General features: G+C 41.9%; 3 protein-coding genes across 3 annotated transcripts; 2 read left to right on the top strand and 1 right to left on the bottom strand.

Annotated features, from left to right (window-relative positions):
* The first annotated feature begins 3,438 nt into the window (after positions 1-3,438).
* Positions 3,439-10,344, top strand: LOC145415364 (uncharacterized). The gene is made up of 3 exons (XM_080284649.1): positions 3,439-3,567; positions 6,651-6,771; positions 10,020-10,344. Exons 1-3 carry the CDS (start codon positions 3,444-3,446, stop codon positions 10,240-10,242), a joined length of 468 nt encoding a protein of 155 aa, XP_080140775.1. The 5' UTR covers positions 3,439-3,443; the 3' UTR covers positions 10,243-10,344.
* A 13,558-nt stretch (positions 10,345-23,902) lies between these two features.
* Positions 23,903-26,555, bottom strand: LOC145415313 (MICOS complex subunit MIC13 homolog QIL1-like). Its single transcript, XM_080284590.1, has 3 exons — positions 26,424-26,555; positions 25,000-25,141; positions 23,903-24,350 (listed from the first exon to the last, which is right to left on the bottom strand). The coding sequence occupies exons 1-3, from the start codon at positions 26,447-26,449 to the stop codon at positions 24,093-24,095; spliced, it is 426 nt and encodes a 141-aa protein (XP_080140716.1). The 5' UTR covers positions 26,450-26,555; the 3' UTR covers positions 23,903-24,092.
* Positions 26,556-29,061: 2,506 nt separating this feature from the next.
* On the top strand, positions 29,062-53,909 carry LOC145415305 (replication factor C subunit 4). The gene is made up of 9 exons (XM_080284576.1): positions 29,062-29,191; positions 33,764-33,842; positions 35,386-35,483; positions 37,679-37,777; positions 41,924-42,120; positions 43,379-43,570; positions 45,908-46,023; positions 48,092-48,175; positions 53,795-53,909. Exons 1-9 carry the CDS (start codon positions 29,082-29,084, stop codon positions 53,888-53,890), a joined length of 1,071 nt encoding a protein of 356 aa, XP_080140702.1. The 5' UTR covers positions 29,062-29,081; the 3' UTR covers positions 53,891-53,909.
* Positions 53,910-72,089: the final 18,180 nt, after the last annotated feature.

Below are 72,089 nucleotides of genomic sequence, written 5' to 3' on the forward strand. Positions count from 1 at the left end.
TGGCCCACGGGCGTGCCTTCCCGTAGGAGGTACGGAACCACTACAGGGGGCGTCATGGCCCGGGCGCGGTTCTGGTCAGGGGAACAGGGAGGCTCCCTCCTAGTGGAGCCTCGATCTGGTGAGTGTCCCTCGGGACTGGGACTGAACAGGGTCAGGAGTCGTTCCTGACGCCTCCTGCTCCGGCTGGAGGGCCAGAGTCAGGCGGAGCCTAGGAGATCCTGCCCTGGGGTCCGGGGGATGTCCCTGGGAGGCTGGGAACTGCGGTCGCCAAGCTGCTGGGGTGCTGTCAGGGATTGGTTGCTGTGTCCCCTCCAGGTGGCGTCCGTCAGGTCCGGGCGTCAGCCAGGGGTGATCCGAAGGGCATGGATCCCCTCCTCAGCAATTGGGCCCTGCCGCCACTCCTCAAACTACAGCTCCTCCTGGGAACCACACCTGTAGAGAGGATGGGGAGAATGTCCCGTGTGGCCTCTGGGTGGAGAGTGGGGCATGCCAGGGACTCCTTCCGATGGGGAAGCCCTAGAGACTGTGGATGAAGGGCGTACGGTGGCCGACCCTTCCCTGACACGGACTGTGGCTGATGTCACGGTTCCACAGACCCTGAGGGCAGCAGCAGAAGGGCATATTGTGACCGACTTTCCCCGTCATGGACGATGGCTGATGCTGTGGCGCTGCTCCCGAAGGAGCAGGAGGTGGATGAAGGGCGTATGGCGACCGGCCCTTCCCTGGCATGGACTGTGGCCGATGCCGCAGTGCCGCCTCCCTCTGGTACATCAGCCGAAGTGCGTACGGTGGCCGACACGTCCAACCCGGGGCGTACTGTGGTCGCCACCGCGGGGCTGGTTCCAGGTGTGGCTGCAGCAGAAGGGCGTACAGTGGCCGAGCCTTCCCCGGCATGGACAGTGGCTGATGCCGCGGTACTGTTTGGGACTGTACTAAGACAAGCCCCATCTCGATAATGGCGAAGGCTGGCCCGGCCGAGATGTAGTTGGCCATTACTGAGAGGATGCTGCTGGTCATGTTGAGGGGAAGAGGGGCGTAGGGTCGTGACGTACCGGGGCCCGTCTCGCTCGGACCCGGCGTATCCCTTACTTACCCTTCCGTTGCCTCTTCCTGGGGTGGGGGTGGGGTTGCGGCTCCGTCCTAGTGGGGGGGGGGAACTCCTCGGAGGTGCGTATCTCACATCCTATACTGTACTACTGCTGTTGGAGCCTTTGGCAGTGTGGGACGGGGACGTAACGGTATTTTTGGTTATTTTTTTATCCAAGGAGGGGCACTAACCCTCCACCAACCCACTTGTTAACACGTAGGAAACACGCGTTGATTGGCTATTAACGAATTAAATGATTTCCTGGTTTACAGGAAATAATTTGACTTGCCAGTCAATGTAAAGCTACCCTGAAACAGTACCGCGACACTGAGTGGATGATGGGCGCTCCCACAAAAAAAAAAAAAAAAAAAAAATCTTTATAGTTTTTGCAAAGTCTTTTCTGAGATGCGTATTTGAGTAGTATGAATAACTTAGATAATCTGACAGTCTGAAAAATGATAAACTGTAATTCCAACTGCAGGATGGTCGCGGTGATAAACGTATTGCCTAGTTTTTCTTGGAACTGGGAATCGGTGCTGCCAATAGAGCGCTTTAGACAATCCTAAAAATTATTGACTCGTATCCAGGGCCAGATTTTGTTAAGAAACGCTGTAATCTATAGCTTTACTTCAAGCCTTTGATCAGTATTTTAGTAATAGTCTTGAGATTCTAGACTTTTTAAAATATATTTCTATACTGCTGTGTACGCTGCTACATTTCAGCACTTCAGCTGCGATTAGTCAACTCGCAAGACTGTAAACAAAACACTGGGGAGGATTACTGTCGTTGCTTTGTGAGTAGTTTTTGTTGTTATTCTTTCACGGGTGTCGCCTATCCTTTAAATGATGATAGGGAGTAGTCATCTCTTTCAGCTGCAGTAGATGATGCATATATATTGTTTGGTAAAAACTGAGTAGGGTTGGGAAATGTTTACCATATGAGATGAACGCTAATGCAATTTCTTCACATTCTGCAAGAGCCTAGAAGTAAACTTTTTATTTTGTGTAAATGTGTATGTAAATTTCCCTCATAGAATATAGGGGTAAACATGTTTGTTGATCTTATGGTCATATCACCTAAACAGACGATCCCCAGTCTCTTGCTCGTGGTGGAGTAGTTAAAACCTGGATGATGAATAGATGACCCCTCACAGAATAAATATAGTGGTCAACATTTTAATAGAATTCATGGTGAGATTCACCTAGCCTAAATAGATGAGCCCCAGTCTCTTGCTTCTGATGGAACAATAAAACTTGGATGGTTAATAGATGACTGTATACAGCAGACCCTCACTTTACCATGAACCAGTATGCAACGGATGGCTTATACGATGACAAAAAAATTAGGACCTTTTTTCAATATACTGTACAGTACAATCGTTATTTTTGGTCATGCTGTCGCTGAAGCACAAGCTGACAATTATTTGTGTGTTCCAAGATGGCCTATGAATTCAGTCACTATTGGGTGTATAAGTGTCAGTGATGGAGCAATAGTATGATATTGGAGTTGTTGTTGAGTAGCCCTGGTCTGCCTGGCCTAACACCCCCATCAACCGTAGGCAAACAATGTCCCTGGAGGGCCATCCCATGCAGTGAACAGATGTTCCCTTGTGGTAGACAGGCCTTGCCACTGCAAGGTGCAGGGGCAGGGAAGAGTGTGGAGGATTGGTTCCTAGATGGAAACCTCTTTTGCATCTCCACCCAGTCAACAGGGGCACCAAAATAGGCTTGACATCATTATTTGATTATATGGTTACTACCCAGTGTTGTAAATAGTTTCCTTGGTTGTAGGAAACCATTAGGCATATCATTCAGTGTATAGCCACCAGAAGTGGAAAGAAGGCTCATAAAAGGTGGCAGGAAGGATGAGAGAAATAGGAAGAGAGGAGGGCAGACACTGAAAAAGAATGATAAAGGTGAAGGAAGAATTAGGCACCAGTACATCAGGTGAGTGGATGATGATTGCTACCACCTACCATCCTGTTGTGGTAGAGTTCAAGCAGCAAGTGCAGTACAGTGAAGTGAAATAACTGTGGAACGAACTTGGGTGAGTTGAAACTAACTTTAAGACATATTTTTGGTGGTAGGCAGCAAGTGAAGTGCAGTGAAGTGAAGTAATTATTGGTGTAGGGGAGTTTGAAACTTGTTTTTAGACTTTGTTGGGTGGGTGACCCTTGGCCAAACACATATCCCCATTGAGCCCACATAGTACTGTAGTTGACTCATTATATAATAATTGTTATGGAGTGAATTAAACTTTCAGACACATCCTTCTCGTAAAATGAAGGCAAGCTATGTTTACATACTGTATATTACCATAATGATCTTATTTTCAGGGTGACAGCCAAGTTGCAGATATGTTTCATCGAATGTTTGGACGCCGGAAATCACCGGTACAAGAAGACACACCCACAGACTCAGGAGTAGAAGCAACAGAAGAGAAGCCAGATGTTATCAGTCCAGATGGCTTTATTGTATTAGGTATGTTGTGCTGTGACTGCCAGATTATACTGTACTCACTATTATGGTATTGTTTATAAAAGGCTCCAACATGCTTGCATGCATTGGTCTTGGTCACCTAATGGCAGCTCTCCTCACTGCTTGATCTCTGGCAGCCTCCCTGATCAGTTCCATAGCCCAGGTCACGCATTATTGTCGTGCCCTACACGCCCTCAGTAACCAGTTACACACTTTGCACTGTCTTGCTGAGCACGATGATTGACTTCCAGTAATTGGAGTTTGGTAGCATGAAAACAGTAGCAGTAAGGAGTGTGGAGACAAGTCCAGAGAGAATCTTTAATAATAAAATTAGAATAAGATAATGAATACTGTACTGTATCTCTTTCTGTCCCAATTCCCTCCCGGACTACGAAGAATAATTGTTCCACACACTGAGGTTCTAAGACACAAAGACAACTTCTATTCTAATATTAGCAGTTTTGTACAAAACATGTACAGTTTCAACAAACAACGTACACAAAGCAATTACATTATTTCAGCAAGACACATAAATCACTTAATACTTGGAGTTTTAACTCAAACACAGGCAAAATCTAATACATGTGCACACAAACAGGTAATTACTTGCTAATTACACTCAAGTACAAGTACCTTAAATGCAGCTCAGTTATCTAGCTTAACTCCACCGTGGCCGCCGGCGTCGAATGATGTTTAGCCGATAAGTGGCTGCCGGCGTCGTTTAAGCACGGCCTATAAAAAACTGCAAAAATTTTTGGGAAATGAACGAACGTTCTGAACGTCTTCACACTGACCTACACTACACTCCCATACACCTCATCAAACAGTCCAGAGCCTGCTGCTGTGATAAGTGGAGTTTCGATTTTTTCGCTCCTGGCCATGCCTAAACAAGCACAACTACACCCAATATCTCGACCCAGGCAGAACATATCATCTTTGTCCTCTCTTGCAAAACACACACAACCACTTATTTACGATTATGAAGTAATACAGGCACATACAAAAAAGACATGATAATAAGTGCAAAGTACATTTTTGTCATGGTATCTTTACCTATTTCCTCAGGTTTGCTGTAATGGTTTGGATCATTAGATGCAGTGCAACTTGTAGAAAACTGTGAAAACCTTCGGAAAGTGAACGAAAATCTGGGACATGAGACTGACCTTGACTTCACCCTCTCACATATCATCTGTCAGTTCGCCACCTGCTGTCGTGACAAGTGGATGTACGATTTTTTCGCTCGTGGCCATGCCTAAAAACACATAGTTACACCCATTATCTCGACCCAGACAGAAAATACAGTCTTTTTCCTCCCTTGCAAAACACACCCACCCACCCTGTTTACGAGACAGCAATACATGTTGCAAAAATAAGAAGGTAAAATGAGAAAGATGAACGTAAAATGATAGAGAAGATGAACATGTTATTACGGAAAAAATACGTTTTTCTCCATCTGTAAACGTATTTATTTCTGCTTTGTATCTGTATTCGTAATAATTAGACTTATTCTTAGGTCTGTCCTTACTCTGCCCTTGGGTGGGAAAGGAGGTCCGGATGATGATGATGATGATTATGATTCTTAGGTCTGAAACTGCATTACGATTCCATTTTTAGCCATGCTCGTGGTGTGGGAGCTCGAAGTTGCGACTCAACTTCCGTATTGCTAATTGGATCTGACCCTCCACTTTATTCTCTCGTGGCAGAGTCTAGCTTTGGAAGACATGCAATTTTCTCATTTAGGACCGAAAATTCAACTCTTTCGCTCCCTTTTCTGAGCATGAGTGCAACGATAACGTAAAAAATACTGTAACTCGAAACTACTGTAAACATATTTTATATCCAAAAGGTGAAAAAGTATTCATAACTTTTTTTTTTTCCAGCCATTCCTAATAGATTATGTTCTGAAATCATTCAATACCATCATATCTCATATATGCACAACATTTCAGCACCATTCGCTTTGTTTTGGGAGATAAGAAAAAAAATAACAACATCTGCCCAGTTGCGTTGCGGCAATGCCCCTGGGCGACAATATCGGTTGCCGATATATCTGCAACTTCCACGCTTCATTGCAAGCCAGAAAATGTGTCTAGGAAGCTGGGATTTGCACTGTTAGGTGCATCTGAACTTTCTCTTCAATATGGCAAGAAAAAAAAATCAATTTTTGAAACTTCAAAAAATGGCTCCGGTGTCGGCCTGGTGTGCACTGAAAATTGCAGGCCTTCGGCCACGGAGGGGTTAAAAATTCTCTCATCGAACATGTAATGTTCACTGTTACACAATAAGGTTTTCACTGAGTTGAATCCTGTCTATTTACCCCATGACAAGGGACAACATAGCCATAGGCTGACGAATGAGGATGTAAAGGAGCGTTGTGGTGTGGATGTGGATGTGATAGGAAGTGTTATGAGGAACACACTGAGGTGGTTTGGCCACGTGAAGAGGATGGAGGGTGAAAGACTGACGAAGAGAGTGTATGTGAGTGAGGTGGAGGGGGGAAGAGGGAGGGGGAGGCCGAGGATGAGATGGAGGGATGGGGTGGAGAGGTATATGAGAGAGGGGGGTGAGAGTTGGGAGCAGGGCAGTGAAATGGCTGGGGACAGGACGACGTGGAGGCGATTTGTTTGTGGCCACCCCAAACGGGATTGAGGCGTCTGGCAATATATATATATATATATATATATATAGTGTATGTGTGTGTGTGTGCATTTGTATATATAGATAGATAGATAGTATGGATAGAGATATACCAGCATTCACTGATGTAAGTACACCTGATACCTTTCTACCCAGATGGATTGTCACTCATACATTTCACCTCCAGTCATCCATTTTAGTCTCTGATGATCATCACCTTATCGTCACCTTACCTTCCTATAGTCATTCATAGAGTCTAGCTGTGTATAGTGAATTAGCTTTCATGCTCATTTGTTGTTTGATTAGTGAGTAGTTCTACTACAAGTTGTCATGCCCCTGTACACCATGAGAGGTAATAGTGGATTAGCTGTTCACCACATTTACTTCCTTTTTCAGTCTTCCAGCTTTATAATGCTATAAAGCTATACTATATTGTTTTCAAATTTCAGATGACCCCTCTACTGAAAGTGCAGTATTTGACCCTGCTCCTGGTTATACCGTTGGTGGAGCTAATGCCTTTCTTCCTTATGGACTTGACTCAAGAAAATCAAGTGCCAATGGACCCCAAAGGTTAGTGTTAATGTATGTTGTGACCTGTCAGTTTTATGTGTGCGTGTGTGTGTCTGTCTGTATCATTATACTGCATTGTGGAATTCGTCCAATGTTGCCACACATTTAGACTACAAATAAACCATGACTCAAGTTTGCTTGTACTCCATCTTAATCTTTTTTTCCTACAGGTACTCATCTAACCCATCCAGGTACTGTCGTACATCCATTTGGTAACATTCATGTTGTCTGATCTTGCTACATGACAAAGCTGCTTCAGAGCACATCTCATTTAATAATCTGTAATATCCTTTTCTCACTACACCATTTACATACAGGCAAGTCCCAGTTAACGAGGAATCTCTTAATGAGAATTCACTAATATAAGGTCTTGGAATTTGCACCACCAAATGTTTAACAAGTAGGTAAAAATCCGCTCTTATGAGAGTTGAGACAAGGGTTGCGCCACAGCTGTCTGCCATGTTTACCTCGGCAGCTAGGAAACGAGTCGTACGCTAGCACTGCCAACCTCTTCTCTCCTTATCTTTGTAAACATTCTTCCAGCCAAGCTTGCCCAGGCAAGGTTGGTCTTGAAGCATGTTTCTTTTCTGTGCCCAGGATTACTGTATCACCATGTCTTTTAAGCATTCCATTGCGACCCCTAGTGCTTCCAGTGCTAAATGTGCTCGGCTTTCTATCTCTGTTGCCCAGAAACTGTTGAAAATTTTTTTCTTTCATTTTCTAATTCTGTTTGGTGTAATACCCTCTTGTATTAACCCCTTATTCCAGCTTAAAATGATCAGAAAGTCAGTTTTGGTGGTTTGGGGGGGAGGTTGCTCAGAGGCCTTCCCCCTAACCCTGTTTTTCCCATAAGTTCTTCACTTCGTTTAACAAGAATTCGGCTGATGAGCAAAATCCTTGCACCCAATTAGCTCGTAAGATCAGGACCTGCCTGTATTTTATTACATGCTTGCCTATTCACCAAGTGCCCATTTGCATGCCATGAGCAGCTTTTCTGTTAATCTGTCACCCATGCCCAGTTCCCTCTAGCTTTGTCCATATTTTATTTTTATATGTTAATGTCAGTAAAATGGTGTGATAAACTCTGTCTGCATGCTCACAGGAGTACATCCAATCACACAGCCACAATCGGCTTCTGAGGTATTTCTACTGTGTTGCACACTTTTTTTTCCTTTTTTTTTTTTTTTTTTCCCCCTACTTTGTCCCCTCTAATTTCACATGCTTTTTGCACTGTCTGGCCTCTCTCTCCAAGAATGTCATGAGAGTTTCTCAATTTCAAGTCGGATTATGTACAGTACTGTAATGGGCAAAATTGCTGACATCATTATGTAGTTGCTTTTCCAGTCTATATCCACAACCACATTGCCACTATTGTACTTCGTTGGCCAAACTGACCAGGGTAGTGCAGCAACAGCATCAGCTATCCTGTACTCTCGTGTACATGCTATCCACCTTCCCCTGCCTTTGTTAATCTCTCCTATAAAAGATATTTGTGTTGCACTTAGCACATAATTACCTTCCCTTCTCTTCAGTAAGTCATGTTCAGTTCCCCCACCCTTTCTCCCCTCTTTCTTGTTTCTGTATTTTGCTTCTTCAGCCTAGTGTCTTTTATGTACCAAACTTATTATTATTTTTTTTTAATCTGTGTTCTTCCTTTTGACCTCACATTGTATAGAAGTGTGATACAAGATTACCAGGACAAATAAATAAACTGTTCACTCCCATAAGGTCTCACCATCTTAACAGTAGGTCAAAAATTATATACAGTAAACATTATTTCTTTGTAATGTAATTTAAGTAATGGGTGGTTTTCATCATCTGCAATATCTTGCTCCGTGCTGGGAATCACCAAGCTGCGGATGGAGTGGCAGAATGGCTTTCAGGTTGCTTTTTTCAGATGTGCTTCTCTCACAATCTTGGTAATTTCATTTCTTTCTTGTTCACATTGTGCTGTTCTACTCTTCTGACAGTCTCGTAAATGTTACTTTCCGAGATGTTCTTTGAATATGTTCACATCTCAGAGTTTCTGTTTATCCATTCAGCAGTGTCGCATTTCATTCAGTACTGTGTTCTGGCAAGCAATAGCCAATTGCTGTCAGCTTTGGAATTGAAATGGCATAGTTATCCATTTTTTTTGGACTCATACGAGGTGCTACCCAAAAGTTCCAGTAAATTGAACAGAGGGAGCCAACCGTTTGCAGTTTTGCCTTTTGCTGTTAGGAGTCAGCAGCACTCCTTGTGCATCAGTGTGGCCTGGCCGTGTTTGTGAGCGGATGTGTTGTTGAGCAACACTTACAATTGTAATGTAGTGTGTAGGTGATTTGGTGGTTTTGCAATGGTGGACCTCATAGAACAAAGAACCTGCATCAAATTCAGTTTCAAGATCAACAAGAAAACAATGACCATTCTGGACAACCGTCAACGGCAACACCACCAGAAAACGTCAGAAATGCCTGTCAGGCTATCCTTGCAGATTGTAGACAAACTATCCATGATGTTTGTGATATCGTTGGACTGTCATACGGGAGCGTGCAATGCATTTTGTTGGATGTGTTGGGCATAGTACATGTCATCACTTTGGTGCTAACACCCACCGTCCGTACACCTCTACATGCCACCACTTTGGCGCTAACACCCACCATCCGTATTGAATACATGCTAGGGCTGTCTCATACAGGACTGGTGTATTGGTATTAACGGGGATATTTTTACATGTCGGTGGGTCGTCTTGTAGATCAGTAAAGTCTGATTTTACGAAATCAAATCCTTAACTTGTTCCTTGCCCCAGCAGGCATTTGATCCTGGGTCTGGAAGGACTACAGGCCACCACTCTACCAATTGAGCCACCGCCTCCCCCCTTACGGGATTAAGGCATCTAGCAGTAGAGAGAGACTCATGGGTAATATTGTTGGAATGGTTTTAGGATAGAGGGTTGAGATGGACTGCTTAGGGTGGTGACATATTATCCGGCTTAGTGCTGAATGGATAGCCAATTGGGGGTACTGACAGTATCTGGCATTTTTGCAATACATGGTGTGAAAGGGGGGTTAGGCTGAATTAGGCTGGATAATTGAGAACTTACTGGATTTTAGGTAAATTTCTTTGGTTAGTTAGACTTTGCTTTTGTGTGTCTTCTTTTTCCATTCTTGAATCTGGTATATACTGTTTACAAGTAGAAAATACCATAAGGTTAATGAACAGAATACTGTAAACTAATATGCTACTGCTGACACTAATTTGTCTTGCAGGATGTTAAGCGCCGACATTCAAACAGCTATCGATGGCATACCGTTTAAACTTGGCTCCAGTGTGATGCTAGAGAGCAGTACAAAACAGGTGTCTGATGTGGTGACCATAGACTTGAGATCACGAATCGACTCTTTTAACTGGGATGAGTATGAATACAGCTTTGAACTAGAGCGTAGTATTATCAAGGAATTCGGAAGTGCTGAACAGAAAGAGTCATCATGAGTCATCATTTGTATTTAAGTATTACTGTATTTTGAATTGCGGTACATTTGTATTGAATTGCATAGATATTTTTTGAGGGAATGTCCATACTGTTCCTCAGTCACTTACGGCCCACTGTTTGACCATACTTTAACCTCTTCATTATGAAGACATATTGTTATTTGATTTTTATTGTTTTCACCTGATTTTATTCAGTTATGGAAGACTTTTAAAATTGGAAGGGTTAGATTAGATTCATTAACCCCTCCACCACTAGAGGTCCTTATTGAGTATGAGCAACTCAACTGGCCTACTGCAGCAATCTTACCTTCTTATGTTCTAATGTAGTTTAGTTACTCTTGTAGGAGCTGCCTAGCAGTAACCAAATGAACCATTGCAGTAAGCTTCTCTTCTTATGTTCTTATGTACAGTAATTGTTAGTAGCTAGATTTAAAAAAAAAAAAAAAAAAAAAAAAAAAGGCCATCAGAGTGAAGGGGTAAACGGGGCTCTTTTCAAACTTCTGTCAGAAGTAGACACAGGTTAAAATGTTCCTCATAAAGCTAGGTGTGTGAGTCAGATATCTTATTAGTCAGTGGGTCAGTAGGTGATTTCATTGGAATGAACACTTTTGCATTTAGCTTGACAGTCAGTGGAATTGTTTTGCCCTGGAAGTGATATGAGAGTGACTAAATCAGTTGAAGCACATAGCCTTGATATAAATAAATGAATAAAAATATATATATGCTTCAGCTTGACATGAAAATGCCACTTCTCATGAGTGCTCAGTAGTAACAATAGATTACCACTAGAATATGGTGCTAGTCATGATGTGCTGTGGGAAGGATGTAGAACCATAGCATTGTGTTTTTCTGCCACTGAGCTGCATGAAATAAACTACAAAAGGATTAAAATCTGGGTCAAATGAAAGTGAAAGAACTACAGGATAGTGTGCATTTTTTTTTTTTTTCTTCTTTTGTGTCAGTGGGGTGGAATACAGAATTTCAAAGGTTTAAATGATGAGTGAATGTGCATACATGACCTAGTGCATCTCATAGTTCTCCATTGATTCTGTTGCATTTTCCTGTTTCCCTTCCCTAGCTCTCATGCACTCCATAAATAATAGTAGAAGACATGGTTAGAATGGACATCAGGAGGAGGAATGAATGTCAGTGGAAGTAATATGTTTTTGATGTGCACATTAAAATCTGTTTTAGATTAAGTCAGTTGTTACATATTTGTGAAAGTTATATACAGATTATACGGTGTACTACTATGTATATAATATATAGTGTTCTGTTTTATGTAATCCATTGGATATATATTTTGCCATATATTAAAAGTTTAAAGATCATGACCATAAGTAATAATGTCCAACCTTAATGATTACCTTCAGTATGATGATACCTTTTCTAACATCAGTAAACTTACCTTGGGATAGTAAGAATAAATTGCCATTATTATTCCCTCCAATCCAGTGACATGCAGTAAGCCTACACTATATTGAACCTGGTTAATCTAAACTTTGTCTGTATTGACCTCTCTGAGCCCCCAAACAGCCTTCAGATATATCAGACAAGGCAGTCTTATTGAGGTGTTACAGTTGCCAGACTCAACAAGGGAGAAGAAAGTAGTAATTGTAATTTTTTTTTCTTGTTCTGTTGTTTGTTGTTGATTGAAAATATTCAGTATTTACACAGTATAAACCCACTTAAAATTGATGTATAGCTGTAAATATATACAGTCTGTTAGGTATTAAAATTGAACCTGGGGTCAGTATTTTTCTTCTTATTGAACAAGCTATATCGGACTGTTGGCTCTATTGTATGTTTTTCCCCCTATTAGTTTGATATTCCAGGGCTTACTGTATTTTTCATTTTAATCAGTTCATCCCCATATACTTTTATTAACCTTAGGCAGGATCTCTGATAATGAGAGGGTCGGTGAAGTTCCTCCAGTTTGAAAATTTTCTCCTTAAGGAAATAAAATTTCCTGAAGATAATAAGTTTGTTATAAAAATATGTCATTGGAGTGATGGAAGTTAAAGGATATCATATTTAAAGGGTTATTGGAGATGGTTTGTGATCTTTTCAGTATGAGAGATGTTTCCCAAGCTGAATATAATTATGGTCTGATGCACAGAGGGATGCCAAAGATAGCTTTAGTCCCATTTCCCTTGTGCAGTTTTTTAGATGTTTGTTAGTCTAGTGAATAAAGGCACTCCAACCAGCTGTAGCCCTTGAGGGGCTGCTTTTAATGGGTGATTGGGGGTATACTGCATATATAATGTCACTCAGGGACCTGCAACTGGTCACTATTGCCTTAAATGTTTGAGCTTTGTAGCCTAGCCCTGGCCAGTACTGGGTTAATTGACTGGGAGTAAGAAGAATACATTAAAAGAGGAAGTAATCATATGGGAAGGGTTAATTAAAATAGTTCCTAACTTTTTCAGTATGAGAGATCAATCTAGTGTTGACTAAAATTGTCTAGAGGTAACAAAAATAATGTAAACAAGGTGTCATCATATGGAAAGGGTTAAAGGAGGTAGCTTTTAGCCATTTTAGTACGAGAGACTTTTGTGTTGCTAAGTAAAATGGTATAGAAATAATAAGAATAAAATAAAATGAGGGATTATGATACTAAAAGGATTATTATTGCAGTAAGCTAAGAGAGCATGTCCATTGGCCATATTAATGTGGGGTAGGAGGCTTTCATGAATGTTTTCCTTAGTTTATTTCATTTTACAGTTTTATATTCTGTTGTATGCTATAATATTCATATATGTTTCATGACAATATAGATTGCATAAATAACCTACAAATAGTATATTAATTTATGTAATTTTTGGCCCGCTCATGCTGCCCGTATTGTTAGTCCTGTTTTCTTGCCTGGTTTCTTCTTTTGGTGTCTTGTTTAATTGTTGCAGGCACTTTTACTCTTTAGAATTAACTGATTCTGCCCAGACTTGGACCCAGTGACCAGCCTGTGACCTAATTTTGTCCGCAAGGTTTTTGGTTGCTAGGCAATGACTCATTGCTTAGCAACAGCCAAAAAAACACATTTTTCATACTTTTCACGTTTTGAGCTGTAGAATCATTAATAATGGGCATAGAATGCTCTGACTTTTTTAGGCGTAATCTCGAGGTCATTCCAGATCGGTAGTGTGCCATCCATTTTCCTCTCTATCCTCTAGTTTTTGAGTGGCAACCCTGCCAAGATTGGCCTCAGTGTCCTTAGCAACCAGTAATGGTTTTCAAAAATGCCCCCTTAGTTCCCCAGCGGCTAGATGGAATTGTATGAAACTTTGCTTGCTTATGGACACTGAATAGTACTACAACTTTCTACTGTACACTTATGCGATACTTTGGCCAGGTCAGGGGTCCAAGGTCATCAAATGTGAAAAAGGCAAGGGTCAAATATCATCAAATTCATTTCAGTGGAAAATCGCAAAAATTACGACTAGGCTCATGCTAAATGCTAAAGATCTGAAGGTTATTGACCCAGAAACATGATTCTTGGGTGGGATGTTGTCCTTCAGTACCGCTATATAGGAATGGCATCATACCAAAACTCACATCGTCACTGACAAAGCAACGTCCACTTAGAGCTGGTCATCGTCGCTTACCAGCTTGTTTTTATTTGATTCTTGCTACTAGCAGATGATTTTATTCAATTTTAGACAGACTCCTAGTATTCGAGGGTTTAACCCCTTATGAATGAGCGACTTATCAATTATACAATCGCGTGGGGCGGCATATTTTCAGAAGAATAAAGTATCGAGGAATAAGCCTAAACATGCACAAATCGATGAAAATGGATGAAAAATGAAGGAAAGAGGTGTTATTTACATGGTAATACATCTCTACTGGCTGTAGGAGGAGGAGGGGATGAGGGAGTGAGGAGCATGAGCAGGCAGCTTATCACCAAGCACGCCTGAGGCAAGGCTAGCGAATTCTTCATTCTATTTCTTTTTCTTCACCACTGTACACTAAATTTATCATTTATGCATTATTTACACTGTTCAATGTCTTCAAGATCTTATGTATGTTTTGTTTTCTATTTTACTTGAACACTTATAACAGTAAAACTTGCAACCTGTCTTGTTCTTCCATCGTCACTGTAGGTACTGACCCTGAGCGTGACTAGGTGACCGTGGGTGCTTGTTTCAAGGCTTGGGTGGGTAGAGGGCAGGACGGTAGGTAACGTGGATGTCATATCATCCAATTTCACCAGTAAATTAGGACAGAAAATGGCCAAACGTTATGTAACGACGCCCGCCTCCTCATGCATGGACATTATGTAACTCCGGCTGCCTGTTAGGAGTTAATAAACCCTGTACTGTATCTGACTCCTGCAGTTTAAAAGTCTCTCCTAAGCCAAATAACATCATCCCAGGTTAGCAAGAATAAAATGAAAAATAGATAATTGGACTGAAAGGGTTAATGTCATAGATACACTAATTCCCCATTTATCTGATGCTGCATTACCTGACATACATTATTACCTGACAAAGCAAAAACTCAGCTGAATTAAAGCAATATTAATTTTTTTATTGCATTAACCAAGAGTTCACCACTCCCCGCAACACTCCCATATCATCAGTGATGATCATCAAAACAGAAGTCTCTGCCCACTCCACCTTAGTCACAGAGAGTAAGCTGTTCAGTGTTGGTGCGCATTGAGTTCATCGTAGAATTTGTGGCCTTTGTTGCCATACCATAGCATTGGCAGAGGCTTATGTTGCGTGCCATTGTGCTGTGTGCAAGCCTGTAGCTCCTGTGAAAAATAATAAAATTTTACAAAATTATATACAGTATGCAGTTGGTGCCAGCCTGTCTCCTCTGTGTTATGTAACATAATAAGTAACCGTTAGCAAAATAGTCTTAGTGTCTGTAGCTCATTCTGTGTAAAATAATAAAATGTACACAATTATGGACACAGATGGCACTAGCCAGTCTCCTTTGCGTTACATAACTTTTGTTAGCTAGTCACATGCTTTTGACTGTGTAAATCCTTGTATCCATGGCCAGACACTTTAATCTCATAAGGGGTGGCCTCAAACAAATTGCCTCCATGTTGCCCTGTCACATGCCATTTCACTGCCCTTCCCCCAACATACACCTCCCTCTCAAATATATCTTTCTATTCCATTTCTCCATCTCATCCTCAGTCTCTCCCTCCCTCTCCCCTCCTCATCACCTTGCTCACATACACTCGTCTAGTTAGTCATTCACTCCATCCTCTCCAGTTGACCAAACAACCTCACTGTATTTCTCCTAATGCTTTCTATCACATCCACACCACAACACTCCTTCACATCCTCATTTGTCAGCCTGTCTCTGCATGTAACTCCATATGCTGATGTCAGATAACTCATTTCTGTTGCTCTCACTCTTGACTTGTGTCCTTACAACAAGGTCCAAGCTTTGCATCCATACATAAGAGTGGGGATACTGTCATTCGGCGACCTTTTTACTTCCATGCTCACTTCCCTATTTCATATCACTGCTTTCAGTGAACCAGCAACTTTTCTTCCCTGCTGTACCCTTTCAAGCATTTCATCCTCCAGACTTCCATCTTTACTTATCACACTACCCAAGTACTTAAATGCACTCACATTTTCTATTTCCTCACCATCCAGCCTTAGTGTTCATTGAGTGACTTCATTTCTCTTGAAGACCACGGTTTTACTCTTCCCTACATTTACCTTTGGAGTTTGTGTCTTACATACTCTCCCAGACTCATTCACCAAGCCATGCAGTGCTCTTTCGTCCTCATTTGGCAATAATACAGTAACAATTTTCTTAGGTCCCATAACTGAGTACAAGTATTCATTGTGAATAAGACAGGTCCATGGTGGAATATGTATAAAGGAAAAGCACTTTCAATAATTACAAGCACATTAACCCCATCAGGTTTCGGGTCTGTGCCAGAGTCAGCCACTCACACTGAACCACATCTGCATGGCCCAATATTTTACTTTGATTGCTCTGTGTAAATACACTTTTCATGATAGAATGTTGGTTTTGGTGTCATTTTGAAGCTGAATAGTTGTACTTTATCGTAGTATGTTAAAAAAAGGAGAACAAAGAAAATAAAATGTCAAAATGATGAGTTGCAGTTAGGCAAAAGGCAAATATTTATTTATATACAACAAAAAATAGTGAGTAAAGATATGTAAATTTGGTTTAAACTATGCAAAAATACAATAAATTACCTTTACAATGATATACAGATTATGACAAGCCAAATGGTTTCCTGTAAGCCAAGAAACCATTTACAACACTGGGTGGTAACCATATAACCAAATCATATGTGCTCTCTACGTGTCAGCAAGTGGGTTGGTGGAGGGTTAGTGCCCCTCCCCGTAAAACAAATACAGTAACTACAAAGTCAAATGGCCACCCCTTACGGGATTATGGCATCTGGCACTGGATAGATAGGTAATTTTTGCGTTTCATTGTGCAGTAAAGCAAAAGGAAAGAGATGCACAATTTTATTTTAGTCTCGGCCGCATATTTGCTTCATGATGTTTTTCTTTGATCAGTCAGAGTAAATACACTTTTTATGATAGGATGCTGGTTATGCTGTTATTTTGAAGCTGAATAGTTGTACTTTATCGTAGTATGTTCATAAAAGGAAAACAAAGAAAATAAAAGTCAGAGACGAGTTGAAGTTAGGCAAAAACCAGAAATTTTATACCTTGCTGTAGAAAAATATTCACCAAGAATAAAGTTATAAACAAAACCATGAGTCAGACCAGCTGTGCAGCACTGCCACACATAAAGACTCTTTGTTATGATGCATAAATGCGATTTATGGTGAATATTTTACAAAAGTTTCTTAAAATGACGATTAAAAGCGTCATCAGAATCTCTGAGGTTGGATTTGAAATGACGATCGAAATAGTCATTTGAATCTCAAAGGACATATGAGTGGTTGTGTAAGAATTGTATAATGAATATATTAATATGACCTTGAGAAAATCAGCATCTAAACAGGTTTTGCATATTGACAGAGAGACCTGGGTGTTGTACTTCCTGTAGAGAGGTTGGGAGGGTTGTATGGCATTTTCTTAAAAATTGCATTATCCAACAGGGCCTGGTTGAATTATGATGGATAAAATCTATATGGAAATAAACCGGTTAGGATTAGGTGCTAGGGAGTCTCATTAGATGATGATAATACAGTTTCACATTGTGATATAAACCAGTTTCTGTAGCTCACAAGATGATGCCAGTACAGTACTTTATTCTTACTGTGCAGTACCCATAAGACAACCTCCATGTACAGAAAGTCCTTGCTATATGTCGCCTTTTATGACATTCATTTTTACCAGTAAGTAACGTATAGAATAATTCTTTTTAAAGTTGCCTTAATACTTGTGAAGCTAATTTTCCCCATTTCTTCCACTTCACAGCTCTGTACCAGTTGTATGGAAAAAGTTATGGTATTTTGGAACATCATAGTCATATGGTGAGGACCTTTTTAATGCATGTGCTGTGCATTTGCCTTGCCTGTAAAAGGCTAATGTTACCATGAATGATATTGAGCTTGTTTTTGTTTTATATAAGAGTTAATATATTTATATATTTTTTGTACAGAATATTAACATATATAAATCTCAAGCATTAATATGAATGTAGGGAAAGTAGGAATTGCTCTCTGTAGTCTGTGTTCTGTTAGATATAGAAGGATTTCTTGCATCTCTTCATGAATCCTTTGAATGCACAGAATGTCCTTTTTTAGTTTATTCTTAAACACCCTGTTTAATGTAGCTGGTGAAAAAAGCTGCTCATAATAAAGAGATTCATTATGGCTATACAGTATCTAACCCCTCCATTTCAAAGAGTCATGAGTCTCCAAAGCCAAATAAACGTGTCAGGAGATGGTAAGCATAAATTAAAAGAATGTCACATAATGAATAGTTTAAAATTAAAAGAATGTCACATAATGAATAGTTTAATGATGTATATTTGCATATTCTGCCTTAAAGTTATTCTGCCTGTATTTGCTGTTTATGTGTTTGATATACTGTATCAGCATGGTGCTGGAATGGGATGCCTTTATGTGGTGGCATGCTATAACCAAGTGACTCCACTGTCTGGTCATACAAACTTCCCTTCAACAACTTTCCTATCATTTGAGAGGAGAGTGGTGGACTTCAGAAGTGGCACCTGAAGCCTACGGTTCACTGGGTTCATGTTTCAGATGAGCCTGAAGCTACAGCATCATCTTATATCAACATAGATTGCATGCCCAACATATTTGATAATAGGGATGATTCACGTGCCGAAGCAAATGAGGGAGGAAGAGGTGCTAGAGAGCCTCCTAAGGTATGAGGATATGACCTAAATGTTACTCAGGCAAGTGGGAGAAGCATTTGCATCTTCAAGGTACAGTAGTATAGTAAATCCTTGTTATAACTTGCCTTTTTGAGGTTTTGTATTTGCTATTAAGTCCACCAGGAAATACATAAAATTGCATGTTAACTCTTGGAATCTGGGTGATGTCCTGTTTAATTTATTCTTACTGCCACAAGACAATTTCATTCAGTTCAAGTTAGGAGGGCCTCCTAGTATGTAAAGTTTATTGATGCTATAACTCATGTAACTCCTTCATGAAATGTTTTAAGCTGAATGAAAGTGTTTTGGCTAGAGTAAATTTAAGAAAGATGTCATCTGGATTCAACAGATTAAAGTTCCATTGGAAATTGTAGATATTGATTCATCAGCAAGTTACCTTCATATTTAGACAACTGTAAAAGAGGACTACTTGTTTAGTGAAGTCTGGTACAGTACAGTGGGGTCTCCCAATATGCAGGATCTCAAAATGTGAACTTATCTCAGGAAAAAAGATAAATTTTTTGATTTGCAAAATGTGATTCAAAAATGCAAATCCGTTGTCCGAAAGCATGGGAAAAATGATGTTCATGCTCAAAATGGTGGTATCCGAAGCCAACACCAGATGGCTGATTGGTTTCCCATCCTTTCCCTCCCTCACGGCATCTTTCAAGACTCTCAATCTGTCTGCCCACGCTGCTCTCGCATATTGTTTTTTTAGCATTGTACAAGACCCACTCTTGTTCACCTGTTATATTGTGACCCCACCACCTCATTCCACGAATAAGAGGATCACTTTGGAGCTGAAAATGAAGGTTATAGATTTGAATAAGCAAGGTAAAAGGAACTCAGACTTTGGATGTGCACTTAGCTTAGGTTAATCAACAGTGAGGAACATTGTCAAGAACAAGGAGCAGATTTTACGAGCCATCAAAATTTACGGAGGCCAGCAAGTGGACAGGTGCAGTAAGGTTGCTAATCCTGCACTTATACAAATGGAGCACTACCTATCACACAACATTCACATTTCTGATATCTTTCTTTGAGCAAAAGTCTTTCATCAAATGATAGTAATGGGGAAGTACAATAAAAGCTCAATATAACGGACTTCAGTAGACCGGAATTCGCTTTTATCAGAATCAAGGAGCTGCTGCACTAAATTCTTGTACAGTGGGCTTGCACAGTGTGTGAGAGATTGGGTGGTCCTGGTCCTCGTCCACTGTGAAATCATGCACTGAGAGTACGTAATCTTATGGGAAAAATAATATAATTTATAAGGGAGGAAACAATGAAGAACCCCTGAATTATAGACCAGTGTCCCTAACCAGCATGGTTGCAAAACTGTGCAGGAGACTCCTGAAATTCCTGGAAGAGATGAATATTTTGGCTGAAAGTCAGTTTGGATTCAGAAGTGGAAGGTCATGTGCTTCCAACTTGTTGAGCATTTACTCAAGAGCAATTGACGTGCTACAGAAGAGAGATGGTTGCGTGGACTGTGTGTATTTAGATTTGGAAAAGGCCTTCGACAAGGTACCCCATAAGAGACTATTGTGGAAACTAGAGCATATAGGAGGACTGAACAGAAACCTCCAGGAATGGATGAGAGACTTTCTGAGAGACAGACAAATGAGGACAGTAATAAAGGACAGGATGTCTGGATGGAGAGAAGTAACAAGTTGAGTCACCCAGGGGTCTGTGTTGGCACCAGTAATGTTCTTGATTTACATTAATGATATGGTAGAGGGAGTGAATAGTTATGCAAGTCTGTTTCCTGATGATGCAAAGATCCTAAGGAAGGTAGAGGCAGAGGAGGACTGTAAAATGCTGCAGGAGGATCTGGATAGGATACATGGTTGGAGCCAGAAGTGGGAAATGAAATTCAATGCAAAGAAATGTAAAATATTGGAAATGGATAAGAGTACCAAGAGGCCATCACTGAATTATTTGATGGGTAATGAACCTATCACAAAAGTGAGAGAAGAGAAAGACTTGGGAGTGGTGGTCCAGGATAGTTTGTCTCCTGAAAAACATATTAACAAGTTAGTTCAAGAGACGTATAAACATGTGACTAATATAAGGGTAGCTGTACATTCACTAACTTCACCTCTTTGAGAGAGGTGAAGTTAGTGAATGTACAGCGAGGTTGATGGTGAGGAATTGGAAAATGTGAGTACCCTGACACATGCTTCACTACCATCATAAAAACTCTTGACACCACCTAGCAGCTTACCCTCTACAACGTACACGCACAAAACTTTCCACAATCCTTCTGTGTCCACTTTGTCATATGCTTTTTCCAGATCCATGAATGCCATAAACACCTTATGGTCCTTCTCACAAGCCTTCTCTACTATCTGTCTCACTGCAAATATTTGGTCCACACATCCTCTACCACTCCTAAAGCCACCCTGTTCATCACTTACTAGGACTTCTGATATCTCTCTTACTTTCTTTATAATAATTCTTCCATATACCTTCCCTACCACACTCAGTAAGCTTATGCCACGATAATTCTTGCACTTACTTCGTTCACCTTTATTTTTGTACAGGGGTACAATCACAGCCTTTTTCCACTCTGCAGGCACAGTTTCACTCATCCATGCTTTCTTACATATCTCCAACAAGCACTTCATTCCATTCTCTCCACTACATTTAAGCATCTCTGCATACACCTCATCAACCCCAGCTGCTTTCCCATTTTTCAGCCGCTTCACAGCACTTTTCACCTGTGTGAGTGTCACGTCTCCTGGCACTGCATACCTTCTCTGCACACCCCCAGAACCAATCATGTTTACAGCTGCTCTGCTCTCTCTATCCCCATTCATCAGGCTTTCAAAATATTCTTTCCATCTGGTCCTTACTTCATCTCCATGGGTTAATAATCTACCACCTGCATCCTTCACACCATCTCATTTCTTTCCGTTTTCACTTCTACATTTCCGCACCTCTTTCCAGAATATCTTTCTATTTTCAGATTAGTTCGCATTCATTTTTCTTCCTAGATTCTCATTTACCTCCTCCTTTTTCTTCTTCACTAGTCTCTTTACATGCTTCTTGCTCTCAACATATTCTGTTATTTCAACTGTACCCCTATCCTGTGACCACTTTAGCCACTTCTTCCTCTTTTCTTCCATCGCTATCTTTACCTCCTCATCCCACCATGCCATACCTTTCTTCTTTGTTGTTACTCTTGCCACACCACACACCGCTTTAGCATTCCTAACTAAGCAATCCCTATATGCATTCCACAGTCTGTCCAGATCCATTTCATTCCAATTCAGTAATTCTAACTCGTCCTCTACTTTGGTCCTGTATTCATCTGCCATTTCTTTGATCCTCAGCTTCTCAACTTTCAGTCTTTCTCCCTGACTGCTTCTCTCTCTCCTGATCCACCTCATTCCTCTCAGCTTGATCTTGCATACCACAGTCATATGATCGACAGACCTCCACATCGTCCTCTCACAGCCCTCGTATAAGCAACCATTCCCATCATCGATCTCTCTACAAGCACATAATCAATCAGGCTTCTTTCAACATGATCCCCGTTTCCTCTATACCATGTATATTTATGTGCATCTCTGTGTTTGAAATACGAGTTACAAATGCACAACCTCCTCTCCTGACACATATCCTTTAGTCTCTTCCCATTATCATTTTCTCCTGGTACTCCATAGCAACCTATTATGTCATCCTCAGGACCAGTGCAAACTTTTCCGTTCATATCCCCCATCACAATCACTTTATAGCTCCTGGGCATTTCTCCACTACTTCACCCAGCTCATCCCAAAACCTGTCTTTCTCTCTCTCATTCCTGTCCTCACATGGTGCATATGCTACAATCACTGCCACTTTCACCTTCTCAAACTTGACCTTGACATACATACATCTCGAGCTGACACATTTGTAGTCTCTCATTCCACTCTGCCACACCTCATTCATCAACAAAGCAACTCCTTCCCTGCATCTTCCTCGCCCATTCATTCCCGATCTTATACATTTCACACCCTCCCACTTCTCCACTTTGCACCCTTTCATCTTCATTTCACACAATGCCATCACGGCATATCTCGTACTCTTAAACACATTCACCACTTCCACCCTCTTGCTATCCTCATCCACACCTCTCACATTCCACATGGCCATGCGAGTCTGCCCATTTGGCCAGGGCCCTGGGTAGGTATTGGGCCCTCTGAGGCTCTCTGAAACGACTGCCATGATTAAGTGATTTTGGATAGAGGAATCTGGGGGACACTTAACCCTGCCAGAAACCCCGGTTATATGGTTACCACCCAGCGTAGTAAATTGTTTCCTGGGTACAGGAAATCATTTGGCTTGTCACTCAGTGTAGAGATCATATGGCACCTCTACACTGAGTGAGTGGATGATGGGCACCCCCATCTACTAGGTAAACATATGTATGTGCACTGGCAGTGGGTAGGCATTATTAAATTTTATTTATTTCTCTCATATATTTAAATTATTTATTTGAATACTATAATTTTGTTTTAATTATTGTACGAAAAATCTATGGATAACCGAAATCGCATGAAAAAAGTTCACGTGAATTAAGGGATTACTGTGGATTTGTGTGCCCAGTGGTAAGGTCAGTGCCAGTGTAGGCCCCAGAGCTATGGTTGATGCAGGTATGGGTCCCAGTGCTAAGGTTTGTGCAGGTATGGGCCAGATTCCCCTCCCCCTAACCTGTTCCTGTCTGACTCAGAGGCTGACCACTAGTGCCTGTAAGCACAGTCCCCCAGCCTCGGGGGGGACGACTTGGAGATGACTCGGACCAACACAGGAAGGACTAAAGGTGGGTTGTCATTTATGGCTCAGTCTTGGTTAGGTGACTTTGGGAAGTTGAATTGACATAACTCCACTTTTATAATGTGTTTCAATGTACCGATTTACAATAAAATCGGTATATGATAAGGTATGACCTGACGTAACCCCATCGTAAAACAAGTAATGGCTGTACTGTACCGTATATTTCTTTTAAGCACAGTACAGTTTAAAAAGTCCAAATTAAGATTTTTTTTTTCCTATTATATTTTTATGGGTCCCCAGACGTTAAAGCGAATGGATGTTGGACGTTAAGTGGAACATGGCTGTACAACAGAGTACTGTATTCTTTGCAGGAGTGATACAACTTAATGTACTTAAGTTCTGAAAAACAGTGTTCCATGCTTGGAAAAATCAGCCTTGTTGAACTGGTGTCTACTTTCAGTACTGACTGGTCTCTTTCAATATCCCAAATCACCTATCTCTAAACTCGCTTCAAAGAACATCAGAGTAGCTACTGTATTTACAGTGCTGAACCTACTGTGCATCAGAGGATTTAGTGCCATACAATGAGTGACAGTAATAATTTAATGAAAATAGCACAATATCTTTCTCACAGTTCTTAATATACAGTTCAATTAGTTTAGCAACCAATTCTGTCCCCTAGCTATAGAGTACAGTAAGAATATACATAGTTATTTGTGAATACAATATATACAGAGCTAACATTTTACCAATATACAGTATCATATTCATTTATCCTTATTTTCTGCTGTGTCTTGAGTGGGGGGGCCTGGGTTATCCATTGTAGTTTTCTCCTCTGTTTGCTGTGCTTCCTCACTCTTGGGAGAAGAACCAGGGGGAGAAGAGGCAAAGTCAACAATGTAGTCCTTCAGGCTGGCAACTTTTGAGGGCAGATTGGCGATAAAGTCAAAGGTGTAGAAGACACCCGTGTTCCAGTAGCTGCGGAAATTGACGTTTACAGCCTCCTTCTTGGGTAAGTGTAAGTACTGTAAAGCAAATTACCAGTAAACTTTCATGAATATAACACAAAACTAATGATGTGCTGTGGAATTACTGTAAATGATATGAAAACTTAAACTTATAATCCACATTGTGTTCTCATTTACAAAAACGAAACATAGGAAAAAAATAAATACAAATAACATAATAAAAAAATGCACAATATTAAATTTTCATTTAATTGATTAATAAAATTAGCTTCAATAATATTACTACTTAAATACTACTATACACTCTTTTCACAAATATACAGGTATATCATCATCATCATATTTCTCCCTAAAATGGAGTAAGCCCCCACACAACAGGTTGTTGCTGTTGTTGCTTAACCCCAGTCTGCCTGGCTATGCAGACTCAATGGCTGCAGGAAAGCAACTGCCTCTATGGGGCCGTTCTACAGGTGTGGTACAGATCATACACCATCTCCTTGTAGCAGACAGTGCCTGACCATGGCAGACCAGGGTTCTTCCACCACTGAGGTGCAGGGAAAGTGTGGAGGTTTGACTCCTAGATGGATGTGGCAGCTGTTCCACCCAGAGTGCACATTGCCGTCATGTGGAGGCTCCCCTTCAGCACCACATACTACAAATAAGTACTGCAACTGGTAGCTTTACCAAGTAGAGTATTATACAATACCTTTTCTGATACACTCTTGGTACCAGGCATGATGTCATACAATTTGTCATATACAGCTGCTGTGCTGCGACTGTTACCCCACACACCCTGGTCCACTGTCACGTACACCACACCCACACCAATCCCAGCCTTTGTGGCAAACCTGTACAGAATTATTCTTGGGTATTAATACAGACCAATGAGCAAGTTTAGGAGCATTGTGGTGCTGAAGCACATGTGTTGGAGAGTTTGAAATACAGGTATCTTGAGATTCAGTGGTCATGTGGTGAGGGTGAGAATGAGAGATTATGAAAAAGTGAGGTGAAGGAGGAGGAGAGGAGAGGGACTAAGGATGAGGTGATGGGGTACATGAGACATAAGTTGGAGGATGGGCAACCTGATGGCAGAGGACAGGGTGACATGGAGCCATTCCCCCTGTGATTAAAACACCTGGCTACACTGATAGATACTGTTCATAAATGATGACAGAGAGAGAGAAGGAGAGAGACTGATTAAGCCCACTGAGTACACTGACATTTTTTCCTTTATCTTGCTGCCTCAAGACAATTTTTTTAAAACTCTGGAGAAACCATTTGTCAACAGGAGAAAGAAAAAAAGCTCACAATCTGGTTTTCCTCTGAGGTGAATATAATCCTGTGAAGGTGACAAGAATAAATTATAAATTCATCAGATTGAAAGAGCTAACCAAACTTGACACCCATATAGCTTTTATATGACACACAGTTTAGTTTTAACATTCCAAATGACAGAAGTCAGCAGATGGCTAGTTACTGCTGTCCTTGGGACTAGCTACCATGGGATCAGTGTGGAGGCCACAAGAGCAGTGTGAAGCCAAAAGGCAAAGGACTCAATAACATTTACAACATCAAAGTCAAGGTTGAGAATACTACACATACACAGCCCTTCTACACAACTACAACCTGTTCCCAGGGATAATTTGGACTCATTATTCTTGGAGGGAAGCTGACCTAGGAGAAGGAAAACTCCAAACTGAAATGTGATGGATTAAACACAGTTGGCTAGAATGGGGACACCAAGCTATGGAGAGGAAAAAAAAAAAAGGCTGAAGCTAAGCTCTGTCAGTAACACACCAATGGTGCTGAAACTTTACAGGACATATCACTTGGCTGCCTTAAGTGTGACCTCAGGGTTAAGGGCCTGAACAGGGAGGCTGCAGTGGCGTTAGGATTATGGCGTCTGGCTTTAGAAAATCTTTCAGTTTTGAAAAATAATGTTATTTCTGTTAAAACAAGTGTCATGACCTAAACCAATATTTACTGTAGGATCAAATACCTCATAAGGCCTTGACAGCCCTGGTATTGTAATAATCTGGCACTTCGACAGACGACGGGAAGGTCGCTAAAATGTACTGGTGTTGGGGTTTAGAGTATGGCACCAAAAAGCAGTGCTATTTCACCACTTACCAGGCCGCTCTTAGAAACTTGGCCATGATGGAATGTAGTCAAACAACTGAAGCCAGAAATTAACAGTGCTAGCCCTTTCCCGGCCCCACTGTTATTCCAGGCTGACCAGATTCCCAAAGTGGTCAGTGTCGGGCTATAGGCACAAATCGCGACAGCTGCGCAATTTGAGGATACGATTTGCGCGGGAAGGCCGCTGAAAGTGAGAGGCGTTATCTTAAAAGGTAAATATGGCTGTTAGTTAAGTTTACAGACAAGTATAATTGTGAATCAGGGCCGTTATATGCTAATGGAGGTTTATATATCTTAGAAGCAATTGGCAAGGTTAGTTTTCACTTGAAAATGAAGATTCCACATTGATAATAATTGTACGGTACCTTTGTTTACTTAGTTTTTCGTGATGTTTAATACTTATTTACAGATGACTTGGTTACTTTGTAAGTACTTAAAAGAATAGTGTCTGAATAGCCAGGATGCTTCGGGTTTGGTTGGTGAGTGAATGAAAATGGCCCATTTATTTGGTCAAATCTCTCTCTCTCTCTCTCTCTCTCTTTCTCCAGTCGAAACTGATCTTTGGGATAGATGGATGGGAAGAGAGGTCGGAATGATGACAAAAAAGTTTTATTGAGACATGATTTTGTTGAGGCCAAATTGTTTGGTAGTTCTTTACCAAATGGGCACAGAGATTCAACCAATATTGCAACAAACTTGTGAACTCAAGGTAAGTAGCTACAGCAATTTTTATACATAAGTAACACAGTTAACTGTTGAATTGTGACAACAAAAAGACAAATTATACCTATTTTTGGATAGTTAAGGAAGCAGCCAGGCTGTCCACGGCAGTGTTTTCCGATAATCTCACTGACAGGCCGCATTGGTTACCAAGCATTGTTCTGTATGGACGCCCCAGTGTATCCTGTGTCACAGCTATGGGAAACTTAATGATTCAGCCTAACCAGATCTAATCTCACCTGCATTTAAAAGCCAGCATTGAAATTAAACAATGCACATTAGGAATGTTAATTATGACTAGCCACTGGTAGACTGGCGGAATATTTACGCATTCTAAATCCTCATTTATAGCTTTCAGAGGTAAGTTTATAAAAATGGCCAGTACAAGTAGCTGTGGTAATCTAGGAACAGTAACAAGTTGTGAAACACTCACTTCAGTAGAGAATATGTAAAGGGAGTGCCCGTTTGGTAAAGAATTACTATATAACAGTACACTCAAACCTCGATTTAAAGGACCTCCATTTAAGGGATTTTGGATTTAAGGGACTCCATATTTTACCTGACAAACTGACAAGACAATACAAAAATGATACGTACCGGTAATGTCTAGGTTATACACATTATTGTTTCTTTATGCAGTAAGCATAAAATAATATTTATAATCATATAAATAAGTAAGATAAATGAAACAATCATTGCATTTCATAATAAGATTGTCTTTATATGTGGTAAAGCAATGGATATTTTCAAGTAAGGGACAAGTTGATTCCCCATTTAGTCCCATAAATTGAGGTTTGAATGTATACCGTGTAATATTATTGGCTTATATTTTGCTTATAGTACTGGTAATATAATTATAGTAAAGGAAATACAATATTATTACTGTTAAATCTATTAGTAATATATTGTTATTTATTTAAAACACTTATACAGTACCGTACTTATGTTGCCAACTGAAAGCTCCTGTAACATTATTGGAACAAAAAAAAAAAAGCTCCCTTGGAGACTGCCCACCAGCCGACTTTTATTGTGGCCTTTCTGTTGTTTTCGTGTTCCTGCTGTATTTACGGACAATTATTGCATTCCGTATATTTTTGGGTAAGTACAGGTATGCTTGTGAAGTTTCAGTCCGTAGGCTAAGTTCCTTAGGAGTATTTGACTTTTTTTTCTTTTTTTTATGCTATTCAAGTTTGTCCAACACTTCATTTCATTAGAAATAGCCTGTTAGCAAGGTATGTCTTGTCCTCCCCAGCAATAAGTTTTTACTTTGGGGCACTCATGGCTTAGCTGTGTCGTGAAACTTTTGTTGTTTTTAGTGATTCTTGCCCAGTAAGATTTTGACCCTCATTTCCATTGGCAATGCTTCATTTGCCAGTAATATAGATTTTAGTTTAACCTAGCTCACCAGTGCTCTTTCAGTCTGATAATATTTAACATTTTATTTTTGCTATTGAAATGATTTTAATCAGCTTAGGAGGGGGAATTTTTTGAACTAGAGAGTCAGATATTGCCCTCATTTATTCCCTCACTACTAAAGTCTTTTCTACCAGAATTGAAATCATCTGGTGATAGGGTGAATAAAATAAAAAATGTCTGTGACTCCTCGGATTGAAGGGGTTATAGAGTCATTATTTGTGGTGAAGCAAAGTTTTTTTATAATGTATATTTTATTTGATTCTTATGATTTTGTTGGTCATTAATACAGCTGTTAGTTTCATAGGAGTCGGATTATACTTACTGGTACATTGAAATTATGTTTATTGTAAAGATTATATACCGGGTACAGCAGCTATGGTCCAGCTTCTTTTATTGTACAGTAGTGAAGACAGTTTCAGTATATGCATATGATTCTTCCATTTGAATACTACATAGCATTGTGAAGTAAATACCTGTAGCATTGTTTGTCTGCAGATTGAGTGAGTGGCCAAGATGCATGCCTTCCTCAAGACTGGGAAACTGGCAGCTGGACCTAGTACTGCAGGGCCCAGCAAGGAGAAGGTTGCTAAGAAGAAAGCTCCGACGCCCTGGGTGGAGAAATAGTGAGAACAGAATAGAAAAATTAAAGTTTTCTTTCCTTGTGATGCCCCACTTCCATTCCTCTCTCTTCCCTGTCTTCCACTCCCTTTTGCTCCCCTCCCTTCCTGTCCCCTCCCCACCTGGAAGAGGATTGTGAACTGCCGTAGACAGGCAACCCACCCTTCCAGTTTGAAGAATCAGTTGTAAGCTGAATAATATCATCAGGGTGTGCTTGGATGAAATGAAAAAGATGCCTGTGCTGAATGGGTTAATAAGTAGAAATGGAACTTATTACCTAATTTTTCTGTTTACTGTTAACTCATTCGCAAAAAACTTCACTTATAACAAGGACTTAAGGAATGGACAGGACAGAGTGATGATAAATTTTGATCTGAGAGGTGGTGGCCAACATTCATCATTTCCAAACAACTGGTATTGTACTTAATCTTACTCCCGTTATGTTGTAATAATAGTTTTCTTCCAGCTGCTGAAACATTATTTTATTCACTTTATGGGACACTTTTCTCTTGGGGAATTGTATTGTTATGAAGTGGGATTTGGTAGTTAGGTAGTCCAGAAGTTTCTCAATGTTTCTGGTATTTTACTGTTGCGTCTCGAAGTTTTTTTTTTATGCGAGGAAGAAGGAACCAAAGGCTGAGCCTGCAGAACGTTCCTTCCAAGAAAAAAAAAAAAAAGAGAGAGCCAAATTCAAGATCCATTCATTTTGAGATGCCTGGACACACTGCATTGGTAAGACTGGAGATCATAGGAAGTAGGAAATACAGACAGAGGGAGACAGTTCCAGAGTTGACCTGTTGCATAAATGAAGGACTGGGAGTAACAGTTAACTCTTGCATTAGAGAGTTGGACAGAAAAGAGATGAGAGTTTGTTACTAGACGGGTGCTATGCGCCTATCATAGAGGTGGAGGGATGCAAGCAGACAGTTCAGAGGAGCAGTGACCATGGAAGTAGCGATAGAAAAGAGATAAAGATGTAACCGTGCGGTGAAGAGACAGGTTCAAGAGAGCCAATAAGAGGAGGAGAGTTGATGAGACGAATAGCCTTTGACTCCACCCTATTGAGAAGAGCTGTATGTGGGGAGCGTTCCCACACATGAGAGTTGTACTTTACACGGGCGAATAAAACCCTTGTATTAAGTCAACAACTGTGCAGGGGTAAAGAAGGCACGGAGTCAGCATAGCACACCTAATCTCTTGGAAGCATATTTTACAAGAGATGCAACATGGTCTTTCCAGGATAAGTCCCATGTGAATGAAACCCCAAGCATGTTCAAGGATGATGCAGGATTGAGCTAGATATTATTAAAAATTAGTGGGTACTCCTGTGGAAGATTTTGATGGGTTGATAGGTGTAAAAACTGAGTCTTTGATGCATTAAAAACAACAAGATTATTTTTACGCCAGTCAGAGATACGAGCCAAGTCTGACATTAGGTTTTCCATAGCCTCATCCCATGTTTGTTGAAGTAACTGTTGAGATGGATGTTGTGGAAACTGAATGGAAAGGTGAAGGGTGGAATCATCAGTATACGAGTGGATAGGATTAGTTGTACAGCTTAGAAGATCATTGATGAATAAAAGAGAGAGAGTTGGTGATAGGACAGGGTCCTGAGGAACTCCACTGTTGATAGATCTAGGAGAAGAACGATGGCCGTCTACAACAGCAGCTATAGAACGGCTAGAAAGGAAGCTAGAGATGAAGGCACAGGTAGAAGGATAGAAACCGTAAGAGGGCAGCATGGAAATAAAAGAGTTATGCCAGACTCAATTGAAAGCCTTTGAGATGTCAAGTGCAATGGCAAAGCTTTCGCCAAAGCTCCGAAAGGAGGATGACCGGGAGTCTGAAAGGTAGGTGAGATCGCCAGTGGAGCGTCCTTGATGGAACCCATACTGACGATCAGAAAGAAGGTTGTGATAGGAAAGATGCTTTAAAATTTTTCTGTTAAGAATAGACTTGAAAACTTTTGAGACACAGTGTTATTGTGAGCGTAATTTTGTTAAGTTGTACATTGATTTTTATGCTCATTTCCTCTATAATGTTTACCTCCGCCAAGGAGGTTATGTTTTCACCCCAGTCCATTTGTTTGTTTGTTGGTTGGTTGGTTTGTGAGCAAGGTTACACAATAACTACTGGACGGATGTCCACGAAACTTGGTAGAAGAATGGGCCTTGGACCAGAACAGGCTCTATTAAATTTTTGTGGAGCTCTGTATAAAGGTGCAGATCCAGGAATTTTTTTTCACTTTCTTTAATATTGCATGGATCTTAATAAAAAAAAACAGGCATTGTTAGGATGTTGGTATCTACGAATGTGTACAGTTTGGAGCGGATCCATATAAAATTCGAGATCTAGTAGATTTAAATATGCATTTATAGGAGGGTAGTCTTTTTCCATATTGGATTACACTTGATTGAATTAAAAGGAACTGCATGTTGGGCCTTGGCGGAGGTATGTGCTCTGCTGAGTGCCATTGTAGTTTATTTTTGTGATTGTTAAATTATGTAATTTAATTGAAGTTTTATGCTAAATAATTTAGAATGTTAAGCAGTGTAAGAAAACTGGACATCTTGGATTTCTCCGAGTTGGCAACTGTTGCTGCTTCTAGAATGTAGATCATTCTAGAACAATTGAAGCTCATATAAGGATGGGGAAGAGACTAGAGGAGTTCAATCAGTTTTCAGTTCAGTTTGAGTGTAGTGCAGTGTCAGTGCAGGTAGTGAAGTTTGTATATCTTTGGTGCTTGTGAAAATAGTGAAGTGTTTTTGGCATACAGAGAAGTGTTATTACAGTTTGTGTATTTTCGATACTTGTGAAAATAGTGTTGTTGGGAAACAGTAAAGTGTTGTTGCAGTTTGTATATTTTTGTTTCTTGTGAAAATAGTGAAGTGTTGTTGGCAAGCAGTGAAGTGTTATTACAGTTTGTCTATCTTCGGTACTTGTGAAAACAGTGAAGTGTTGTTGGCAAACAGCGAAGTGTTATTACAATTTGTGTAACTTCGGTCTATCTGTCTATCTATCTTTTGCCAGACGCCATAATCCTGTAAGGGGTGGCCATTTGACTTTATTTGTTTTACAGGGAGGGGCACTAACTCTCCACCAACCCACTTGTTGCCACGTAGGGAGAACGTATGGTTTGGTTTTATGGTTACCATCCAGCGTTGTAAATGGTTTCTTGGCTTACAGGAAAACCATTTGGCTTGTCACTCAGTGTAAAGCCACCTGTAAAGAAAAGCAACATGAAGTGACAGGAAAGATGGGAGAAACAGGAAGAGAGGAGGGCAGGCACAGAAAAAGAATGATAAAGGCTAAGGAAGAAGTAGGCAGCGCTACATCAAGTGAGTGGATGATGGTTGCCACCACCTACCACTTTGGTGCGTGTGAGAATAGCGAAGTGAAGTTGGAAAATATTACGTGTAATTATTTGGAAAATAGAGACAGTGAACTTAAGAAGCCTGTGTTTATTCACCACGCCTGAGCTGATCTTGTGTACTGTACACCATATGGCTGCCTCTAGGAAGAGTAGCTCACTGGGCAACGTCCTTCCTATACTGATCTACTGCTTTTGGAGCCCGTGGCAGTGTGGGACAGGGACGTAACAATATGTAACCTTTATTAACCCCTGTAATATTTGGTGTCATTTCTGTATTGCATAAAATCATCTGAAGAATGTGAACATTAAGCTACAAATGATATAAACATAGTGAAAATGTTAACCCATTCACTACAGATGGTGTCGCCTTAATAAGCTGCATAAGACTGCTAAGTTGCATGTGGTGCTCAAAAAAGTAGGTGTTTTTTGGAGACTGTTTCTGGTCTCTTCCTTCCAAAGTATATCTGTTAAAAATAATGAAATAACCTGGTGGTAGTGAGCATAGACAAGGCATCAGTTTGAAGGTGTGAAGTTGTGACCATTCCCAGTTTCTCTTGAAATTATAAAGTTGATTTTTTTTTTTTTTTAAATGTGCTTGACTGGGCATAGGCTTCACAGCATGCTCTCAAGGCTTAGCAGTCGTCCAACATATCATACACCTCTACACCCACCACCCATATTGAATACATGCTAGAGCTGTTTCATACAGGACTGGTGTATTGGTATTTGCGGAGTTGTTTTTACGACATGTCGGCGGGTCTTCTGGTTCATCGGTAAAGTCTGCTGTACATGAAATTCAAATCCTTAAACTGTTCCCTGCCCCAGCGGAGATTTGAACCTGGGTCCGGTAGGACTGCAGGCCACCTCTCTACCGATTGAGCCCCCGCCTCCCAGATGTAGGCCCCTACAGGCACTGCTAATGGGACAGTAAAAGACTAAGTAATGGGGTTAATGAAAGATTGGGTAATGGGAGACTACTGAATTCAGTAATGGGGACAGTAAAGGATTGGATACCGGGTATAGATGGATTGGTTAATGGGGACAGTAAAGGATTGGATAATGGGGAAAGTAATGGATTGGATAATGGGGAAAGTAATGGATTGGATATTTGGGGTACCATAATAAAGGATTGGACAGTGGGTAAATAGTGCTTTGGCACTAGTAGGCACTGTACTGTAAACAATGTGTGATTTCCTTTCCTCAGTCGGCCCAAGACAGTGGATGATGTAGCCTACCAGGATGAGGTGGTGGCAGTGCTGAAGAAGTCTCTAGAGGGTGTTGATGTAAGTAGTTACATATTTATACATAATTTAGTAGCTTGTTCTGTGTGCTGATTGATTATGGTGTCTCACTTTTACAACTTACTGGTAGGAGTGGTAGTAATAAGTTTTATGATCTGAATTTTGCTTCTATTTTTTTTTCTCTTGAGCACTATTGACTGAATTTTTAATAACTGGGAATATTGTGCTGTCTTGGGTAATGGAAGAAGAGTACCATTCTTATACTGTATTTTCTGCTTATTGTTAAAGGCGGCTTATTGACTGGAATATTAGGCTGGAAAGCCCTTCTCTTGTACAGTGGAAGACAGAAGTCATGTCCCTGTTTTGTCTGAAGTTTATGTGTAACATGTGAAACATTATGAGAGTTCTACCACAGATACACATTCGTGGTTGGCTAGCCTGACTTTTCTCAGGTTTCATATCCGTTGCTGGTGGGATGACGATACAAATGAACCCCCCAAATTCCAAAGCCTTAACATCCATTTGCGAGAACAGCCGCGTCCATTAGACGAAATGTGAACCATATTCGGTCAGGCAGTGACTGCCTGGCCATTATATCTTACATCTTATGACAAAACGTCAGGCATATCCGGTATATACAGTACCCGGGTATGGAGAGGGCAAACAACATGTGTCCAACTTCTGGGAAGATGAGAGAGGACATGATATACCTTTATTTAGGAGGAACGAATCCCAAACAGACAGTGTAAACAATTGGTGTAAGGATAACTGCAGAAAAGTGGAATAGTTGATTTTGGGAAGAAAGCAAAATGGACAGCAGTCATCGTTCAGGTCAGCCTAGTGTTATCACACCAATACAGGACCAGCAAATAATTACAGTGTTGGACAATAGCACCTGTAAACAGTAAGAGATTAATTGAACCTAGAAATAAGCACACGAATAATTGTTCGTAGACTTCGGTCTTCTGGGTTTTCTGTTTGAACTCCAGCCTGTGGGATTCATTTCGCTGCTCATAACAAAACATTTGATTATCATGATACAGGAACTTTATCCTCATATGTAACAATGTTGTTTCATGACATAATGACAATCACAGCTTGTAATTACCAGTTTAAGCTAAGCAGAAGTTAAACTACTTAAGAATAAAAATAATATCTGGATATACCTTTTAGCTAATTGAGTTGCAGTGTTCATAACATGGCATGAAAAAGGGGAGCAGTTGAGAAACTGTTCATGTATAAATCAAGTAAAATTAGCAGTTGGAAAAATATACCTGAATATATTTATTTCATTTGGTTATCAGGAATACACTCACATCCACAGGTTCATCACCTGGAGCAAATGGCAACTCATGTCAGTGCTACCAACTGTCCCTATGATGTAAAGCAGAACGAAGCAAAAGTTGAGCCTTTCAACATATGTTTTTACCAAATTTCAGGGCACGACTTTTGTCGTTGACTGAACCTCTCAACACTGAGTGAGCAGTGAGAAACCTGTAGCATGATCTAATGCTGTACTAACTAGTGTATGTTATTCTAAGTACAATTGTCTGTTGAATCATTCCTTCTCTTCCATCTTTTCCAGTTACCTAACCTGTTGTTTTATGGCCCACCTGGCACTGGTAAAACTTCAGCCATCCTTGCAGCTACCAGGCAGCTGTTTGGGGACCTCTTCCGACAGAGGTCAGCATTACTTCTGTAACTATATCCTTCAGTCAGAAGGCTGCCTGATAGTCTTTTCTGATATGATGCTTGTTGTCAGAAGATAGCTTGAAAAATGATTGTAAAGATGAGCACATACCTTGAGCTGAACTAAATTAATTAATTTATTCAGCAGTATTCTGTATTTTAGTGTTAATTTATTTATTTGTCATTTTAATGTACACCCAAAGCAGCACTACATCCACTCACTCGATGTAGTGCTGCTTTGGATGTCTCCCCTTTCCTCTCTTTCATTCTTCCTCTTCTTTCTTTCATTCTTTCCTCCTCCTTCTGCCTACAGGTGACTTTACACTCCCTCTTCTGTCTTGCTTTCCTTCATTCTTTCCTTTTCCTTCTGCCTGTGGGTGACTCTATGCTGAGTTACAAGGCAAACGGTTTCCTGTACATGAGGAAACCATTTACTGCACTGGGTAGTAACCATGTACAGTAGCCAAATAATGACGCCTGGTGGTTTACTGAGTAATTAAGGCACTCCAGTCAGATTGAGCCGGTGCAGGTTTATATCCAAGGGGTGGTTGGGGTTTATTGCTCACATATGTAGGAGGAGGTCGTAGCATGGGCCGAACAGGGTAGTACTCCCGAGGGGAATGGGAATGCTGGTGATAGGGAGAGCTGGAGTTCCTGTTTCACTAGCTATCTAACCATCTCCCTTTGCTGACCTTTTCAGTGTGACAGTAACATGGAGAGTAGACCAGCATACTCTCCCAGACATTTCCTCTAACTATCTATGCACTACACCACATGCACTTTACATTTCACACAACTTATCCCACTACATTACAGGGGTTCGCGCCAGCAAGGGCATGCGACCAGAAAACTTTGCCCCTGCTACCTAGTGGCGGGCTTCTGGGGGGAGGCGTGGCGGGGGTTCCGCCGGCATAGATCATGAGTCCAGGGCGAGATGGGGCTCGGGCCTGTGCTAGAGGGTACAGGGCATTGCGGTTCCCAGGCTGCCGCTGCCGCCCGATAGAGGGGGGCCCGAACCTGGGCCATACAGCATTACACTCCTAATACTGTGCTAGTTACGAAGAAGTGTTATGACGAGGGTGTGAAATAAGCCGCAAAAGGGTGAAATTATGGGCCAAGTTGGTGTAAAATGGGTATAGTTTACATTATTAGTACCAGAACATGCTATTGTACTTATTTAATTTCAAACTTGTGCTTGAAATCTCACCTTGGGGGGAACCTTCTGATATAACAAACTATCAGCTGTAATGAACCTGACTTTCCCTCAATTTGTCCTTTATAACGAGGGTCTACTGATATCACTAATGTGCTAATCCCATTAGCTCAGACTTTCTCTGATTAAATGATTTTAACCCCTAAAGACTTGTGTCTGCCGAATGACAGTTTCGGAAAATGTAGCATAAAGTCCTATGTCTGTCGATGGTACAGAGCCTACCAAAAACTGGTGGTAGGTAGTACTGCCTCTTTTATGACATATTTAGGACCAAGCCAGTGGGAACTACAGTATCTGGTGGGGTATGGCCAGATTGGGCCTCTAGATGGGGGGAGGGAGTGACCCCCCTCCTGCCATCTCTCCACCTACCTGTTATCCACCGGGCTGACTCATTATGGCTTCCCAGCCCCCTATACCGCTATGTGCCCCCTGGATACTATAGCTGGTGTGCTTAGCAAACATAATTTCCACCCTTCCCCCTCACCCCTAACACCTCCCTTTCTCCCTCCATCCACTACCACACTTGGTCCACCTTCATCCCTTCCCGATGTTTCCAGGCTCTTGGGGTTTTCCCATGCGCACTGCTGTAAACTTTATTTTCCTTTCATGATCATTATTTCACTTTGTTTTATGTCTAGGAATATATGTTATATTGTTTACATTTGTGTTTGTATGGTTATTAGTCATTCTCTGGCAGATTCAAGGGTTGACTTTTTTATTTTTGACAGTCGCTAGTACAGTAACCATCGGATATCTGAGCGTGAAGTGTACATTTTCAGGTGTGTAAATTCAAGCTCTTGAGATCTGTATGAAAAAAGTTACAATCCAAGGAGGTTGAAAAATCGGACCCTAATTGTGGTTCTGGGGATAGGTGCTCTGAGAAATTTGTGGTCTTTAGGGATTAAATCATGCTTTATCTTTGATATATTTTCGGTTTATTTTGGTTACTTATTTACTGTATTTATACTTCTTCCAGAGTGTTGGAACTGAATGCATCTGATGAACGAGGAATTCAGGTGGTAAGAGAGAAAGTGAAGAGCTTTGCCCAGACTTCAGTGTCCAGCACAAGACCAGAGTAAGAAACAAACATTATAACATTGCTTTGCCTTTCAGTAATACTTTTCACTTCTCCCTGTGTGTCAGCAAATGGGTTGGGAGAGGGTTAGTGCCCTTCCCTGTTAAACAACTAACTCAAACAATCACTGCTTAAGGGTTTAAGGCATCTTTCTATGGATAGAATAGACTTGTATTTATACTTTGCTCAGATTTATCCATAACAGAATTGTCTCTAGGTTTAGGCTAGGTGCTAAAATTTATGATATCCATTTTGTATTTCAGAGTTCAATTCACCCAATTTAATGTGGGATATATGGTTAGGATAATGAAGGCAATTTAGGTAACTTCTTAACCATATCATGTGTTGTTTTAATTATTTACTTCTCATGTATTTAGTGGTAACTTCACGGGGCCGTTTTCATAGTCGCCCCCAACCAGCGTTCCGAGGCCTCTGTTTCGTTTGTTTTTCGTTCGTTTTTAAAGGCTCCAACATGCTTGCATGTGTCGGCCTTGGTCACCTAATGGCGGCTCTCCATGCTGCACGATCCATTGCAGCCTCCCTGTTCAGTCCCTTAACGCTAAGGTCACAATGACCTCGTCCCATGTCTTTCTCGGTCTACCCCTCATAACCCCACCCCCAATATAAACACTTCTCACCTTCCTCACCCAATTATCATCCCCCATCCTCTCCACATGTCCAAACCACCTCAATCTACCTCTCCTCATCACAACACCAATACACTCCAGTCCCATCCTACCTCTCAACTCTTCCATCGTAAACCCAGCCCCTCCAGTCCTTGGACACAGGGACGCACTGCACATCCACCTAATCATTGTCATTTCTGTACGTCTGAGCCGGCGAATATCCTCCTCCTTCACTGCCCAGGTCTCACTACCATACAGCATTACACTCCTAACACATGCTGCATACAAAGACCCCTTAGCACATAGAGAGAGCCCTCTCAATGTCAGGAGAGGCAAGAGCTCCCTGAACTTCTTCCAACCACTTCTCACCCTAGCCACAGAGCTAGCTCCAGCTCCACCTCCAGCACACAACATGTCTCCCAAATAACAAAACTCTTCCACACACTCAAGAGATTCACCTGCAAGTTCAATCCTTTCACGTCTGACAATCTCCACTTGCTCACCCCGGCACGCCATACACATAAAATCAGCATTATCTCGCAGTCCACCTCTGATACCACTACATCTCTTATGCACCCATTTATCATACACATCGCACAAGATGGAATTACTTCCCACGCCCTTGTGGCAAACTGCACATGGCCACTCTCCCTCGTCTTTGACAGTACCGCCACCAACCCTAGATATCATCACTTTTGTTTTATCTGCATTTACCCGTAAACCTTTTGCCCCATACCATCTCTCCACTTCCTAAACCTTTCCTCCGCCTCCCTTTCGTTCTCTGCAATCAACACCAAATCATCAGCATACAACAACTCCCACGGGAGTCCGTTTCTAAAGTCACGTGAAAGGGCATCGAGTACCATGATAAACAACATGGGACTCAAGACTGACCCCTGCTGTACACCAACATTCACGGAAAACTCATCACTCAAATCTCCATTCACTCTCACCTGGGTGTGAGCACCCACATTCATGGCCATAACCACCCTAACCAGCCACTCCTCCAAGCCAAGCTTTCTCATTACCCACTTCACCACCTCTCTAGGGACTCTGTCAAACACTTCTTACCTTCCTCACCCAATTATCATCCCCCATCCTCTCCACATGTCCAAACTACCTCAATCTACCTCTCCTCATCACAACACCAACACACTCCAGTCCCATCCTACCTCTCAACTCTTCCATCGTAAACCCAGCCCCTCCAGGACGTCCCGAACAAATTACTGGAACATTCTTGGGGAGCCTGCAGCCTTGCCAACAGACTGTCCTGAAAGTAATAAAGTAAAAGAATACAGTAATTACATGCAACATATTTTAATTAATATTTCAATATTATATACCCAATGTAATATTTCTGGGGTAAAAAACACACCCGGTATTGAAAAAAAATATACGTTTGTATTTTTATGAGACTTTCTACTATGTATCCGAATACTAGCCTTTCGCAGACTGGTGGAGGCTCCACAACAAACGGACCCAAAAGAAATACAAGAATCATTGTCTAATGCATATTTTCATGAAAATTCTAATATCTGATGCCCAATGTAGGAGTTGATATTGCTAACACCCTGTTTAGAAAAGAAAATGGTCATGTATTAATACTACAGTAAAAGTCCAATTCTTTGGCATCCAACTCCCCGGCAAATCTGACATTTCGGCAGTCTTGAGAAATAGTCCCATTTACGAAAATCTCTGATTGTTCGGCAGATTTTCCGATTTTTTTCGTCAGTCTTGAAATTCTCCATGATGCTCGCCAGCTAGCTACCCGCCTTTACCCGCCTTAGTGAGTGAGATAGTGGAAGTGATGGAACGAGTCTACCACCGCCAGGAAGCACAGAGGCTAGCTCTTTCTCCCATAGCATAAAGAGAGGACAATCATGTAATGGGTCTAGCATGGAAAAGAGAATCTGTTTCGCCATTCTTCCCCCATTCTTCCGAGTTGTTGCCGTGCTGCTGCCGACTTCTCTCGATTCTTCTGTGTGCATTGTGTGCAGTAGCAGACTCCAATCAACCCCTTCTGTTGTACATATGTGAATAAGGAACCTACTATAAGTTTAGTTAAGTGCATGTGAACTTGTAGGCCTACTGTACCATTGCATTTATATACAGTATGTTCACTAATTTCTTTATTTTTCATATTCATGTATAGTACTGTATTCATTACAGTATTGTACAGTATCAAACAGTATACAGTACTCTCTCCAAACACATTTGTAATGATATGAATAGTGATGATAGTGTTCACCGAAACATATAAGGTACTGAGTGGGTAGGGTTTTTGATAATTCGGCAATTTTGATTTTTCAGCACTTTCCTGGTCCCATAGATGCCGAAAAATCGGACATCTACTGTATATCTCCCTAACTGCGTCTCATCAATATTCAGTCTTTTTCTAATCATACCTTCTAGAACTCCCATTACCTTCATTATGTGCCCCAGAATTTTTATACCTATAATTTCCCCTTTCCAGGGCATCACCCTTCCACTTCTACACATTTATAATCACACTCTTTAGCCAATCATCTGGGATAATAGACTCATATATAATCGTATTTATTAAACCAGTAACTAACTCCACTCCTGTATCTCCTGAGGCCTTCACCATTTCAGCAGTTTACCCCGACACACCTACCCCCTTCCCCACCTACATCCTGCCTCTTATTCTGCCCACAGTAGTCATATAATGAGAATATATATACAGTGTTTGCGGATGAATTTTTACCTGTTATGTAGAGCCAAGATCTTTAAGGTGTGAGTTATGAGCAAATGATTGTATTAGGGTACTCATTTCACTGTGCTTTGTTTGTTGTCTCTACTTTTATACTTGTTGCTGGATCCTACCCACATTTTTGAGGTTTTGAGGTATGGGGAGGGGGAAATATAATTGAGTTGCTGCTGCTGGTGAAACATATCTCAAGAACACTATACATGTAAGACAAAAAAAATCTTTTTTAAAACAAGTTCCCAATATCTTGATATCTGTACTTGCTTGTGCAGTCTGGTCTCATTGTACAGCAGTTCATTATGCGATAAATAGTGCAAGTGCATAACAGATATGTTGTGCAGTGTGCAGTATTAAGTGAAGTGATACCTTTTTGTGTAGAGTGATCATCCAGGCTTTCCAGGTGTTCCTTAGTCACGGGGGAGACCTTTGGTGACAACTGGGACCAGTCTAGGATAAACTTCAGGCGGGGGGCCGAGTTCTGGGGGGCATTTTAGGTTTTGCTGTCGAGACCATCCTCCCAAACCCCATTGAACCCATGTTATATCAACCTCATGCAATAAATTGTTATGCGATAGCCTAGATCTTCACTTGGCGCAACCCTATCGCATAACAAGATTGTACTCTTCATGGAACCTTTTACAGTAGTTTATACTTTTGACCGCACTGCATTATATTAATTGTTTGTATTATGTATCTTGCTCTTAGTCATTACTATTGTTATTAGTATTGTGGTGTTCTCTGAGGCTGTTAATTTACATGAATAAAGAAATGTGTTCCTTCTGTTGATTACAGTGGAAAGCCATGCCCACCCTTCAAGTTCATCATCCTAGATGAAGCTGATTCTATGACTAAAGATGCCCAGGCTGCTCTCCGTCGCACCATGGAGAAGCAGTCCAAAACCACACGCTTCTGCCTTATCTGCAACTATGTCTCACGCATCATTGAACCACTCACCTCACGATGTGCAAAATTCCGCTTCAAACCTCTTGGTATGTTCTTGACACTTTTATAAATAGGAGTGCAGGGGTGCTAGTCTAGTCTGCTGAGTCCTGGCATTTAAGGCAACAGTGAGTGATATTGCACGAGCAATAAACCCCAACCATCCTTCAGGTGGAACCTATACATGCTGTACGAGTATTTGGTTGGAGTGCCTTAATCCACCAAACCACCTGGCATCATTTTGTTAATAATGCATTTAGTTTTTCATTCATCTATCCATCATCCAATCCAGTGCTGCCCCATGATGAGCGTAAGTGCCTGGGGCTAGGCACGTTGGTCCTGACATTTAAGATGAGAGTGACTGGCCTCACTCATCCTTGTGTCGCATTACATGAGCAGTAAACCTCAACCATCCTTTGGATACAAACCTACACAGGCTCAATCCGATTGGAATGCCTTAATTACCCACTAAACTACCAGGTCCCATAATTTGGTTATATGGTTACCACCTAGCATAGTAAATGGTTTCCTGGTGTACAGGAAACCATTTTGCTTGTCACTCAGTGTAGTCACCCATAGGGAGAAGGAAGAGGAAAGAGTGAAGGAAATAAAGACAGAGGAGATTTTAGAATGCTTTCCATCTGTTTAGTTTTAAGTGTTTGCATGCAGTATTGTGACTTTTCATCTTAAATTTCACTTTTGATTAAATTTAACCAGTGCATTTTCTGATTTCATCTTAAATTTCACTTTTGATTAAATTTAACCAGTGCATTTTCTGATTTTCTTGTTTATATTTTGTTGGTAAAAGAAAACTATATGCATATAAAATATGCATCTCTTCATGTAGGTAGCTATTGAAGACCATTGTTCATAGAAGTCTAGTCATTAGTAATAATAATAATAATAATAATAATAAAAAAAAAAAAAGCTGTGTAAACAAAAGATTCACCAAGTTTGAGTTATGTGGGATCAGTAAGTTCAACAACTGAAGTTTACTGAAAGGAAGGAAGGTAAATTGAAGCAACATGATTGAGTTTACATTCTTGTGTATAAACACTGAAAATACTCGTCACAAGAACAGAAAGGATTGTGATGAACTATATTCCTACTGTTGTATGGAATGACACACAGTCATGTGTCCCTGTACATTCCATGGTAAATGGTAGCATACATTTATATTTAGGGCAAGTTCTTACCTAGCCTAATTGTCATAAATCCATTGGTACACATTGGCTCCACTTATATTTGATAACTTTCACAAGCAAAGGTAAGCAGTGTAGTGTTGTACATTGTTTCCTTGATTTTCAGCGCAGGATATACTAATTAAGCGCCTCAGCCACATCTGCTCAGAAGAAGGCGTTCAGTATGAGGAGGGTGTGCTGGAGACCTTTGTAGAGACTAGTGATGGAGACTTAAGACGTGCCATCACCACCCTACAGTCAGCTGCCAGGCTACGAAGTGGCGAGAGCATCAGGAAGCAGGATGTTTATGAGATTGCTGGTCAGATCATTCCTCCATCAAATTGTTCCCTGTTACCATTCTTTTCAGCACTGGTAAGGTTCCTGGTCCATTCTTGGTGAGGCTCTGTACATCCCTAGGGATGCCAGTTCCCTACACAGTTTATGTACTGTGCTAGCAGAGGTACCTGGTGGGTGCCTGAGGAAAACCCAATGATCGAGCATACCGGCATTGCCTGGGACCACTGATGGGCACTCCCCCACGGGAGTGGGGAAAAGACCCCCGGGGTCTCAATTTACCCATTGAGCCTGTGTACCTAAATTCCTCCTTGAGCCCATTTCCCCAGGGATCTGTTCCTACCAATGACTTATTTTCGCACTATCCACCCACTCTCCAACCTTGCCCACCCCATCAATCTATCCAGCTGTCTGACCTGTTGTAACTAATAATGCTATGGTTGTAGAAGTAAAATATTCTATGGTAATTGGCTACAAAAGTTCCACCGTATTGACTTAATTATTTCCAATTAGTTCTAATCTTGGCCATCAGGGACACCATTTTAGTAACCAGAATGCACACATCTAAATTCGTTGTAAAAATTAATACCAGTTAAAGCTGTTTGGAGGGTTCTTTATGCATCCTTCACGACTTCTATAGAAAACAGACAAACATTCTCTTCTAGGGCACGTCCACGCGTGTACTTGAACAAGTTCTGGCAACATGTAAGAATAATTTCAAATATAGTGCCATGGTGACCAAGGCCGACCCATGCAAGCATCTTTGAGCCTTCAATACCAAAACCGAAAAAGAAAAAGAAAATGAAAATGAAAACCATACTGTACATTCCAATAGGGAATCAGACACTTCGATGTTCTTCCACAGCTTTACCAAGGTAAATATTGAGCTAATATTTTGTTACTATATACTTTGGCACGTGTTCTCTCAATTCCGAAGACAAAATTTGGCCTTTGGGAAATTTCATTTTTACCCCTATGTCTGTGCACCACGGACACCTCCAAAAAACCGCCATGAGCAGTTAATGGTAATATGGATAATCATGTATGTTTTGATGTCTAACTATGGCAGATTGACCTGAAAACAGTGCCAAAATTAGGAGGGGTACTGTACATACAGTTGTTTATAGGTCAGGTGTGTGTGTGTGTGTGTGTGTTTTAATGGTTTTCTTGGTGTTTTGCATTACTTTGGATATTCCTATGTGCATTTTGATGTCTAAATATGGCAGACTGACCTGAGAACAGTGCCACAACTAGGAGGGGTACTGTACGTACAGTCATGTATAGGTAGAGTGTTTTTTTGTTTTCAGTGTTTCCTTTTCATGATTTTGTTGGTGTTTAGCATTGCTTTGGATATTCCTATGTGTGTTTTGATGTCTAAATGTGACAGATTGACCTGAAAACAGTACCAAAATTAGGAGGGGTACTGTACATACAGTGGTGTGTAGGTAGGGTGCTTTTTGGTTTTCATTGGTTTTCTTCCATGGTTTTCTTGGTGTTTAGCATTACTTTGGATATTCCTATGTGTGTTTTGATGTCTGAATGTGGCAGATTGACCTGAAAACAGTGCCAAAATGAGGAGGGGTACTGTGCATAGAGTCGTGTGTAAGTCGTCTTTTTTTTGGTTTTAATTTTTTTTAATGGTTTTCTTGGAATTTAGCATTACTCTGGATATTCCTTTGTGTGTTTTGATGTCTAAATATGCCTGAATGATTGGAAAACATTGCCAAATTAAGCATAGGTACTGTACAAATAAGTTAGGTATAGGTTGGAGGTGGGTATAGGTAGGGTCTGATGTTACCACTATCCTGATGTGCTTTTGGCTCTTTTATGTCCAGGTTAATGAGGGATTACTGTAACTCACTTCCACTGTTCTTACTCTTGACTGGTATCCTTCCAACAAGGTTCAGGCTTCACTTCCACACTTTATAGTATCACAATCCGGTACTGTCATGCAGCGACCTTTTTACATCCATGCTCACTTCCCTGTTTGTTATCACTGCTTTCAGAGAATCAACAACCTTTCTTCCCTGGTGTACCCTTTTGGACTCAGTCATTGGCTGTTTTTTTCATTATTGTATTTTAAAAAAAAGTAGAAGTAGTTTTAACCCCAAGATTATGTGAGTGTGAACCCAGTAGACTGCAGACTGAAGTTGTCTCTCTCCTTCAGTCAGCCATCCCCCTGTCAGGAGATAGGGGAGGAGTTGGTGGGCATTTACATAACCAGGTAGTGGATTTGCCCAGCTATGTCTGTGCATGAAGGTGCCCTTCTTTCGACCTTAAATGAAGAATGTCTTTATGTTGCTGTTGCCAGTACAATTTTCTGATGCATTTGGATTGTTTATATTCCCCTGTATTGCTGCAGGAGTGGTGGAGGACTTGTGGCTGGATGAACTTATGGACATATGCACTACTGACTCTTATAAGATGCTGAATGACTTTCTGAACTCCATGATGGCCGAAGGGTACTCTGCTAGTCAGGTGAGTAAGAAATCAATGATAAGAGGTAGTTGTGATTACTGGTGTTGCCATATTTTTTGCTGTACATTTACTTACTCAGAGTTTACATCTTCAGTACAACTTTTAGTTAGAGCTTGCCTCCTCAGTACTTTCTTTTTTCCTTTCTTTCTTTTTTAAAGGCAGCTAAGGAGAGAGTCCTCCGTAAAGAGTGTGGGTTAGAAGCAGTCTCCATTAACACCTGTAGTACAGCGATGTATTATGTTTTATTCATGCTACTGTCAAATGACATGATTTAACATAAGAGAGAGACCCATGTAGTTAAAGGGTTGAAAATTACTGTACCAAAGTTGCATAGAAAAGAACATGATTGTGGACAATGAGAGTTTGAAACCACACACATTAAATAAGCAGAGGAAGACAAATTAATGTCTGTTGAATGTCTGAAGATCATTAAAGCAGATGATTTAGTTTTAGCTACTCTTAGTCCCAGTCTTACCCTAGAGGACCTAGACCACAGCCTGCAGTTGTCATGTATATCTAAATCTCTAGTTGTTGCCTGCTACAGGGTGAAAGGGGACAAAAGGAAACAAATTTGTCCTTTACACCCAATGATCAGATGGGTTGAGCCAGTACAATTGGATGTTGCACGTAAGAGCTTACATCTGAGGGATGATTGGGGTTTATTGCATAATTCCACTCCAGGAAAAGCAATTCGTAATGCTCGCCTTAAATGTAGATCAGATATTCATTCTTAGAACTTTAGTGGAAAAGTTTCTAGAGAAGGGAAAAAAGTTGTATGTGGCTTTCATGGATTTGGAGAGAGCATATGACAGGGTGGATAGACAAGGATTGTGGAAAGTGTTAAGAATATATGGAGTAGATGGGAAGTTGTTGAATGCTGTGAAGAGTATGTACGATGGGGCGAAGGCTGCAGTGCGTGTGGATGGTGAACGGGGTGAATTTTTCTATTTGAAGGTTGGGTTGAAACAAGGATGTGTCATGTCTCCTTGGTTGTTCAGTCTGTACTTGGATGGGGTTATAAAAGAGGTACACGGTAGGGCAGTGGATGTTGGAGTGGCCCTGGTGAGAGAGGGCAGTGTTTGGAAACTCCCTGTACTGTTGTTTGCATTTGATACGGTGTTGTTGAGTGAAGATGAAGGGGAGCTGCAAGGCTTGGTGGATGAGTTTGGAAGTGTGTGTAAGAAACGGAATCTAAAGGTGTATGTAGGGAAAAGTAAAGTGATGGTCTTTGAGAGAAGTGAAGTCAGTGAATGTACAATGAGGTTGGATGATGAGGAAGTGGAAAATTAGTGCATTTAAGTACTTGGGTAATGTGATGAGTAAGGATGGAAATTTGGAGGCTGAAGTGCTTGGAAGAGTACAGCAAGGAGGAAAGGTTGCTGGTTCCCTGAAAGTAGTGATAAGAAACAGGGAAGTGAGCACAGAAGTGAAAAAGTTACTACATGACAGTATTGTGATGCCAACACCAATGTATGGAAGTGAAGCCTGGACATTGTTAGAGGGACACAAGTCAAGTGTGAGAACAGTGGAAGTGAGTTATTTGAGAGGAACCTGTGGAGTAACATGGAGAGACAGACTGACAAATGAGGATGTAAAGGAGTGTTGTGGTGTGGATGTGGATGTTATAGGAGGCATTAGGAGAAACACACTTGAGGTGGTTTGGCCATGTGGAGAGGGTGGAGAGTGAGAGACTGACGAGGAGAGTGTATGTGAGTGAGGTGGAGGGGGAGAGAGGGAGGGGGAGGCCAAGGATGAGATGGAGGGTTGGAGTGGAGAGGTATATGAGAGAGGGGGATGTGAGTTGGGAGCAGGGCAGTGAGATGGCGGGGGACAGGACGATGTGGAGGCGATTTGTTTGTGGCCACCCCGTGTGGGTTTAAGGCATCTGGCAATAGATAGATTGATAACAGACTAACCAGTTCAGGAATTGAACATGGGTCCATCCATTTGTGAGCTGGACATGCTAACCCACTAATCCATGAAGCAGCAGTTCCTGATGCATGTTGCAGTTGAAGAACAAGATATAATTCTCAGTATCACAGCATTAAGTTTGCTTTTCTTCTTGCAGGTGATGAGCCAGCTGCACGAGAAGATTGTGTTTCATGACATACTGACAGACTTACAAAAAGCAACCATCTTGGAACGAATAGCAGTAAGCATATGATTTTAGGACTGTAATAATTTGTTGGATGGTGAGTGGATGTATGTCTGGATCATTTCCCTGGCTGCTGTGTTGATAGTTTTCATATTTTGGCATTCCTGAGCTTTTTTCTAAACCCTCTCCTCCCCAGTAAGGTTAAGGTATTGGTAATAATTTCATTTTTCTTACAAGTTTTTCATGGTGAAGACAATTCTAGTACTTTGTTTTATTCCAAGTAATACCAGATGACATTATTCAACTGAGAGTGAGTATAGGAACCTGAGAGTGGTAATGCTGTCACCATTAACCCTCATATGGTCGTGACAACTCTAGAAGCTATTGTCTGTTCCTGTCAACACTATCTATGTATCCGTTGCCAGATGCCTTAATCCCGTAAGAGGTGGCCACAAACAAATTGTCTTCACATTGCCCTGTCCCCTGCCATTTCATTGCCCTGCTCCCAGCTAACACCCTCCTCTCTCATATACCCTTCCACTCTAGCCTTCCATCTCATCCTTGGCCTCCACTTCACTCTCATATACTCTCCTTATCAGTCTTTCAATCTCCATCTTCTCCACATGGTCAAACCACCTCAGTGTGTTTCTCCTAATGCTTCCTATCACAACCTTATCCACACCACAACGCTCCTTCACGTCCTCATTTGTTAGTCTGTCTCTCCATGTGACTCCACATGCTTCTCTCAAATAACTCATTTCCACTGGCCTCACTCTTGACATGTGTTCCTCCAACAAGGTCCAAGCTGCTTCACTTCCATACGTTAGAGTTGGTATCACAATACTGTCATGCAGTAACTTTTTCACATCCATGCTTGTGTCCCTGTTTCTTATCACTGCTTTCAAAGAACCAGCGACCTTTTTTGTATCCTTTCAAACACTTCACCCTCTAAACTTCCATCCTTACTCATCACACTACCCAAGTACTTAAACACGCTCACATTTTCCATTTCCTCCTCATCCAACCTCACTTCATTTCTCTCAGAGACCATAACTTTACTCTTCCCTACATGTACCTTTAGATTCCATTCTTTAAACACTCCCAAACTCATTCAACAAGCCTTGCAGCTCCCCTTTGTCTTTGCTTAACAGCACAGTATCATGCAAACAACAGTACAGGGAGTTTCCTTACACTGTCCTATCTCATTAGAGCAGCTCCAACATCCACTGCCCTACCTTGTGTCTCTCTTATAACCCCATCCATTTACAGATTGAACAACCATGGAGACATGACATATCCCTGTTTCAGTCCAACCTTCAAATAGAAAAATTCACACAGTTCTATGTCCACATGCACTGCAGACTTAGCACCCTCATACATACTCTTCACGGCATTCAACAGCATCCCATTTACTCCTTACAATAGGATCTCACGAATAACCGCTTCATTAGTAATGTTTTTGGCAGTAACAGTAAGTTAGAATAGATACCCAATTTCTATAATAACATTTGGATTCACTTGAATAATGGTTCTTTCGTGAAAATCAAGTTTTTATACTACAAGTATGTCCATAACTAGATGAGGAATGAAACAGACAAATAAGGAGAGATGAAGGAAATTGCTGAAAATGTGAGCAGTAGTGAGGAGGAGATGGAGGATCCTCCCCTGACTCACCTGTGCCATCCCCATCACCTCCACGGCCCCGCCTGACTCACCAGCCGCTTCCCCCTCCACCTCCACATCCCCACTTGACTCACCTGCTCTACCTGGCATACCTGTAACATCTGCCATAATGATTGTTGCTGCATTGTGGAAGAATTATAACATTCGACAGGCTGTAAATTTCTTCATCAAGTCTGGAATAATACAACATTAGCTACCGTTAAACACACTTGGTTGGCACTCCTGCCAAATCTCAAGTCTGCTGAGACGGAGAGAGAGTGGCCATCAGAATTAATGACTAATGATTGGACTTTTAAATCAAATTTCAAGAAAATACCAGAAACAGTATCACAACCGAGTGAAAGCCCGCAGTAGTCACTCATCATTCGTTTTCTTTCACAACCCGGGGCAGCCGAGGAAGAAGAACAGAGAAGGGTTGAGTAGATGAAGACATTGTTGACTCTGGGGACTTTCCTGAAGATTTTGACTTTGTGGGGTTTGATGAACTGTTGACGGAAGTTGGTGACCCTGGCACGAGAGGCAGGAATGGGGATGAGGCCAGCAAGGAGTCGGGGTATGCCGCAGCAGCCTCCATGTGCGAGCCTCGGAACGGTCATCACACCTAACACTTCATTAACTCCTTTAACCCTTAGCCGCCGGGGGTTTCCTGGCCACCGCACACTCCTCCCTACGGGCGATTTCCGAGATTTTGGGAAAAATACCCTTACTTCAAACCCTTATATCTGACAAACTATAATAGCTAGAGATTCAAATAAAAGTTCATAAGACTCAACAACTCTTCCTCTTTCCAATGAAGTTATCCCGAGGTCTCAAGGCGGTCCTGTCGATGAATAAGGATGAGTTGAAGATGAGTGGTTTTTCATGTTTTGGTGTGTGGCTCCGATCGCGCGCCACTGGCCATGGCCTTGGCCCAGCTGGCTAGGGTTGGCAGCACTGCCTGGAGTGGTATTTGTAACACTGCCCGTGCGTCCTTGGATGGAATGCAGAAGATTCCGCTCGTTTTTTCTACTCCTCCTTACTCACTGCCCTGAAAATGAGTCATCACCCAATTCATGTGGCTCACCCAAGGATTTACCGCCCACTCCATTATGCCTCTATGCCCCGTAGGTGTGTGGGATATGAAATATCGTTGTTTTTCTGTACTCACTTCTTCCGTAAGGAATATTTCTCCATTACTTCGTTTTTCTGTACTCACTTCTTCCGTAAATAATCATATTTCTCCTTTACTATGACACTTTGAACTGTTCTGTACATCACCATTACGCATAATTGCACTTTGACAAGTAAATGTTGTTGCTCTTTCATGCATTATCGTAGAATATGAGGTAATTATTTGTACTGTAAATCAGACTGCTTTGTACTAACCAGGGTTATTGTGAAAATCATGTAAATGTTTCACACAACTAGCATTATGTGTTCTTCACGCCACAGATACACTGATGCTCATATTTGGCTCAATCTCCCTGAGTATTGAGTGAAATAATTTAGGTATAGCCAAGCAGGTATTGTTCTTTGTGGCCTGCTCACAAGTGGTTTTCTTTCAGGTAACACTTAGGCAAACGGAAAATATTTCCAATAATTTTCTAACCAATATCCAATACACAGTATCAGTTTCTGTATTGCACTTACTATAAATCACTTATATGCACTTGTAGAACTTATTATAAATGACTTACATGTTAGCACTTATTATACTTCACTCATACTATCACACTTTTCACTCATTTATAAAAATACATAAACTTGTGCATTGCTGTACACTATTTATACTTCCTTACACACCTGCTCAGCACTCACGCTCGGAGTGATACTCTGAGAAGCATTTGGGGCATAGGAGGACCTTGCATTCTGCACATAGATACGAGGTCTCTTCGTGTTGGGGGACGGCGTTTGGTTGTGCGGCAGACGTGGCACTGCCTGTATGTCAGACGACCTGCTGCGGTTCTCCCGATCTCCACAATCTTGTGCCGAAGGAACTACTCAGCACAGCTGAGCCTGTCTGCTGGAGCCGCTGTCCCCCACCTAGCACCTGTCACCTGAGCAGTTGAATATTGCTCAAGGAGTTCGCGTGCCAGCTCTATCTCAAACTCTCGTAGAGAGAGAGGTTTCCTGACAAGCTCCTTGAACAGTATGAAACTGCTCAGGACGGCGATATCAAGAAGATGTAAGAACGCCTTCTTGTACCACCTGCAGGACTTACGTAGGCAATCGACCTCTCCAATTTGCATGTCTGATTTATCAACCAGCCGCATGTTGATATTGTAATCGTTGACTGCATCTGGCTTTACCATGGGTTCCCTGGTCCTGTAGTCTGTTTTACCAGTTTCCTCTAGCACACCCTTATGAACTGTAGACAGCATGTTAACTCATCTCTTGTCATGCCAGAGAAGGGCTAACATGTTCCCACATTTCTTTGTCAGAAGGGCTCCTTTCTCAGTATTTGGTGGAAATACTAGGTAATTCTTTCTGTTGGCCCTAACAGTTCCACAGGACCCAGTACCATGGTTAAGCAAATACTTTGTCAATGCCGGGGCTGTGTAATAATTGCCAGTATACAGAATGTGGTGCCTGTTGTAATACCTTTCCATCAGCATTTTCACTACTGATGCAGAGACACCATGAGGATCATCGCTAGGTATATCAACATCTGTTGCTGAGTAACCTGTTACATCTTGCACATATCCAGTTTTACAGTCACAAAGCACAAAGAATTTGAGGCCAAATCTGTGAATGCTTTGATGGCTCATACTGAATAGATGCAAACCTGCCCCTGAATAACACCAGCGACTCGTCAGTAACCACTTTCTGGAACGGACCGAATACCCTGGAGAATGACTCTTTCAGTATTGTAAGGATTGGTCTTATTTTCCATAACCTGTCGTTCGGTGCAGGCCCATAATTTCGATTGAAGTGTAGGAACCTCAGGATTGCCTTCCACAACCCTTGTCTCTCCACCCTGTCATATGCTTTCTCCAGATCCATAAAGACTGCATACAACTTCTTTCCCTTCTTTAGAAACTTTTCCACTAAAGATCTAAGAATGAAAATCTGATCTACACAACCTCTTTCCTTCCTAAAACCTCCCTGTTCTTCTCCAACTAATTCCTCTGTTATTTCCCTAACTCTGTCAGTAAGTATCCTGCCATATACTTTTCCTGTTACTCTAGGAAGACAAATGTCCCTTTGATTGCCACACACTTCTTTTTCCCCTTTTCCATTGTACAGGGGAATATTTATACCTGACTTCTAATCCTCTGGGACTTTACCTTCCTCCCAGGCCAATTTGCACATTTTCTGCATTGTTTCTATTACTATCTCTCCTCCATGCTTCAGCATATCACCACACACTCCATCAATTCCTGGGGCTTTCCCTGCTTTGACTTTCTTTATTGCTTCCACAACTTCCATCCTGTTGATTTCTTCCTTTCTTCTCACATCCCTCCTCCCAGCCATTCCCCAGCCACTTATACTCATATTACTTTTATTTTCTTTGTTCAACAATTCCTTTAAAATGTTCTCTCCATCTGTGCACTTTTTTTCCATTCTCCACTAGTAATCTACCATTTTTATCTTTCACTCCCCAACTAGCTTCTTTAACACCAGATATTTTTATTTGGCTAAGAATTTTAGCCATAGGAGCCTAAGAATTTTAATGAATTATGGAACCAAATACACAACTGTGATATGCAATTGTCAAACTGGGAAATGAATTCAGAGTAAATGACGGCATTGCTCATTTAAAATAAAATATAAGCTTTTTTTTTTTTTTTCCAGCTGCAATTTTTCTTTCCTTCCAAGCTTTTTAAAGATTGGATGGTGAGTGGATGGATGTATACTGCATTTTGCTGGGCATTGATAGTTGTCCTGCTTTTGACCTTCCTTTTCCGGTTTCTGGGTTCCCCCATATAAGTAAGCAAAAGAGTTTGGATGATGATGATGATGATGGTGATTTTTGTGTTACACGTACATGTAATCACTCCCTTTCTTTGCCAGGTGTGTGATCATCGACTGTTGGAAGGCGGGGATGAATTTCTTCAAATTCTGGACTTATCATGCCTCATCATGAAACAGTTTTGCCATCCAAACTAAAGAAATTTACAATATTTTTATTTAAATTTAAGTAAATATAGTTTTGTGTAAATTGTTGGGATGGAGTGTTGAAACTGTAAGGCTAGAAAGGTGAGTGAATGAATGTATGGTGTATTTCATTGGGCAGTATGTTGGTACTTCACAACTTCTGTTTTGTGGCTCCTATATTTGAATCCTTCCCAATCCGTTTATACATAAGAGGGAAGGGTTGGAGTTACGATACTGATGGTAACTATATACATTGCCCATCGTAGCATAATGCCGTGTTTGCAATTTTTTTTTCATTAAGGTTTTCTCTATTACAGATCACCGACAGAATTGCAAATGACAGCTCATTTTTATATTTTTTATATTATTCAATAAAGTATGAATGGTGAAATCTTGGTATGTTTATTACCTGTGTTTTATGGTAGTAGATGGTGGTGGCCATCATCCACTCACTTGATGTAGTGCAGCAAACTTCTTCCTTCACCTTTTTCATTGTCTTTTTCTGCCCTCCTTTCTTCCAAAATAACAGAAATGGAGGAGGGCAGGTCATGTAGCAAAAATAAGGGATAACTGATGGAGCAAGAGGCTGACTAGACTCCAAGAGATTGCAAGCTTAGCAGAAAAAGGCCAGACAGGAGGTGGACAGATGTGATAGTGAAGTTTGCAGATAAAACCTTGATGAGAGTGGCTCAGTCAAGGAATTCGTGAAGAAGGTTGGGGAGGCCTTTGTTCGTTATTGGACTTGCAGTGGCTGCAGCTGCTGCTGATGGTTAATATATATATATATATATATATATAAAACCTGTATTTTTTTTTTTTTCTTTTACGCCAGGTATCCCCAAAGGGCTAAGGCGTTGCCTCTGGGTAGAGGACTTTTGGACTGGAGCATGTAGCATTTTATGACCGGATGCCCTTCCTGATATCTACCAATGACCCTTGGGTGGATTCAATCCTCCGACCCTTCGGCCAGAGCGGAGCGCTGTCTCTCTCTCTCGCTCTCTCTCTCTCTCTCTCTCTCTCTCTCTCTCTCTCTCTCTCTCTCGCTCTCTCTCTCTCTCTCTCTCTCTCTCTCTCTATATATATATATATATATATATATATATATATATATATATACATAGGATCTATATATATACATAGGATCCAATATTCCCAAAAAATTCGGAAAAAAAAAAAAAAAAATTCCCGCCTGTAATTTGAACTTGGCGCGCAGGGCGCGGGACAGCTTTGTTGTGGCGTGTCATTCCTCCGACGTCTGCTAGAGCGCCCCTGCATCCTCCCCACTTTCCACCTGTCTCGTCGCGAGTGAACGCTCGTCGTCATGGCTGCCCACGTGCTCGCTTTTGTGGTGGTGCCTTACCTGCTGCAGGCACTCCTGCTGTGCTCGTGCCTCTCCTTCATGTGTGTGATGATGGCCCCGCTGCCTGAGAAGAGAAAGAGAGTGGTATTGACTCTGTAGAAGAAGCGGGAGATATTGGAGAAAGTAGATGCAGGATGGTCTTCTTCACGCATCCTCTGCGAGTTTAACCTGGCCCGATCTATATTAAGAGATCCTGAGACAAACTCATGGAGTACACGGCTGACTTCTCGTCAAGAAGCAAACGCAACGTGGAGAGGAAGGTGATGTTTACTCCCAAGTTTGTTGAAGTTGACCGCTCCACATTGATCTGGTATCGACAGCAACGTGCTGCTGGTGTGATGGTACGTGGTACGGAGCTGAAGGCTGCTGCTGAGAAGTTCGCCAGGCTTCACGACGCCCTATACTTCAAGGCATCCAAGGGTTGACTCTTCGCGTTTAAGTTACGGCATGGCCTTACCAACCATAAGTCTCATGGCGAAGCTTTGGACGCTAACGAGGATGGAGTTGACGAGTTTCGGCACAAGGTAAAGGGCTTGATCGACAGGGAGGGCCTCACTCTCGGTCAAGTCTACAATGCTGACAAAACTGGTTTATTCTATCGCTCTTTGCCAACGAACACTCTAGCCGAGGAGACGGAGAAGCGTTTACCTGGCCGCAAGCTCTCCAAGCAACGGATCTCTGCTTTGTGTTGTGCCAATGCTAACGGCATGCACCGGCTTAAGCCCGTTATTGTTGGCCGTGCAAAGCAGCCTCGGTGTCTTCGTGGGGTGATGGATGTCCTTCCTGTCGTCTGGTACCATTCTTTGAAGGCATGGTTCACAGCCCAGATCTTCAAAGACTGGTTCCACTGCCATTTCGTCAAGGAGGTCATACATTACCAGACGGAGAAACTGGGAATCCCACGTGACCGGGTATAGGCCCTCCTCCTCGACAAAGCACCTGCCCACCCGTGCATTAGGTGCATGTTTCTGCCACCTAATACTACTGCTCTCATCCAATTCATGGACCAAGGGGTGATCGTGGCAATGAAGCGCCTATACCGCTGGAAGTTCCTGGACGAGGTGATGGTTGTTCTCGAGGACGAGGACGAGCGCAGGGAGGGACAGGACACGCGAGGCCAGCGGACTTTGGAAAACCTTCGCCGCTAGAACATCAAGTCTGCAATCTACAACTAGGCCAGTGCATGGAAGGAAATCCCTGTCAAGACTCTAGAAAATGGTTGGTCTCGTTTGCTTCTCGGAACAGATGCGGAGTACGATTTTCTAGGTTTTGACGTGGATGACTTCCATGCACGTTTACGTACGCACGGCGACGATGTTGATGTGGACGAAGTGCGTGAGTGGTTGGATGACGACGAGGGCGATCCTGGGTATCAGACCCTGTCTGATATCGAGATCGCATCTTCAGTTGCAGGTGTCAGTACCCAGCTTGAAGATTCCGACGAGGTCAGCGACGATGATGCAGACTCCTTTCAGGATGACACAACTCCAGCCATCCCCAAGCTAAGCTCACTTCGGGAACACCTAGAGTTCGTTCTGGACTACCTGGAACACCCGGACTGCGACAGGGAGATGGGGCCCTTGGGACTTGTGGAGGAAGTGCGTGCTTTCAGGCAGCGCATCATAAATTGTCAGAATCGTCGTTCCTTGCGTCAATCATTTCGGCTCCCTATTAAATCGGCTTCTGTCCGCGCCGAGCTAATGATGTGTTCCAATATTAGAGTAAAAAGGGCTAGTCCATTTTCACAAATTTTCTCTCTTTTTCCGTCTTTCCTTTATCGTTTTGAATTTCTGAATATGCTTCGTCCTTCGTACCTGATGATTTGAATTTTCTTCCTCCATATATTTAATTCAATCGCCAGAGCTCTAGTTTAATCTGTCCCAATAGATAGATAGATAAATAGATAGATATGTAGATAGATATATAGATAGATAAATGAATAATACGGTTACAGTCTAGCTGATGATCTATCTATCTATCTATCTATTGCCAGACGCCTTAATCCCTTATACGGGGTGGCCACAAACAAATCACCTCCACGTCACCCTGTCCCCCGCTATTTCACTGCCCAGCTCCCAATTCACACACTCCCTCTCTCATATACTTCTCCACTCCATCCCTCCATCTTATCCTTGGCCTTCCAATCTCTCTCCCTCCATCTCACTCACATACACTCTCCTCGTCAGTCTCTCATATACCTCTCCACTCCATCTCATCCTTGTCCTTCCCCTCCTTCTCTCCCCCTCCACCTCACATCCATTCCTCGTCAGTCTCTCATACCTCTCCACTCCCCCTCCATCTCATCCTTGGCCTTCCCCTCCCTCTCTCCCCCTTCTCCTCGCTCACGTACACTCTCATCGTCAGTCTCCCACTCTCCATCCTCTTCACATGGCCAAACAACCTCATTGTGTCACTAAATCAAACATCTATCTATCTATCTATCTACTGCCAAACGCCATAATCCCGTAAGGGGTGGCCTTTTGACTCTGAGTTATTTGTTTTACGGGGAGGGGCACTAACCCTCCACCAACCCACTTGTTGACACGTAGGGAGCACGTATGGTTTGGTTATATGGTTACCACCCAGCGTTGTAAATGGTTTCTTGGCGTACAGGAAACCATTTGGCTACTAAACAGAATTACTTTTACTTACATCCTCCTCCTGGCCCGTAGTGTCCATGGGTTCCCGTGGAGAGTGAGATGAAGAAAGGAAAGTGGTCATAGGCGAACTATTCTGACGATATTTGTCCATCTCCATCTCTTTGTCCAACTCTCTAATGCAAGAGTTAACCGTTACTCCCAGTCCTTCATTTATGCAACAAGTCAACTCTGGAACTGCCTCCCTGTCTGTATTTCATGCTGGCTATGATTTCCAGTCTTTCAAACGCAGTGGGTCCAGGCATCTCGAAATGATCGGATCTTGAATTTGGCTCTTTCTTGTATTTTGTTTTTCTCTTGGAAGGAACAGTTATTGCGGGTTCCTGGCCTTTGGTTCCTTCTTCCTAGCATAAGAAAAAAATATATGTATTCTTCCATGTATCCTGTATACTGTTTCTATTATGGCTATTCCACGATTAAATTGTCCCTTGAGGCTATGAAGCGTATATTCTACATCGTCTTTCGTTCACTGAGGTGGTTTGGACATGTGGAGAGGATGGAGAGTGAGAGACTGACGAGGAGAGTGTATGTGAGAGAAGTAGAGGGGGAGAGAGGGAGGGGAAGACCGAGGATGAGGTGGAAGGATGGAGTTGAGATGTATATGAGGGAGGAGTGAGTTGGGGGTAGTCAAATTGTGGGTGACACAGCGACTTGGAGGCGTTTTGTCTGCGGCCACCCTGTACGGGATTAGGGCGTCGGGCTATAGATTGATAGTCTTTCGTACAACTTAGTATTACTGCAATTAGCATCAGTGCATCTCTTTTCTTTACCCTGTTTTTGTAAGTCATGTCAGATGCCTCCCACAACAAAGGCTGGTCTTGCACTAATTCACTAAGGTGGAGTACCCTTGCCTGGCACTACTCCATAGCAAAGCATCACTCGGCACTGGCTGCACGAGTGAAGAACTACTCACGTCATTACCTCGTGAGGGTCGGGTTCCAATATGCCAGTAGCCTTGCCAACTGGCCTTCTTATTATACTTTATGTAATAATTAATAACCATGAATTTTGATATGTGGGGCCAGGTTATGGACTATGTTACATTTTATCGCACACCCAATGGCAGCTGTGGCCTGGTTACACAGCGCCATAAATGTTCCGGAGTTGTCTCGAGATATTCGGCAGTGTGGACATACCCTAAGAGGCTAGCAGTAGCTACCCCAGGCTCAAAATTTACACCCTTCCGCGCTCCCTTCGGGCGGCAGAGAGGCGACTGAGTGTCTAGGGCAACTGGGTAACTCCATATCGCCTGATATTTTCGCGTAAGGGCAGCACCAAACACACCCATACCCTGAAATGTACAAACGTTAACGCCTCCACCTTATAGCAGTAATATACTAAAGGTTATTGAATGTTAATACGCAGAATAAGTCGTTATGGAAAAGGTGTCGCGAAGCCTGTACTGCCTAACAGTATGCCATAATTAGTTGCATCCCCTGGCTCACAAACAACATCTCCACAGTATGCCATAATTAGTTGCATCCCCTGGCTCACAAACAACATCCCCCCTCCTTACCACCCTCCCTTTTGGTGTTAGGGAGGCGACTGAAGGTCTGGGAGACACACCGCCACCACTTATAGTTACCACGGCCGCCGATAGATGGCAGCACTAGAACGTAAACACCAAAGTCAGCCATCATGGCTATAGGAAACATGCTAAATACTACAAGAAAATACAACTTTGGACTATTATTTCTCGGTTAGTAATGCAAATACGCTAATCTCATTGTTAAAGAAAATTCAACAACCATAAATCATCCTAACTACACTGATTATTTATGTTTTATCCTCCTAGTATAAACGTAAAAAAATTGCTGTAAAGGTAAATTCGGCTAAAAACATTTTGTTGCAGAATTCAACCCAGTAACATGCTAGATACCGCTAGAAAAATAAATTTGTGATATTATTTCTCCAAAGAGAAAGGCAGTTGTTTATCTCTTGCAATACACAGCAATACAAAAAACAGTTACTGTCCATATTATGTCAAGGTTTTTGCGCAATATCAAGCCATTCTATCTAAAAATATTGTTTTCTAAAAATCAGCTCCGATTAAGACGACTAAGTTAGCTAGCCCTGACGGTTACTGAATACTTCAAGAAATATTACTATTTTCGAATGATTCTGGTGCTGTTCAAAGCATTAGGAGGGGAACGTGTACCAGTTCTTATATAATTTGATGCTCAACCACATTAGTATGTCTGTTTGTGTCCAAAAATTTAAATAAGCCAGCTTTTCGTGAATCTAGCGCATGCAATATAAAATGACCGCCTGGCAACTTAGGTTGGCCAGCGGTCTCATTCAAACACACGATCTGAAAATTCATTATTTTAACATATTTCTGCTTGATTACTGTAGGTTAATGTTTGTAAAGTGTGCAAGAATGTGTCAGGACATATAAAGATGCTTCTGAGATGCGTTAGAAGTGAGTTTGAAGTGATTTAGGCTAGAAATTAACGATAGTATTGTAGCCCATTCACGTTTTCTTCCGCATTCTTACCGTTACGTTCATTCATACCTTTGTTTTAAATTTACTCCTTACGCTATTGTTTACGTTGCAGCCCTTTAAATTCATTCATTATCAAGGTTGCACTTCATTCATCACGCAAGCCAGTTCATTCAAAGAGGGTATGTGTGGCTCCCATTCATGTGAGTTTTACAATCACTGTTGTTGGAGAGAGAGAGAGAGAGAGAGAGAGAGAGAGAGAGAGAGAGAGAGAGACAGACAGACAGACAGACAGACAGACAGGTAGGACAGAGTGTGTGTGTGTGTGTGTGTGTGTGTGTGTGTGAGAGAGAGAGAGAGAGAGAGAATGACAGGAATATAAATATAAATAAATTACTAACTCCACTACTACCAGCACTCCTACTACTACAGTTACTACTATTACTACTACCACTACTACTACTACTACTACTACTACTAAACACGCAATCACCTAAAAAAATATAATCGTGTGTGTGTGTGTGTGTGTGTGTGTGTGTGTGTGTGTGTGTGTGTGTGTGTGTGTGTTCTTACCTAATTGTTCTTACCTAATTGTATTTTTACAGGAATGAGTCAAGCTCGTATTGTCCCGTGTCTTAGACCATATTTATCGTCATTCATTCATTCATTCATTGCCAGACGCCATGTATTTATCGTACATATCCTTAAATTTGTGAATTGTTTTGGCACACACTATTTCATTCGGTAGTGCATTCCATTGATCAATTGCTCTGTTTGGGAAACTGAATTTCCTTACGTCTTTATCACCTCTCTTCTTATGCAGTTTTTTGCAGTGTCCTCTTGCTGATGCTTCTCCATATGTTAAGTAATCATTTATGTCTATTTTCTCCTTTCCTGATATGCACTTATATAGCATTATCATGTCACCTCTTTTCCTTCTCTCCTGTAGTGTTGGTAGATTCAGTTTATTTAGTCTTTCTTCGTAGCTTAGGTGTGTGTGTGTGTGTGTGTGTGTGTGTGTAGCCGACCTGACCTCATGTAGGGCTCCTCGGATGCGTGTTTGTAATTGTGTGTGCGTGTGTATGTGAGTGTCCCTGACCTCATAGTGACCGTATGTGCGTGTGTGTACGTCTGTCAACACCCAGAAGAGAGTTGTTTGGTGGGAGTTTCATTAAAACATCCGGTGGTCAAACACACACACACACACACACACACACACACACACACACACACACACACACACACACACACACAGTCAACGGCCTCTCTCTCTCTTTCTCTGGTTGGGTGACTATGCAAAAATGCACACACACACACACACACACACACACACACACACACACACAAGTATTCTAAGGTAGGACTTGATGGTGGGGAAGGGAATGTGTGTGTGTGTGTGTGTGTGTGTGTGTGTGTGTGTGTGTAACACACTCTAACCAAGGCAAGACTATGAATATTGTCCACTATACTCTTTTTTCTCTAACTTGGCCTAAAACTCCCCTATTTCCGTCCTGAATGCTGAGTTGTAGCAATAGATGAACACTGGAAGATGATGCTGGTCATGGAGAAGTGCTGAGGCAAGGTTGTAGAGCCATAGCATTGTACTTTCTGCCACTGAACTACGTGAAATCAGCTGCAAAAGAACGAAAATCTGGGCCAAGTGAAAGTGAAAAGAATATATCTCCCGCAGTTTATATATAATGTTTTTTTTTACGAACATTTATATCAACAGTTACCTTTTTTTCCTTCATAATATATAAGAACGACGTCGAACCAAGTTTTTGAAAAGATCCAGGAATGTAAGAGTTCTCTGTGGTAAGAAATTAAGGAGAAAAGTGTTGTGGGTGTTGGCGGAGCATTGTGGTGAGATGAGCAGGCACACGCATGACTGCACACACACACACACACACACACACACACACACACACAATACTATCTAATGGAACTTGCTGGTGGGAAAATGTGTGTATGTAACTGGTGGTGTGAGAGGTTGCCATGGTAACACACAGGCACCTCCCGCCAGTCAACCAATTACTTCCTTAGCGATATATTTTTGGACAATTTTTTTTTTTCTGGCCTATCAACCTTTGGGACCGAAGCCCCTGGTTATTAAGGCCGGATATATATATACACACATACACACACACACACACACACACACACACACACACACACACACACACACACACACACACACACACTTCCATGCATACATACAGACACACTTTCATGCAAACGTACATATATATATAATAATTTTAATCTTATTTATTTTTTTGTTTTTTTATTTTTTTAAATTTTCTCTTGGTTTTATATTTTTTATACCTTATATTATAAAGACAAACTAATCTAAAGACCCTAAAACTAATCACCTAACAGACAAATCGCTAACCTATACTAAATCCTACAGAGACAAATAGCTAGACTTACACTAATGGTAAAAATACCTCGACTAACAGAACACCATCGACTGCAGATATGTAATGCCTTTCTACATGACATACCTGCACTCATCACCTGGTGACTGTCAGTCGACGCACAACCTAATATAGGGGACATCAATATATGAAAGGGAACCAGACGAGTCAGGAACATTTCCATATACGTCAGCTGTCGGCCCTAATTAGAATAACTTAAGCAAGATGGTATAATGTATTTACATAATTTGTACAAAAAGTGAAGAACCTCGGCCAGCAGACCACCATCGACTGCAAGTGCCCAATACCTTTCTATATTGCACACTTGCACTCATCAGCTGGTGACTGTCAGGCGAGGAACGGGGTTTAATGTAAGGGACATCTATATTAGAAATAGATCAGAGGATGGAGGAACTATTTCAAATATGTCAACTGTCAACCCTAATTAATATTACAATATATACATATTTACCGTTGATAAAAACCATAACCACACAGTAAAAAAGTCACATCACTCTGATCAGTCCGGTCTCTCTCAAGAAAGCCATCAATTTATCAGTCATAACAATGTCCCCATCACCCAGGATGGTGGAAAGGGTGAAGGGGACGTCTGCTGCGCCGCAGTAATTTATAAGTGAAGCACGTTCACGGATAAATCGCCTACAGCGCAGGATGATATGACTGATAGATAACACCGCATTACAGATGTCACAGTGCGGTGGGAAGCGTCTTTCCATATAAGGTTTCATATGTGTTAAAACGGTGGCATTAAGCCGTAACCGTGCCAGCACTTTTTCTTCCAGGCGACTGGGGCGGTTGGCGGTGTCCCAGTCGCCCAGGTACGGCTTACAGGTTGGAATATTTAGTCTGGTACACTGACCTTGCCACAGAAGATTTATTGATTTCTTTCCGAGAGAGAGACTCGACCGTAGATCACGAGGAACGTCCCAAGTCTCCTCGAGCTCTACAGCCGACTTTGCAAGTAAGTCAGCCTGCTCATTACCGTAGATACGACAATGACCAGGCACCCAGATCAGCGTGAATGACTTGTTGCATGAATGCAACTTATTAACGATGCGGCCCTGGATCTCGTGAGAGTCCGTAGTACAAGATGCAATTGCCTGAAGGGCTGATTTTGAATCTGAAAATATGACAAATGAGTCATGCCTAGATTTGAGAGCATAGTCTATGGCTTTGTCAATAGCAAAAAGTTCTGAGGTAAACACAGATGTATGAGTCGGCAACCGATACCTGAGGGCACATTCAGTCGACCACACACTTGCACCCACACATTCACTCGACTTGGAGCCGTCGGTGTACAAGTGGTGGGACCCCAAGTGACGAATGATGATGTTACGAAACAAGTGTTGGACCTCCGCCTCCGGCGCCTTGGCCTTTGGTGCTGTCGATGGTTAGCCCGCCGGTGAGGTTGTCTCCGATCCAGGCTCACCTGGTGTCGGGGCAGTTGCGGGAGAAGGGGCACAGGTCAGTGGTGGTTGGGTGACGCTCTTTCTCTGGGTCATTAGCCCCCCCGTTGTCCTTTCCTGGGGTGGTGGGGTGGTGGTGGCCCGGTGGTGGGGTGGGGGGTGGCGGGGTGGATGGTCCGGCGGCGGGCATTTTATATATATTAATATCTTGAGACTCGGTGGCAGATAAAATTAAAAAGGCGCATCTTACGTAGAGGTTAATGAATGATGATGCTATAAGCGATCATTTTCGACAGGTTTAACTTTAGATAATTAAAATCGTCTGACAGTAATATGAACAGAGGCAAAGAGACGTTCTCAAAGTGAAGTGGTTAATGTAAAGATAATGATAATGTTTAAGTATATAACACATAAGTGAAAAGAGTATAGTTAAAATGAAATATACAGTAAAGCAAATGTTACCGAGCATGATTGAAATGAGTCTTCTGTCTCGAACTGGAACTCTGTGAACCCTTGAAGCTCCGAATCCCATCAGTCACCCTCTAACCGAGAAAGGGGGAGGACGCAGGTGCTGTGTGTATATTAACTCGGTGATAGAATTATAGTGTGTAAACAGCTTCCCCGTCTTCTTGAGGTACAGAAGGGTAAGCGAGGATACTTTTCATTCGTTCTTTGATAGCTACGAGTTCTCTCTGCTGCGCCCCATCGTCTGTATTAATCTGAAAAAGTAAAGATGCGCTGTGGTGTTGATGTGGATGCGCTGGAGGGTGTTGGGAGAGGTACCTTGAGATGGTTTGACCATGTGGAATGAAGACTGAGAGATTACCTATAGTTCTTCCACCTTAACTTGGCCCAGGTTTTCGTCCCTTTGTAGCTTATTTCATGTAGCTCAGTGGCAGGAAAATATAATACAGTACTACGGTTCTACGTACGTTCTTACCATGATGCTTGTTATTTATTTATTTATTTTACGCGTCATATTCTGGTATTCGTATTGCTACAGCTCAGAACTGAAGACAGAGACAGTAATATTAGGACAAGTTAGAGTGAAAGGAGTATAAGAGAGTGTATGTGAGTTAGGTGGAGAGACGAGTAGTGGGAGACCGAGAATAATGAGATGGAGGGATGCGGTGGAGAGGTATATGAACGATGCTGGTGTGAGTTGAAGGAGAGGCAGCCTGATGATGCATGACAGGGTAACATGGAGGCAGTTTGTTTGTGGTCACCCCTCCAGAGATTAGTTTTAGATATAAGAAAGAGCACCGAGATATAAATACATCCATAGTAGTGAGTCAATTGATTTTTCTTTTCTGTTGCTCTGTAAGGTCTTCTCTCAGCTTAACATAATCCTGGAGTTTTTGCTTGAATATATATCTTTATTAATCTATGCTACGTTCAGTGTACAGTAGGGTCGGACCTTACAGTCGGAGGGAGAGTGATAGCCAGAATTAACTACCATGCTGACGAGGTGCCAGTGGGAGATGGGTGTCCGTAGGAGGGATGATGCATATGAAAGTGGAGAAATATGAGGGAGAGTGAAAGGCAGAATTAACTACCACATGCTGGCAAAGTACATCTGGGAATGGGATGGGTGTGTAGGGAGTGTGATGTTTGTGAATGTGGAAATATTGTAAAGTATTGGTTATGTTTATGTGTCAGAGTGTGTGTATGTCATTGGTAGAAGTAATATGGTGTGAATATATGTAAGTATATATCGTCTTTATTGATAGACAGTGGGTGATTCTGTACTTAGGAAATAAGAGGCTTTACGAAATGTTGATATACATATTTAGACACCACGTTATGGAGATGGTTTGTGTAATATCCTACAGAGACACACAGCTACACCTCCATACACAGGCACACCTTCATACACAGCCACACCTCCACATACACACACACACACACACACACACACACACACACACACACACACACACACAGCCTCTTCCCTTCAGTAGAGCTTCACCCATCTTAGGAGAAATCTCTAGACGCTGGCAGGAGTAGAGGAGACTGTTGACAACCCAGTTACCTGCATAGTTCACACCTGAGTCAATTATAATCATCAGGTTGTACCAGTTAAATAATAATAATAATAACAATGATAATAATAAGGTGTCATGATGTTGAATAAATAAAGAATTTTCACATAAAACCATCACTGATACAATGCACCTGTACTGATGTGTTGATTTTACCTGTATGATATCTTAATTAGGGACTCAAAATGTGGCATGCAGGCTAATAAATCTGATCCCTGCTAGTCTTACATTAGTGACCGTCAAAAACTGAGGTCTCTAATTCTCCTTTGGTCTCATAGTTTTAAGATTAAGGACTAAATTAAGACGAAGTATTGAAGGAGTCTGTATTATTTCTGTGTATTTTTTTTTTTTTCATGCAAGGAAGAATGAACCCAAGGCCATTTTTCCTGGATACCTCTATGACAGGTTTCCCTCATTTATTAATACAGTTGTCTTATTTCTTTTTTTTCATTACTTTTTTCCTGATGTTCTCTGCGTGTTCCTCTCCGCCAAATTCCTAACAGTAAGTGCTAGCAATACAATATACTAACACTATTTCATTTTTCAGAGAGAAGGAACCAAAGGCTGAACACCAACACAAGATAGTCAAACAAGCAAGCCAACGTCAAGACCATGCTGTACCTGGACACACAGCGTTAGAAAAATGGAGGTCGAAGGCAGGGGAAGATGCACACCAAGTAAGACTGCTCAAGAGATAGAATTTTGGCAATGCAGGTGAGTGATTACAAGACACGTAGTATTTTTCCACATCATTTCATCAACTCCCCCACCTCTCTCTCTCTCTCTCTCTCTCTCTCTCTCTCCCCACACACACACACACACACACACACACATTACATTAACCCTTCCACTACAGTGAGGAGATGGAAGGAGCACTTTGAGGATTTGATGAATGTAGAGGGTGACAACAGTGCGAGTATAAGTGGTTGGGGAATGGCTGGGAGAAGGAGAGATGAGAGGAGGGAGGAAGAGATCAGTAGGGCGGAAGTAGTGGAAGCAATGAAGAAGATCAAGATGGGAAAGGCCCCAGGGATTGATGAAGTATGTGGTGAAATGCTGAGGTATGGGGGTGAGATTGTTGTGGAATGGATATGCAAGTTGTGTAGACTGGCTTGGGAAAAGGGAAGGGTTCCAGAGGACTGGAAATCAGGTATAATTGTTCCCTTATACAAAGGAAAAGGGGAGAGAGAAGTATGTGGTAACCATAGGGGTATTTGCCTTCTTAGTGTGACTGGTAAAATATATGGTAGAATACTCATTGATAGGGTTAGGCATATGACAGAGGAGCTAGTTGGAGAAGAACAAGGGGGATTTAGGAAGGGAAAAGGGTGTGTAGATCAGATAATTGTTCTAAGATGTTTAGTGGAGAAGTATCTAGAGAAGGGAAAGAAAGTGTATGCTGCCTTCATGGACTTGAAGATAGCTTATGACAGAATAGATAGGCAAGGTATGTGGAAGGTATTAAGAATATATGGGGTGGAGAGGAAATTGTTGAATGGCTGGATGAATCACTCTTGCGTGATAATCAAAGACGGTGAATAAAACCCACACTTGTAGACGAAGAATATAATTACCAAACAGTTTCGGTGGACACTCCCTCACACTATCTTGACCACTGAAGATGGTGGCAGTGTCCACCGAAACTGTTTGGTAATTATATTCTTCTTCTACAAGTGTGGGTTTTATTCACCGAAATTGTTGAATGCTGTGAAGAGTATGTACGAAGGAGGTAGGGCTACGGTGCAAGTGGATGGTGAGCTGAGTGAGTTCTTTGATCTCAATGTGGGACTGAAACAGGGTTGCTGATGATACAGTATTGTTGAGTGAAGATGAATGGGAGTTGCAAGGTTTGGTGAATGAATTTGGGACAGTGTGTAGGAGGAGGAAGCTGAAAGATAATGTAAACAAAAGTAAAGTTATGGTGTTTGAGAGGAATGAAGTCACAATATGTGCAGTGAGGTTGGATGGTGAGGATATGGAGAATGTGAGTGCATTCAAGTACTTGGGTAGTATGATGAGTAAGGATGGAACTTTGGGGGATGAAGTGCGTGAAAGGGTACAGCAGGGAAGGAAGGTTTTTGGTTCACTGAAAGCAGTGATGAGAAATAGGGAGGTGAGTATGGATGTTAAGAAGTCACTGCATGATAGTATTGTGATCCCTATCCTGACGTATGGAAGCGAGGCGTGGACCTTGCAAGAGGGGAACAAGTCAAGAGTGAGAGCAGTGGAAATGAGTTACTTGAGAGGAGCATGTGGAGTGACATGGAGGGACAGGTTGACAAATGAAGAAGTGGAGGAACGTTGTGGGGTGGATGTGGATGTGGTTGAGAAGATTAGGAGAAATACACTGAGGTGGTTTGGACATGTGGAGAGAATGGAGAATGAAAGACTGACTAGGAGGGTGTATGTAGGTGAAGTGGAGGGAGGGAGAGGGAGGGGTAGACCGAGGATGAGGTGGAGGGATGGAGTTGAGAGGTATATGAGGAAGGGGGGGGTGAGTTGGGGGGAGGGTAGTCAAATTATGGGTGACAGCGACTTGGAGGCGTTTTGTCTGCGGCCACTCTTTGCGGGATTAGGGCGTCGGGCTATAGATAGATACATAGATCTATCGGTGGATAAATCAATAATTATATGGTGTCACGGTAGGGTCAGGCTCCATATTACCTCACCCTTACCAGCTTCGGCATTTGTCAGGTTAATATACATAATACATTCACTGTTATGTCCATCCATCTCTCTCATTCTCCTCATCTCACCCCGTTTACTCCCCTCTCATCATCATCATCATTATCATCATCATCATCATCATCATCATCATCATCATCATATTTCCCAGTTCTGTATTATATAACCATCTTTTTTTTTTTTTTTTTTTTTTTTTACATACTACATAAATGTAAGATGTGTTGTACTTCATGAATATAGGATATGGCTGTATGATAGGCCAGCCAGTTGCAAGTAATGGTGTGTGTGTGTGCGTGTGTGTGTGTGTGTGTGTGTGTGTGTGTGTGTGTGTGTGTGTGTGTGTGTGTGTGTGTAATTCACCGGGTCGGTCAGGATCACTTGATGGTCGTGATCGTCAGCTTTTACCCTCCCGGAAGGGAGCTGAGAGCTCATATAGTCCGATCTAAGGGCAAGGCTGTGACCACACACGCACACACCAGTCCCCTTGCTCAAGGGGGACAGTAACCACCCACTTCGTCAGTGAAACTTTTCGCAACGTGTGTGTGTGTGTGTGTGTGTGTGTGTGTGTGTGTGTGTGTGTGTGTGTGTAAACTTAACCCATTAGCTGTGGTGGCTTCTCTTCAGTTAACATAAAATCGCTTACTGTATGCTGAAGTACTGTATATATACATATATATTTATTTTCCGGTCACAGCGTTCATGTAGCACGTCATATACTGTTCATTTCTGCCGAGTTGCTCTTAGCTGAACGTATCGATGTAACGTTAGCTAAAACAAAATACCGTCTTTGTAACTAATTCGCATCTTACAGTATCGATATCTAATCTCATTGTTCGTACATCACGATACTTTAGGCAGACAAGAAAATAATCTACCGAAATAGAAAACGCTAGTTACATGGATAACTGATATATTTTTCGTTCCTGGACTAGGCACATTTTACCCCTCTCCTATTCTGTCCTACTTTAGCCTAAACCAATCCATCCTAACCTACTTTTCTCTGCCCTACACTACCCTACCCCAGCCTACCCTGCCCTAGCGTTCCCTACCCTATCCTACCGCTGAGGTCTCCTGTAGGGATACTCGTTCTTCGGTTTTTGCCAGGCTTAGGGAGGTGGAGGAGATTAAGGTGTTGGACATCCGTTCTGGGGGCGGAGAGACTTACAACATCCCTTTGTCTTGTTGTAAACTTTGGTCTACCCTTTCCCTGTCATGACACTTCTCCGGAGTCGATAATATTCCCCATGCAGTGCTGAGGTACCTGGATGATGAAGCAGTGTCCTTCCTCCTGAGTCTTATAAATAGAATTTGGAGAGATTCGTCCACTCCTGCTTCTTGGCGGGGTGCTGTTGTCCTACCGTTTCACAAGCCAGGTATTGCTGGTCACCATCTTGGTTTGCGTGGTAGGTTGTCTTTACTGATTATGGAATTTTTCCGTACTGGTGCCACCTTGTTTCCCTCATATCCTCAAGAGGAGGGAGTGCCTCAAACTAGTGTCCTTAGTGTCACCGTCTTTGCTAAAGTTCAGGAAGATTTTGTTGGCTCTGTTCCGGAGGGAGTGTCTGCCTCGCCGTATCCTCGCTATCCACATCCGTTTGGGTACAGGGTGAAGGCTGCCATGGGGGATGTGGATGTTCCAATCTTTCTTGTTTGTCCTGTGCGTGTACCAAGGATGGCTCCCTGGCTCCTCTCAGGGGTGCAACCGTGTGTTTACTTTCCTGAGAGAGGGGCCTTTCTTTCCTCACAGGCGGCTCTTTACTATTTTTTTAGAATATGCTTCCTCTCACAGTGTCTCGATTCTCGTATGTACTGATGGATTGAAATCCCGTGAGGGGACAGGCTTGGGTGTTATATTTCCCGATTTCATTCGTGGTAGGAGTCTTCCCCCCATCGTATCTACTTTTATCGCAGAACTTACTGCTATTTTACTCGCAGTCAAACTGATATTTAGCTTCCCTCCTGTTTGTTATACAGTTTTTAGCGACTCTGCCGATCTCCATTTTGTGTTTTCCCGTCCAATCCTCTTTTGTTGTCTACAGTGTTTTAGAATGGCTGTGCTTGCTAGGGACTGCTTTGTGGTTTTGTACCATTGTGGGCAATGAGCATGCTGACGCTCTGGCAAAGGCTGCTGCCTCTCGCCCATCCTCACCTCTCCCCTGCCTCGCTCAGTGATATTCATCTAACCACTCACTGTTTGCTCCCACTGGCAGAGTAGGTGGGATGCGGTGGGGGCCAACAAAATGTGTGATATTTGTGGGTAAACGGGCCCCTTCATTTGCCGAGGTCTGAATGCAGGTGGGAGACGGCTTTATGCTGGCTCCGAATGGGCCATTCCTGGTTCTCTCATTGATTTTTAATGGAGGACTCTTCCCCTACTTTCTGTGTGGAATGCTTCGTCCCCCTGACTCTTCGGCTTTTGCTGATGGTGTCCACTGTTGGGGAATTGCGCCATCGTTACCTCTCTGAGCACCGGGCAGGAGAGGAATTGTAGTCTTCTGTTGGTACTTGGAGAGGATGCTTGTTGTGGTGGAGGGGGAAACCTTTGCTTGGTGTAGGCAGCTGCACTACCGTGTAAAATTTAGTATACAGTGGTTTTAGTGTTCTTAGTGTTTTAGTGTTTTTCTTGTTTTAATTATCAATTGTATTTTGTGTGTGTGTGTGTGTGTGTGTGTGTGTGTGTGTGTGTGTGTGTGTGTGTGTGTGTGTGTGTGTGTGTGTGTGTGTGTGTGTGTGTGTGTGTGTGTATTTCATCTTTTCGAGTGCTTTTATTCTCGTTGTCGTCCGGCGGCATATGACCCTGGTTGTTGTATCGCCAGATTTTATTGTATATACTTATTCAGTTCAATTTACCCTACCCTACTCTTCTCAACCCTACACTAGCCTACCTCAGCCTACCCTACCCTACCCTGCCATTGCCAACCCAACTCTACCCTACTTTAACCTACCCTCTCCTGTACAGCCCTTTCACCACTACATTACTTTTCCTGTTTTCTTCTCTCTACCTTTGGATGATTTTCTTCACCTCTACAGTAGAGAGAAATTTCAAACTGGAAGGGTTAAATACTGCCATCATCAACCCCATCTCTATCAGGGGATCTCCTAAGCTGAATAAAATCATGCGGTCAGCTAGGACAATGTAAATAAGTTGTTCTCGGCTTGAAAGATTAAATGATTCTGTCC

The sequence above is a fragment of the Coenobita brevimanus genome, chromosome 102, assembly GCF_032717465.1.
Source record: "Coenobita brevimanus isolate Jiangsu-jjx chromosome 102, ASM3271746v2, whole genome shotgun sequence".
NCBI classification, from domain to species: Eukaryota; Metazoa; Arthropoda; class Malacostraca; order Decapoda; family Coenobitidae; genus Coenobita; species Coenobita brevimanus.

Bases quoted from the DNA above. Each gene is read 5' to 3' on its own strand.
- LOC145415364 (XM_080284649.1), top strand. From the start codon at position 3,444: ATGTTTCATCGAATGTTTGGACGCCGGAAATCACCGGTACAAGAAGAC. The intron at 3,568-6,650 runs GTATGTTGTGCT...TTCAAATTTCAG, and splicing joins AGATGGCTTTATTGTATTAG to ATGACCCCTCTACTGAAAGT. The intron at 6,772-10,019 runs GTTAGTGTTAAT...TTTGTCTTGCAG, and splicing joins AGTGCCAATGGACCCCAAAG to GATGTTAAGCGCCGACATTC.
- LOC145415313 (XM_080284590.1), bottom strand. From the start codon at position 26,449: ATGGCCAAGTTTCTAAGAGCGGCCTG. The intron at 25,142-26,423 runs GTAAGTGGTGAA...AATTCTGTACAG, and splicing joins AAGTTTCTAAGAGCGGCCTG to GTTTGCCACAAAGGCTGGGA. The intron at 24,351-24,999 runs GTATTGTATAAT...TTTGCTTTACAG, and splicing joins CCAAGAGTGTATCAGAAAAG to TACTTACACTTACCCAAGAA.
- LOC145415305 (XM_080284576.1), top strand. From the start codon at position 29,082: ATGCATGCCTTCCTCAAGACTGGGAAACTGGCAGCTGGACCTAGTACT. The intron at 29,192-33,763 runs GTGAGAACAGAA...TCCTTTCCTCAG, and splicing joins ACGCCCTGGGTGGAGAAATA to TCGGCCCAAGACAGTGGATG. The intron at 43,571-45,907 runs GTCAGATCATTC...GTATTGCTGCAG, and splicing joins GGATGTTTATGAGATTGCTG to GAGTGGTGGAGGACTTGTGG.